This window comes from Diospyros lotus, chromosome 8, assembly GCF_014633365.1.
Source record: "Diospyros lotus cultivar Yz01 chromosome 8, ASM1463336v1, whole genome shotgun sequence".
Classification (NCBI taxonomy): Eukaryota; Viridiplantae; Streptophyta; class Magnoliopsida; order Ericales; family Ebenaceae; genus Diospyros; species Diospyros lotus.
In genome coordinates, this window is record NC_068345.1 from 13,762,877 (window position 1) to 13,834,965 (window position 72,089).

At 34.8% G+C, this 72,089-nt stretch overlaps 1 protein-coding gene across 4 annotated transcripts; it reads right to left on the reverse strand.

Moving 5' to 3' along the window:
* Positions 1-14,875: 14,875 nt before the first annotated feature.
* LOC127808745 (glucose-1-phosphate adenylyltransferase large subunit 1-like) lies at positions 14,876-29,780 on the reverse strand. 4 transcript variants are annotated; one of them, XM_052347329.1, is made up of 15 exons: positions 28,941-29,780; positions 28,472-28,594; positions 28,203-28,376; positions 27,866-27,958; positions 27,705-27,788; positions 27,565-27,620; positions 27,294-27,387; positions 26,954-27,139; positions 26,728-26,808; positions 26,388-26,474; positions 26,205-26,309; positions 26,000-26,106; positions 25,503-25,563; positions 25,262-25,402; positions 14,876-15,142 (listed from the first exon to the last, which is right to left on the reverse strand). In XM_052347329.1, exons 1-14 carry the CDS (start codon positions 29,163-29,165, stop codon positions 25,301-25,303), a joined length of 1,578 nt encoding a protein of 525 aa, XP_052203289.1. In that variant the 5' UTR covers positions 29,166-29,780; the 3' UTR covers positions 14,876-15,142; positions 25,262-25,300. The 4 variants fall into 4 exon arrangements, with proteins under 4 accessions (XP_052203289.1, XP_052203291.1, XP_052203290.1 ...); XM_052347331.1 differs by having other exon boundaries at positions 14,879-15,104; XM_052347330.1 differs by lacking the exon at positions 14,876-15,142 and adding an exon at positions 23,358-23,525.
* Positions 29,781-72,089: the final 42,309 nt, after the last annotated feature.

Here is a 72,089-nt window from a genome sequence, read left to right on the forward strand (position 1 = left end):
AAATATAATATTTCAATTGACATCAAGGGATCTATCACAAGATTTTTTACATTAGAATGCATGATAAAGTTGATTTTAATTTTGGTGCTTAATAGATCATATAAAAGTAATTTGGAGCACCAAGATAATAATCATTGATAAAATATTTTCATTGATTTTTATTATCAAAGATATATCAAAGACAAAATATCAATCTATCAAGATCATAAAGATGATCCTTTTGCCTTCGAAAAATATTACTTCATTTTGACTAACGGTTTAAAACTAATATTTGACAAATCATTTAGGACATTCTTTTAAATCTTAATACTTGTTTGTGCAAATCTCCATCTGTAAAAAATTATAGATAATTTTGTTTTCATTTTAACAAAACACTTGAAATTGATTTTTGTTTCCAAATCATATACTTTGATTTAGAGTATAAAACCATTTGATATTTTTCATCATCAAAACTAAACATAAGAGTAAAACATCACACAATCCTCTTATCAATAGGAAAATGAATAATATAAGCCATTAAAATACAAACAAAAGAATAAAAAAATTGCTGCCAAAATACAACAATCAAAACTTGTAGTGTGAAGGCGTGACGTGTGGCGTATGTCTAGCTTTAGTTGGTTGATGCTCTAGTATACTCTAGGTGGGATATGCCAGGAGGAAAGATGGCTCCAAGAGAAATGTTGGTTTGGGAGGAAGATCATTTCGGGAGGAATGCTAGCTCTGGGAGGAAATGGTCATCCGGAAGGAATATAATTCTTTACGTGGAAGTTTGAATGTTTTGGGTAGATTGTAGACACAGAAACCAGTTAGAAGGCACCTATGGATTTATCATCCACATAAACCCTCTAATGCTTAAGTCAGTAACAGGTGATTGAAGATGCTCGAGGTGGATTGCAAGGTTCCTCTAGGTGAAAAGTGTGTTGAGGTAAGTAATGCAAGGAAGTAAGAAATACACTGAGCAATATGAGTGATGTTAGTTTTTACCAAAAGTAGAAGATCATGTTCTTTTCCAAGGGGATAGGTATTTATAAGCGTGGTTCTCAAGGTTTTCGCATGGGCCACATGTTGCATCAAGAGGTTAACAATTATCAGATGGGTCTGGGTGGAATCCCCCCAAAGGATTATCTCAGCCTAGAAAATCCTCCGAGTGAAACGCCTTGCGGCTAGCTGCCCGATGTGTAGGGCATGCTGCCAAGTCAATTTCCTCTAAGAGGAAATAACTCTTCTCTCGTCTTTCTTGCTCCAGGTGGATTCTACCCAGATCCCTTTGTTTTTGTTCTTGCATGTTTCTGACTTGCCCATGAAGATGCTCCAAGTGGAAATTGGTTCCACTCAAACGCTTCAGGTGGAAAAATATTCCACTTGGAGGAAATGACTCCTCACTTAACCTTCTTACTCCAGGTGGATTCTACCCTATGATGCTTTAGGTAGACATTTTCTTGTTTCCGACTCATTCGAGACGATGCTCTAGGTGGAAATTGGTTCCACTCAGATGCTCCAAGTGGAAAATATTTACACTTGGAGGAATTCACACAACAAAAACTGAAGTGTTAATCAAAATAATATTAGATTTTAAACACAAATGATTAAATAAAATCTCTTTATCAAAATGAGCAGTAGAAGCTAAGGTTAAGCGAGTGAGCCAAATATTTTCTCAAGTTAGTATTCCAATATTCTTAAAAATAATCTTAATATGTAAATATGAGATTAAGGAGTAAATCAAGTGAAAATCTTCAATAACTCGAATGCATTGAGAATTAGAAAAGGTAAACAGTTCAAATCTATTGATAACTCAACTGATGCAAAAATCATGCGAGTAAATATAAAGTTCATTCGATTATCAAAAAGACACCAGTCGATTAAATACTTCGAATAGAAAAGAATAAAAAATCCCTCCAATCACCACTCATGTGTCAATCAAATAGTCAATAACTCTCAAAGAAACCAAGAGTCGATACTCTACAGTCAAAAATTACTCAACTGATCATAGAAACCATTCGATTATTTCTCAATCATGTGAATGATACTAAAAGATAATGTTTTCCAACCTAACACAAGTTAAAAATTAAATCACACGAGTACAATCAAAAGTTGAACAAATACCAAGGGTTTCAATAAAGTCGATCTCTCTAAAATTCAGGACATCATCAGTCTCGATTCTCTATGGAAATCTCTCTATGACAACTAGGGTTTCAAAATCTCTAATTCCTTAAGGTATTTCCAAAATTTGAATCTTTCTATTTCGATCTAGCTTTCACTTTCTATTCTTATCCACTCTCAAAAACTTCAAATGGCTCCAAGAATAAAATCTGAATCTTTCTATTTCAATCTAACTTTCACTTTGTATTCTTATCCTCTCTCAAAAACTTCAAATGGCTCCAAGAATAAAAGAAATTTCCACGTTGTTGACACCTCATCATTCAAACAACAAAATGTTAAATAAAAAATGGAGAAAATAATGATATGTCTTCCTTATCTCCATCACCAAATCTCGAAATATTTAGAAACGATAGGCACAAATACTTATTCTAAAAATTTCTATCTAGCGGATTCCTACCTAGTCAAAATATAGATTGGGTCAACTTTGAAGCCATCAATTTTTGGTAGCAACTTGGAAGATTGGATCACAAACATAGGATTAATATCTATAACCTAAACGTTTGTTATCTTGAAGCAATAGCATAATTCTACTCTAGCCTTCCCAAAAATACATTTCCAATCTCTCAAGAAGAATACTCTACTCTTGATATAAAATTTAGATTCTAGAGACAAGAATATACATACACTCCTCAACAGTTTTGCTTTGTTTTCTTTATATCTTACTGTGCAACCTATCTAAATGGCACAAACTATTGCCTAAATGAAATCTAAACATTCCTAACTCAAAAATCTAAAGAATTCTTACTAGAAAAGCATCCCTCTACTCAAGAAATTCTAGACCCTAAGAATAGGGGTTCTTTATCATTTCATAGGTACATCTATCAACATGAGAAGTTGTTCCTATCATGTAGTCACATTAGATGACTTGATCCTCATGTGGTGTGCAATATTCAAAGTTCCATTCAATCTTCTAGTTTTCATCTTTGATAGGATGTATCAGTTAGCTTTTAGCAAATCCTTTGAAAGATTTCCTTATGGCATGATCAACTTTCTTATCTTGAGCAAAACCCAAGGCTCTCTTCAAAATGAAAGAGTTATTCCCCCTTCTTCATTCAATACCTATTCCAAACAAACTCTCAAAAGAATGAAAATTAAGTGTGTAGATGGCATCTGGCAAATGCCTCTTGGGACTCATGAAAAAGAAAAAGAAGTAGAATCTGCTCCAGAACATAATTCATCAGCTCATGTTGTTTTATCTTTAATGATGTTTTGATGATGAACAACTTTATATATTGGGCATTTAAAAAATGAATTATATTTTCTCTTTGAAAATTAAAAATGATCAATCCAATCAATGCCAAAGGATAAATATGTTTTTAATGTTTACAAAATCTTTTATATTTATTTTGAAATCATTTTTTTTTGTATTTGTTTTGAAATCAAATTTGTTAGTGTCAAAATATTTTCTATATCAGGAACACACTATTTAAAAGCAAAATTGTTGACTATGTTAGTGAAACAGTTGACTGCTTTGTAACTTTGTATTTTGGGCCATTAAAGCAAGACATAACTGTCGATCGATTTGTTACAACTATTGATCGTTTTTGGCCTTTCAGTAAAAACAGTTGATCGTTCTCTTGAACTGTCGACAGAGCAAAGTTCAACTCTCGGTTGTTTTAACGTAAGTTCAAATAATGTTAAAAGTTATTATATAATGTCGACTTGTTGTCAAAACAGCTAATCGTTTTTATAAAAATGTTGACTGTTTGCCCAAAGTAATAGTGTGCTTCAAATTTTTCGAAGAAAACTATTGATCAATTTGGTAAATTGCCGATTGTTTCTTCTCTGGAATTCTTTAACAACTAGTTTTTACAAGCTTTAAATGTCTCCAATGGCTATTATAACGGCTATTTTCTTCAATGCTTAGGGAAGCCTATAAATACTAGCCCAAAGATACACTAGAGAGATTGATGAAGTGATAAGAGCTTACAAGGGTATTCATTCTTCTCATTAGTGCTTATACTTTCATTTTACTCTCAAAATGGCTACATATATCATATGTAAAATCTTGTTTATGACTTTGTGTATTTATTTCAAAGACATTATAACTGCGAGATTCATCTCTTAGATCATCTCTTTTGTATTTATTATTATACAATTCCTAGTTGTTGTGCTACAGAGCCTACTCATGTACAAGAAGAGGTTGTAATTCCTATCAATTTTGCTAAAGGGTTTACTTGGTTAAGTAGGAGGCTATAGTAGATTTTGAAATCTCTAGAGGGGAGCTATAGTGGAGTAGTCTAGGTTTAATCGAACCACTCTAGCATTCTTATATCTCTAGCAAATTTTGATTGTTTCTTTTGCTTATATTTAAATGTTTTCTGATTCATTTTTGAAAACTTCTATAGATTTTTAAAAATCCTAAACACCCAATACACCTCTCTTCTTGGGTGTGAGGTGCCATTGATTACACAAAGCTAACACTCAAGGCCAAGATGGTTCTCTCTTCCAACCAACATCTTCAAGACAAGATCATCATCCTTCAACTCAAGTTAATCCAAATTAGGTTTGTAATATCCAAAATTTTCTAAAGGGCTCAAGAGAAATTCTAACTTGGGCCATAGGTGAAATTATCAAAAGATTAGGGGCTTAAGTATAATTTCTTACATTTATAAGTGTCGAATCGACTGTAGGGAATGCCCTGGAATGTAGATGTTAAAGGAAATTGATATGGTATTGACGAGCATCCCGAGGTAGCATTTATGGTATTTAAAAAAATCATAATTGAGATAGTTTTCGGAATAACTTCGATACAAGCTGGAAACCTGAATCATCATAGGAGACTTCTGAAAAATAAATGAAACCCTGATGGCGCTACGATTTTATGTCAGGATCAACCCTAAGGTGGTTTTGGGATGAATCAATAGTCCTGTGAGGACACTGGGGTGAAATCGTCCTTGTCGAGTAAGCCTTGAGTTATTAATTTTGCATTTTCAGTATTGTAATACAAATTAATTTGAATGATAGATGGTGTATTTGTAATTGGAGAAGTCCCAAAATGAAATAAGGATGAAATATGGGGATTAAATGTGTATTTTCTCATAATTATATTAGTGTAATACATATAAATAAATGCACGCGTGATGACAAGAGTGGCAGACAGTGGGTGATAGATATGCATGCGTGATGGAGGCAAATTTGCAGCAATTAAGGGACAACTTTGCACCATTTTAGGGCATTGGGATGAGAGATTGGCAGAGCGATTTGCAGAGGAAATTATGGAGAGTTAAGATTACAGTATAATATATATATATATATAAAGGAAATGAAGAAGAAATGGAAGCGGAGCATGGCCGAGAGAAGTAGAGAGTTTGCAAAGGAAAAGTGGTCGCGAGCTGTTGTGGAAATCGAAAAGAGGTCGTGGGCGGCCAGCAGTCGCGATGGTGGTCGGCGAGCAGCGACTTTGGCCACAAAACAACAAGCTAGAAGGTGGCCAATAGCTGGTTTAATAGCGACAAAGTTGTTGTTGCAGTAGCTGGACGCGCGAGCAAAGGCAGAAGCAGCAGGCAACCGACAGCAACAGCGTTAGTCTGGTGGCTCGCGGTGCAAGCGGCCAATGGGGACCGATGGCTGGCCAGTTATGGCAGCTTGAAGAAGTGGTTACAGCGGCCATGGCATGCGGCGAATGCTGTTCGCGATAGAGATAGCCATCTGCGGTGGTCGTGTGGCAGTTGGGGATAGTCGGCGGCGGCGGAGCGGGCCACAGAAGTCGCCGACGGAGGCCCAGCCAGTGGCAGCAGGCGGCCATGCACGCAAGCTGCACGCAGAGGAGCTGGAGGTTGAAGATGAAGGAAATAAGAAAGAAAAGAAAAAAAATAAAATAGAAGAAAAATAGGAAAAATTATGAAAAAATCATATAAAATTCTAATAAAATGGGAAATATAGATTTATTAATATTTCAGAGATTTTGGCAAGAAATTGTCTGGGCACACATTTTAAGGTCAAGACATGCATACTAAGGAAGCATGAGAAGCTAAGTTAAGGTGAGTAAAAATTTTCTGAAAAATTATGTAAAATTAGAAAATTTATTTTATGAATTGTTATAGAGAAATATTTGAGAAATATTTAGTTTGAATTTATTGAGAAAAAATAGGAAGAAATAGAGGAAAATTATGAGAAAATTAGGAAAAATAGAATATTGATATGCTTGAATAAATATAATGGCCAAGGTATGTTGAGGATCTAAATTGAATGCGTTAGAAGCCTGGCACGAGAATCAAGATGTTATGAGATACGCTTGAGATAAGCGGTTTGAGCGAAAAACTTGATTTTAAGTAAATGGTTTATCATGTTGTCATGTCTTGATGTGAGTATGTCATATAGATTGCATTTATATGTATTGATGATGAAATATGCATATGTACACAATGATATTATTGATCATGCATTCGCATAAGGGTTTGAGAGTACAGGCCGGGACTGCTGTTCTTCCGAGAGTGCACCCATACACCTCGGCCTAGTAAGGAGACTGTAAAAATGGGGAGTAGCATTAAGGTACAGTCGGTTCAAACCAAAATGAAATGGAAAATGACATTTTGCATCCATGCACGAAATATGATTTTTGTACCCTTACTTAGATGATTCATCATCTAACTTGGGATTTGTCCCTAGAATATTCTAACGTTCCAAATAGAGATTGTAGCATAAACGAGGATGAATGAGACATGAAATAGCACTTAGCAAAGTGCATGATGAATTGAATGTACGTTATGTAGGCCGTGTATTTAAGTTCTGCTACTTTGAACTTTGAACGTTTTGAGGAATGATAATCTAAGAACTGATTTATAATTAATGTTAAAGTTAATGTTCGATTCTAGCTTCTGCATTTGATATTTATGATAATTCTCTTTTGAGATAGATGTATAAAAATTTTGGGATGAATATGAGTAATTATTTGGTTTAGTCGTAGTTATAAATAGAAAAAAAAATTATTGTCCCAAGTTATAACATCCCCGAAAAAGCAGGGTGTTACAAGGTCCTTCTCGATACATATGCAAGAATAATCTCTCATCAAGATGCTTTTGAAAGAGAAATGGCAGGAATGGAGGCTAGTATAGCAAAAGTCCAGAAAATTCTGTCAAGATGAAGTCAGTTCAAGACAGTTCCTCAAAAGTTTAGATATAAAAGGATTACAACTTCTAAGGATCAAGCATGAGCAAATCAAGCAGCTACTCGAGCTCAAGAGTCTCTTTTCAAACCTACTCTAGCTAAACCAAGATGACTTCAATCATCTACTCTTAGTTTATGAGTAAAGAAGAAATAAAAGTTGTAGAATTATCATGAAATTCCTGTATTAAAAATTTATGATCAATAATATCTCTCTTTTAGATTTTTTGTTCTATACTCTTCAAACCATTTTAATAATGTTTCTCTCATCTTATCGTCAGTAAGTACTAGTCTAACCTTACTACGTATAATCTCGTTTCTTATTGTCTAATTTTGTATAGTTATACATCTACCTTAATATTCCCATCTCAGTTACGCTCTCATCATGGAAGATTTTCCTTTAAACTTCTAAATCATAAAAGAAAGAAAAAAAAAAAGGGATTAGTGTTAGAATAAAAAGGGAAATAGAAGGTTTACTAGACTGATTGGCTTACCAAAGAATGTAGAAGATTATGCTTACCAAAGAAGGCAAAAGATTATGTTTCCTAATGTAGATATACAATGTACAATTAGTTAGTTTTCTAATTGTTTATGTTTCCTAATTTCTTATGATTCTGTAAATACCGTAGATTTATTATGATTATGTTTTCTAATGTAGATATAGAATGTACCATCAATTCAGCTTAAATAATGTAGTATCAGCCAGGTATGTCATTTTTTTTTTTTTTTTTTTTACAATTTGTTGATCTGAGTAGTCTACTAAAAGGAATTCTACTAGCATGCAACGAGTTTTTGTTGGTTTGATTTTGTTCTGGGGGGGGGGGATGGAGTTAGAGTTTAATTGTGGTATTGAATTTTGTTTTGAGTTTGTTATTGTGTTTAAGAAGATAGCTTGTGCAAGTATTGTATTAGATGTTGGGTTTTAACTTTTAGTCCCTTTTTTCATGCGGTCGTGCCCCTTCCTCTCCACCACCACCCTTCCCTCACACACACACACAACTTTGAGGTTCTTTGCTTCTGTACATATTGAAAGATTGTCCAAGAGAATGGTGAATTGGGAGTTTTAACTATTTTTGAAAATAATAAAAATATCTTTAAATTTTTTGATGCAGTAAAGTTATTTGATGAAATCATTTTTCTTTAACTTCAAACATGTGCAGTAGCAGATAAAATGAGCATGGATGCATGCACTGCATATTGGGTTTTTCATAAAAGATAATTTGATAAAACTTTTTTGACTTTTGTTAATCTTATATATGAAAACATTAATTATGAGAATATATGCTTTTTAGAATGATGTTTAGGAAACTTTTTTGGATAAAAAGGAATCAATTTATAACATATGAACTAAATATATGCAATGAAAACTAATGTATGAAAAATGTTTTTGTGATAGATAAGAAAATTGTAATTAAAACATAAATACAAAAGATAAGCAACATGGACACAACAATTTAGAGTGATTCGGCCAACTGCCTAGTCCACTACCTTAGCTCCTTATTAAGGATTTAGAAAACATCTACTAAGAATAGTAGTTTTTACAAGTTCAACTATAACCTCCACTTTTACGGGCTAAGTAGGAACCCTTGCTTTTACAGGAGCAATAGTAACCTCCATTTTTAACAGGCTAAGAATGAGAATCTCCACTTTTACAGGTTAAGTATAAGCCTCCACTTTTACAGGTTAAGTTGGAACCTCCACTTTTAGCGGGCTAAGTAGGAACACTTACATAAGGCTTTTTCTTTATAGGCTAAGCCACAACCATTACATTTTAAAGGATAAGGCGTAACCTATAACATGAGACTTCATTCTAAGCTAAGCCACAACTACTACCATTTAAAGGATAAGGCGTAACCTTAAAAGTTCACAGAATTGTGAAAGGATATCTCAAGAGAAAAATATATGATGTACAAAGATACCACTTTTTTCTTGGACAAAAGAGAGTTTGAAAGAATAAAGTAATAAGCACTCAATTCTCTTATACAATCTAGTTTAGAAAGATATACAATTAACCTCACCAAATAAGTGATTAAGAGTGATAGGAGATAAACTAAATAAGCACTTACTCAAGCATAGAAGACTGACCTGAAAGAAATAGGCTTGTTGTGAAAAGATTTGCTCTATGTTACTCGAACATAAGTTTAGGCACAACATTAGCAACCATTCTCTCTTTCAAATATGGCAATGGCTTCGGTGGTTCTATTAACCAACCCAACAAAAACTACCTTTTTGAAGTACTTGGCCTTTCATAGAAGCTTGATTGTCGAATTTAACATCGAAACTTGCGCAACTTACAACTTCTTTGATTTGACCATTAACAGTCAAATTAGTTAGAAATATATACATAATATATATGGGAAGCATTAAGCACTCTTGCATAAGTATATTCTAACATTTTTTTATAAGAGAACACAATTAGACGACTTGGAATAAAGAAATAAAGCTTTAACGGTCAAAATTATCCTCTTTTAGTTTTCTGAGTAACGGTTATAAAATTTGAAATTAGATGTTAATTACTCAACTAACTCCTAGAGATACTCGACTAATTAAACACATACTCGATTGAACAATTCATGTAATCAATTATAGATAATCCTCACTCAAATATGACCAACTCATTACTCGATTGACTCACAAGTCACAGAGACTTTGCATTAAGTACTCGACTACTAGGCTAAACTTACTCGACTAAAAGAATGATATACTCAAGTATAGATAATTGATACTCGATTAAATTAAGCACAAAGACTTAGCCATATTCTATCCAACCTTTACTTGATTAAAAACATATAGATAATTGATTATAATAATACATTAGCCGATTGAGAGAGAGATATACTCAACTATGGAGATTCTTGAAATTTTGATACATAGAGAAATACTCGATTGAAAATACTCTTTACTCAACTAATTTGAAAATACAGAGAGCTTGCATAAAATACTTGAGTAAGAAACCTTAATAGTCGATTGAAAGAAGGTTTTTCTAAAGCATATAATCGACTAATTTGAAAAACAATAAAGCTATACTCGATTGAAAATATGCTCAGATTTTGGTTTCTATAAAGATACTTGATTGATTACTTTAATATATTTGAAAAGTATATTGTGCAGTATTTGATTGACAAAGTTATTTTTGATTGAATGAAGTAAAGAAGATTTAAAATAATGTTTGAATACTTTGTCTTCAAAAACTTTAAAAAGAATTTTGAACTTAGCTGAATTTCTAAAATATTTTCTCAAAACATTTTACATCAAACTCGATTTATGTAAAATTATATTTTGCTGTTTTGAAATATGTAAGAATATATGAGCCTGAAGTTCTCCAATTTAAACGAAAATAAATTTATAAGTTTCATACTTCTTGATAAACCAAACTAATACTTACTAATTTTGAAAGACATGCATAAATATATGAATGTGAGATTTTTCAATATACATATATAAAAGGACTTATATAAAATATTTTGGAAATCATCTATAAACTAATTTTACTTAAAATATATTTTTCAAAATTATTTTCTCCATAAATCAAAGTACAAATTTCTCAACATATATGATTTCTTATAGAGAAAAATGTAAGTATTAAATTTAGGTGCACAGTTTTAAGACCATATAATTTACTATTATGGATGGGAATTGTCCTAGAGTAATGTCTTGGTGTGCTAAAAAAAAACATATGGTTTTAATCTGCCTCTTTGTGTGTATTGAAATTAGGTGCACCCTTTTTTAAGGCAACAAACTTTATGCAAATAAGTATTCATGCTAGAGGGTTTGTACTACCTGTTCCAAGAAGATAGTAAAGTTCGTGTGTGATAAAAGATGAGGGTACCTTCTTTTGAGCCCTTTTGTTGCAAGTACATTCTTTTACATAATATTTTGTACAAATCCATCAATTCATACACATATGAACATAATCACATATGGTTATTTCCATTATGTTTCATACTTGTAGGTGTTTGAATTTTTATTTTAAATAATACATTAGAAGAAGAATTAATATGTTTGAATTTATTTTTGATCATCAGATTATTATTTACTAATACTTGATAAAGAATGTCAGTAATTGGTTCTTCAAACCCTAAAGTTACAAGAAAAAATGCACAAGGAGATAGGTCTGATGTGGGATGACAACATGCGATTGATGTAGAGAATAACTCAAGAAAAGTATAGTATAAATTTTGTTATAAAATCTTTTCTGGAGGCATTTTTCGCCTTAAGGATCACTTAGTTTGTACTCATCAAAAAGTGGAGCCTTGTCTAAGTGTTCTGAATTATGTCAAAAAGGAAATTTTGACAATTTGGCTAAAGAATGTGGAAGCTACTAAAAAAAAAGAAAGAAAATTTATAGTATTAAAGATTCTGAGACTGAGAATGATCAGATACAACAAGTTACATCAAAATAAAAGGGTAATAGCACTACTTTGGATGTTTTTGTGAAAATAGAGAAGTGTGCAAGTGCAACTAGAAGTACTCAAACAACCATTAATCAAATGTTGAAAAGACAATTAAGAGAAGAATGTTGCCAACAAATTGCTAGATTTTTTTATTTATGTTCTATTCCATTTAATTGTGTAAGGTATCATGAGTTTGCAAAAATGCTTGAATTGGTAGGCAAATATGGATGTGGACTTAAACCTCATTCCTATCATGAGATTAGAGTGAAATAATTAAAAAAAATAAGTAACTTGCACCATCGAATTTCTTGAGGAGTTTAAAGCTAAATAGAAAAAAAAAAAAAAAAGTCACTCAATTATGTCAGATGGGTGAACTGATAAAAAGAAGCATTCAATTTGCAATTTCTTGGTAAATAGCCCAGAAAGGACAATTTTTTTGACCTCAATTGATACATCTAATGTTTCTAAAACTTTTGACAAAGTGTTTAAGATGTTAGATAGGATAGTGGAGAAAATTAGAGAGGAGAATGTGGTGTAAGTTATAACTGATAATGCTACAAATTATAAAACAACAAGTGAGATGCTAATGGATAAAAGGAAATGGTTATTTTGGACTCCACGCGCTACCTATTGTATGGACTTGATATTAGAGGATTTTGAAAAGAAGCTTAAAATCCATGCTATAGCCAGTACAAAACCAAGAAAGATATCAACCTACATTTATTCAAGAACTCTTCTCATTTTTATGTTGAGACAATTTACAAAACGAAAAGACTTGATAAGACCAGCTGTTACTCACTTTGTAACTGCATACCTGACTTTAGGTTGCCTTAGTTAAAATGTATCTTGATGACAATGTTCACATGCAAGTCCAATAGGTTTGTCTCTCAACAAGATAGGAAATGAATTCAACAAATGGTGTTAAATGCTAGATTTTTGGAAAAATATCATTTATTATTTTAAGGTAGCATTTTCCTTGGTAAAAATTATTTGATTAGTTGATTTAGATGAGAAACCGATTATGGCCTTTCTTTAAATTTTGAACACCATGTTTTGATGCAAATTAACAATTGATTTGTGATAATTTTATAAATTATGCTTTAGATTCACACAAAGCGAATAAATCATTTGCATCAAAAGAAGATGAATGACTTGATTTTTGTAATGTATAATTTAAAGTTGAGAAATAGACAATCCATAAAAGATAGAGCATTTTTCGACATTGATGAACTATCTCCTGATGATGAATGGATAATAGAAGAGTCTACCCATATTGATTTCTCCACCGAAAATATTTTAGATATTCTTGATGGTGCAACAAGGATGGAAAGTGGGGAAAATAAAGACGTCAGTGAAAATTTGGAAAGTCATGAAGATGAAGGTAAAGATAATGTGGTGCATGACCAAGACAACAATGATGGCAAAGGCCCATTAAAGCCTTTAGAAGAGTTATATATTTTTACTAATGATTTATTTTAATTTATATTTTGTGCTTGTAATGTAAAAATTTAATAATATGTGTTATTTTTATTTATATTAGATTAGGACTTATAACTTATGAGAATTTATATTATAGAAACTCATATTTAAAATTTTGATTATGTATGGATGAATGATGATAAATAATGAACTTAATATTTATAAATTTCATATTATTTAGTAATTTTAAAATTAATAGATAAATTTATTTTAAAATAAATACATATATTTCATTCATAATAAGGAATAATATTGTAATTATTATTTTATTAAACAATACTAATTTATTTTTTATAAAATTATATCATTATAAACATATATTTATATAAATTAAAAAATATTTTTAATCATCTCTAAAATCTTACAATTTTATAATTGGAGACTATAATCCGATTTTATGGATCCTCCAACCTTCTCTGTAATCTTTTTATGCTAATTCAATAATATATATATATATATATTTGTATTTGGTTTGGAATCCAGGTCTTGAAGTGGGGGAAATTATTAAAGGAATTTCCTGTGTAAATGATGTCATATGCACAAGTGATTACTGCATTGAGCGATTGCACTCTCTAAGCCAGTGCCTTGATGATCGACTCATCATTGTTTTGGAATCAAAGCGAGATTCTTCATCCTCTTGTTATGTTTGAGTAATGATACACTTAATACTTGAGTTTTTTATCTTTACACGATCTCTTATCGCTCGTATCCTCAATTTTAACAGGAGAGATAAATCGTAAGTGGAGACTTTACTTCACTGTATAAGGTAAGAAATCAAATTCATGACCTACTGATGCGAATATCAATTTATCATAATCCAATCACTTGATATGTACCCTGAAAACAATGATACACTTAATACTTGGTATAAGTCGGGGATGTGAAGACTACCAGACTTGTCTGCACACATTTAAACCACCACCTCCCTTAAGGGTATTGCTTTCTACTGCAACTCATCCACTATTGCAGAAGAGCTACTTTGACTTCACATCTCAGTAATAATTGACATTTTTGTCCTTACTCTTTATATTCCTTCTGTTCATCTATCTGTTCCCTAAAAACACAGATCACATCATTGTATGTAACAAGACATCATCAAAATATACCTCATGACCCTTCAAGAACATGTATGCTTATGAAAATATGGGAAGATCCCCTAATAACATTTAAAATTCCTTTTATTAAGCTAGGGAGAAATAGCTGCTAGGTAAATTTTTCATGAAATCCACATATCATATAAAACACCAAGAGATTAAGGAAGAAGAGTATCTCTCAAGTCTATGGTTGGTGATAAAAATCTAATTGAACAACAAGTACAATTACACAGACCACAAGCCAAATCTTTCTCTCATTCTCTTCTACTGTGCTAAAACCGTTTCTCAATGAGTAGAAAACGGTGTGATAGATTGACAAAGAGAATAAGAGACACAGTCTTTAATTTATAATATCAATAGAATTCTACCTATCATAAAAATTTATTGGGCCTATACTTATTTCACAAATCAAGACAAATAGACCTAAACCCATAAAGGTGCACTATGGCCAATATACTAGTTATGATCACATATAACTTATCGGACCTCCATACAATATTAAGCTAAAGTGCAACTGGTTTTCTTAAAATAAGACTTAATTAATATTACACACATTATAAAAATTCTAACAATAGCAACATTCTATTTATTTGTTTACATAATGGGAAATGTACAAACCGCTAATGAATTTGTCAATTTCATCAAGCATCTTACCAAGTAAGACAATGAAATGTTTTAACTTGCTGAGCTTTATTATCAAAAGAAGAAAATTTTGGACTTGCTTACATGAAATTTCCCCACTTCAAAGGAGGATTTATTTTTATGCAGATAAAGAACTAAACAGTTAAGAGAGGTGAGCCCTAGATTCATCCAACCCACCAAGAAGTAAGCCAACCCCGTAAGGTCGTTTCCATGATCTCTGGGTACAAACCTGCAATCGTCAAGTGTAGAAGAGAGGGTAAGCCAGTCCTGCATAAAAAAGAGGAATGAACTTGCAATACTGCCAGTAACTAGATGCTGAAAATTCTCTAGAATAAAGACAACATAGAGGACGAACATTGCAAATATGGTACTATAAGCTAAGAGAAGAATGATTTCTATTTCACCATAACTGAAAATAACCATTTTGGTCAAGTGTCCATATTAACCCTAAACATTAATAACCATATTGGTCATAAACATTTTTATCCACCTAATCACCTAACATCCTCCAAGCCAACACCCCCAGCCAAATCCAGTGACTAAAACTAAGACAAAAACCCAACCAGCCAAAGCTCTGTAGATCTCTTCTTCTTTCTTTTTATTCTCTAGATTCTCTTCTCCTCTTCTTCCATCTTATTCTTCTTTTTTCTCTTTTTCTAAAGAACCAGAAAATCTAGACTTAGGATGGTTCTCAAAGCCCAGATGTTAGCTGGGAAGCACAAAAAACCTAAATTAGATCTAGGTTCTGGGAAATCTAGATTCTAGAAAAAAAGATGTTCTTGAGAGACAGAGGTAAGGGTTTGGCCTTCTTTTTAAACCAGAGAGAGAAACTCATTAATTTAGCTTTTACAAAATTTAGCTTTTATGGGAAATAATATTTCTATAGAACTTTTGTACAGAAAATAACACTCAAACCAAGTAGTGGTATCAATTTTGTAGTATTACTTTCTTATATGGTCATCAAATAATGTATAAAATTTCTATCTGTATATCATTACTCAATGCTAATTAAAAATATTTTAAGACAAAAATAATTATTTATTTGCTTAAATAAAAGAGCTAATGAGACTTTTTATTGGCATCATAATCAGTGGTAATTACGTTTATGAAAAGGGTATTTTGCCAATTAAGTTGATATTATTGAGATTAGTAAGTCACTTCAGTCAACACAAGGGAACTTCTGGTTGCTCATATCATACTTGGTCAAGTCAGAATATTTCATGTTAAATAAAAACAGTGATTTCCAAGCAGAGGAAATCTCTTACAAGTTATAAAGACTAATGGAGGTCGGAGTAATTTTTGACATGCTAGGGATATTTTGTATAGTAGCCCTAAATCTCAGGGGTGCCCAATGTAATTTACCCAAATAATTTTGGTAACCCAAATCTTTTTTTCCCTCCTTAAAAGTAACAACTTATCGGGAAATTACAAGGCTAATTACCTCGTTCCAGGCATACTGTTGGGAAATTTCTAGGAAGAATTAAGGTCAAGCCAATGTCTTCTTGGCTCTTGGTTAGACTGTTTCTCCAAGGAACCTCAGATCCAGTCACAGGAAGTGGAGGACTGGGAATGATGATGCTCACCAGAGGAGGATGGGCAGAATTTGATGAGCAGCAGAGTGTGGGCTTTTCATCAGATGCAAGTGAGGAGTAAACAAGATGGTCTGGGTGAGTGATGGGACTGGCAGGCACTGAGAGATGGGGTGGTTTCTTCTGATGAAGGGATGGTAACTCTTGTCTTAGATCGTTTATGGGCATTCATATTATGACACAAGTTCTGATGGAGGAACTTTGGGTTGTACAGTTGCTTGATAAGATTTAATAAAGTCCATCAAACTGAGGAGCTCTAGGAAGGAGAGGGAGCTCTAAAGGCTTGTTACTTGTGTCAATTACAAGAGATGAGGCAGCAGTGGAGAAGGTCCAGTGGGCTTGCTCGTACGAGAATGGCTACCGATTGAGATAGAGATGTCATTTGGACTGGACCGCCCCTAGGGTTGGTGGGCCTGGCCTGTTTGGCCTTTTTGGAAGACCTGTGGGCCAGGCCAAGGGGTTGAAACAATCTGCATAGTGTGAATCTGTCACGACTCGATTCCAGATGGGCCCGTGACTGGAACGAATCCCTAGGCCAAACGGCCCTACCATGGATTAATAAGCCCCTCCCATAACTCTGACTAATTATAAAACTCGAGAAAATACAAACAAGTGGTATGAATGAGGAAGTTACAAGGCGTTTGGTACAAGAGAAATTTTAAGATTCTTGGAAATGTTAGGTTGAGAATCTGTATTCTCATATTTGGTACAACTTTTTTATAAAAAGAATCTTGAGAAATAGGATTCCCAAGAATGATTTTTAAGCAACTTTCCCACTAAAAGATTTCCAGGGGGGTTGGGAATCCAAGTTTTCCATGGACTTAGGAATGTTTTTAACAAATAAAAAGACTAAAACACACATTACCCTTTTATAACTCCATACAAACATATTATATATATGTAATATATTTATATTAAATATATTATATATACATATATGTATATATATGTAATATATTTATATTAAATATAAAAATATATTATAATATATTTATTATAAAATATTATATATATTAAAGTAGATATTCATACAAACATATATATTATTATGTATATATATTATATATATATACACATACATATATATACATAATGTGTAAAAAAATAACATTTTTTTTATTTTCTAAAGATATTGTGGGTCCTAATATTTTATATAGTAGAAGAAATTTATCATTTTTAAATAAAAAATTAAATAAGGGTAATTTTGAAAAAAGAACATAAATTTCCAAGAATGTTACATTTAAACCAAACATATAAATGTAAGATTCTCATAAAAGAATACTCAACATTCTTGAGAATGTTTAAATCTATTCAAACATAGAATTGCATAAATCCTGGAAATCAAAGATTTTCAATAACATTCCCAAGAATCATGAATCCTAGGAATTTAAAAACTTCTCCCGTACATATACTGACAACCACAATGTAAATGTCATCAATAACCCTCATTTTGTAAATATAGAATGAATATATCCACATCATGATGCCACAAAAGGCTCATACATAATCCCACAGATCGGGCTTACAGTATAAATGTACATCAACAAAAATAAAGGTACAAAAGAATAGACCCGACAATGTGTGTGCGTCTCCATAGAGCATCTTATATCAAATTAGAATTCGAAAAGGGTCTAACATCATATTGGAGGATCTTTTAGGCTGGTATCAAAAAGGATCCTCTAAATAGTGGGAAACAACAAGGGTGAGTCTTAGGGACTTGTGAATATAAGTATGTTATGCCCTAAAAAGCTAACACTCTCTAGCCAAAATTCACTTTGAGAACTTTGCATATAGCTCATTCTCACGGAGGGTCTGCAAGAGCTCCCTGAGATGATGCTCATGCTTGGTGTCACCTATTGAGTACACCAATATGTCATCTATGAACACGATGACAAATCAATCTAAGAAGGGTCGAAATACCCTATTCATTAGGTCCATGAATGACGTAGGGCATTCGTCAACCCAAAAGATATCACCAAAAACTTGTAATGTCCATATCGAGTGCGAAAGGCAGTCTTAGGAATGTCCCCGTTCCTAATCTTCAACTAATGGTATCCGGATCTCAAGTTGATCTTAGAAAATCGTCTCGTGCCCTGCAATTGATTAAATAGATCATCGATGCGTGGCAACGGATATTGGTTACGTATAGTAACCTTACTTAATTGATGATAATCGATGCAGAGTCTCAAAACTCCCATCTTTCTTCTTCACAAACAACACTAGGCCAGCCTATGGTGACAGACTCAGTCTAATGAACCCCTTATCTAGGAGTTCTTACAATTGATCCTTTAACTCCTTTAATTCTTTGAGAGCCATCCGATACGAGGGTCTAGAAATAGGTCGAGTCTTTGGCATTAAATCGATAAAAAAAACTCAAATCTCTCGGTCAGGTGGCAAGCCAGATAGCCCTTCAGGAAAGACATCAGGGAACTCGCACACCACGGGAACTCCACTGACCTCCCCAGCTGATTGCTCGTAATCTCTCAACAACTATGAACCCCTCATAGCCTCTACCTAGTATAGCCTCGCCTCTAAGGTTGATACCAGAATGTTAGCACCTAAAGCTCTATCCCCCTTGGATATAAAACAAATCCTCATTAGGAAAATCAAAACAAACGCGTTTTTTATGACAATGTAAGCTGGTATGGCACAAAGCCAACCAATCCATGCCTAGAATAGCGTCAAACTCCATAGGACCAAGTAAGGTAAGGTCTGCTAGCATGTCCCTACTAGCAATAGAGACAACACAAACCCTAAACACCCGATCCAATTGTACGGAATCACCTACTGGAGTCCCCACTAACATAGGCTCATCTAGAGGAGTGGCACCTACCCTGTAACGCCCCGTTCCTACTTACAGGTGTTACTCGTGAACAATTACCCGAATTGTCTACCTGCCCGGCCTTAGGTGAAGGGTGGACCATGTTTCTAGAGGAAACGCCCTAGGTGGGAATTAGGCTCGTCCTTCCCTTCCCGCAACCCCAGGATTCACTAGCAGAATTGGGCTTCAACCACACTGCATTTGATTAAGAAAAAAAGCTCATGAAAATGCCCAACCGCCATTTTCTTATTTATTTCAATTCTTTCTCCATCCAAGAATTTTTACCGGGCTCCATGAAAATCACCATCTAAATCAATTCATTGATTTATTACCAACTCAGGAGAAAAAACTCATAATATTCGATTTTCCAAAATTTTGGCATTATTCTTCAAAATGCCCGAAAAATCCCTTTATTTTGAAAATTCCTTTGGGACCCAAAATCAATTAAGAAATGCCCCCAAAATCCCAAATTCTTAAAAAAAATTGGCCAGCGGGGCCCCACTGGGCGCTAGCAGCGCGGGCTGGCTGCGCATGTTGCGTGCTTGCCTGCGCGCGGCCGCTGCCGACCGCCCGCGGCCTTGCCTGCGTGCGCGAGGCTGCTGCTTGTTGCCCCAGCTTCTACCTCTTCACTTATTTTCTCTTTTTTTTTTTCTTTGGGCTTTAAAATCCCAAATTTTTCAAAAATTTAAATGAATAAAAAATACTTCACATCCTTCAATTTTTGCCTTTATTTCTCTATAATTAAGGCTTAAACAACACCCTTGATGCTTCCACAACAACTCATACCAAAGTGAGATTTAACCTAGGCTTCAACATGCCATAAACCTCAATCTCATTTCAATTTAAAATCAACACTTCAACGAAAATACACTCATAGCTTTGGCTTTAAAAAGTCATTATCAATCAAATGAGTTTTACATCTCATAAATCAAACACAATCACATAGGCTTCCATAAACCATAAATTTACAACAAAAATAATTAAACACCATGAGCTTCCAACCACAAGCTTGCAACTTTTTCTTCTCTCTTTTGACATGAGAATAACCTACAAGGGGAGGATAAAACCTCATGAGCTCAAAAGCTCAGTAAGGGTGCATATGCAAAGTAAATACAAGCATAACAAGTCTATGTAATGGCAAATGCATGCAAGCATGGTTAGGTTATTCTATCCTCACAACCCAACATGGTTTGAGGCATCAACCCACCACTTCTTTCCCACCCCCATGGCCATAGGTCTCAAGAACAATAAAAGCATGCAAAGAGATACATAAAAGTTTATGCAACCTACTTACAATGCAATGTAAGGCCTCCTCCACATGGGGCCATCCCTTACCTTATTCTTGAACCTCCCTATCTTTATTTCAAGAGAGCTTCCAACATCATTTTCTCCCACCTAAAATGGCATTTCAACAAACCACTTAATTTACATACTAACATATTAAAATAAAGAGAAGGAAGAAATAAACTTACTTTGATTCCTTCATCTTCTTCTCTCTTTTCTTCTTTCTTTTCTTTCATCTTCTCTCTTTCTTTCATTCAAATGGCCAAAGGGAAAACAAGTCTTCCATACTTGCCCTTATATACTATCATTTTCCAATTTCAAGAATGGACTCCACCATTCATTAAAAGCACAATCCGTGTGCTTAAGGGAGACTCAATCTCAACCATTCATTAAAACAACCAAGTCTCCTCTCTAGGAGAAAACACACTTTTAAATAGGTTGGCAATCCATGCCATTTACTCTCTTTATATCCCCACCCTTGGATTTATTCTCTTTCTCAAGAATGCATCTCACCCATTAGATCTCTTGCATTTTTCATTTATTTCTCATTTACTTAATAAGACTATTTTCATATCCATTTTCAAGACTTAATATAAGCCATTGGATATCTTTCACCTTTTCAAGATTTGATCCTAACCCTTTGATCATTTAGTCTTCCAATACCAAAATTAGCCATTTTCTCAAATATTTATTTTGACTAATTTCAACAAATCAACTTGAGTGACTAATTTCACTCTTTCTCATTTAAATAAATCCTCCCATTTTCACTCATAAATGAGTGACTAATTTCCATTTCTTTTGCATTTTCTTTTTAGGTAACAACATCATGGCTTGCATTTAACACTTGAAAGACCATTTACTCTCCAATTTTGAATTTCATTTAAATGCCTATTCTTGATTCACAAGATTATGCCACGTGTCACTAACCACCATATCTCATTTCTCATTTCTTTCCCATTTAAATTAATGGGACCAATTTCCACCATCACATGAGAGACCACTTGAAAGACATAAATACTTTCTTTGTCATTTAATAAAATCTCCATATTCTCCAAGGCATTAATGGTGACCATTTACCATTTTTTTTTTGTATTTTCTTTAATCCATATAATCATGCCTCTCATTAATGCAAAAATGACCAATATCATTTCTTTTTGCATTTCTTTAACTCCCTCCATGTGGCATTACCACATTGATTCACCATTTAGGGAAAATTAATTATTTCTCAAATAATTCAATATCCACAATTTTTCCTATTTCCATAATTAAATTCTTTTATGGAATCACTCCAAATTACCAAAATACCATTTCATGAATTATTAATCTCATATCTCCACATAAATACAAAATTGGGATTTAATTCACTTATTCACCTAATTCCACATAGGAATTATTTCCAATTTATCAAAATACCCTTTATTGGACTTTGCTATCCAAATTACCAAAATACCCCTCTCATAGGGCACCCTCAATCTCAAGGATCTATCGCCTCCTCAAGGATATTTTTGAAATTTTCTCATTTCTTTTCTCATTCTCTTAACACTGATAACACCGGGTGTTACATTCCCCCAGGTAGGGAGCAAACTATTGCGTCACATATGAATGTGTCGCCCCTGAGTTGAATAACACATGTGCACTATAACTATAGATAGGAACTATACCTATCACCACCTGGTTAGATGTTTAAGCATCCTAAGTCGTCATATGGTAAACCCTAGGCTACCTCTGTGAGCCAAGTCCTTCCAGAGATTGAGGAGTGCTAACTTGAGCTCTAGATGTAGGCTGTTGTGCCGAAGCCTGTCGTCCCCGTGGTTGTCGCCCTAATTGGGGGCAATATTTAGCTTTATGCCCAGATTGCATACAATAGTAGTTAGCAAGCACCCACACTACTACTAAGGTACTCTTACCAACAAGTGAGGAGTTGACATTGAGATGCCACTCTTCGCTAACACCACCACCATGCCAAGCCTTATTCCCATAAGGTGAGGTAGACCATATGGATTCTAACTCACCAATGATTTCTATCCATGACAATATCTTTTGTAAGCACATTATAACCCAAGTCATGCCTAAAAGTTTCCCAATAAATTTTTCTTGGTTTCCCTCTACCTTTTCTACCTACCAAGTTCTTCCATTTCATCATGTCATTCCCTGCTACTAGCACTAAAATCTTACGCATTTTAATGTTAAGGCAGAATGAGTAGTTTGACAACATTATTCTTAATAGACATAAGGAGTGGATAAGTACATGATGAGATTGCAATGAAAAACAAGAAGGTGAGCAACCACACAGTTCTAATAAAAAGAACAGAAATGGGGGAATTGCCCAAACCCAAATTATGGCAAACTCACATGTCCAACTCATAGCCAAAAGGGCTAGAGAACTTTATGTAAGGGTCAAAGTGTGTAAGTATCATGTTGAATCCACATATAATGCAATTATGCAAGGGCATAACCAATTTGAAGAAGAGAGGAAGATTTATCTTCCAAAACTTGGCTAATTAAATTGGTTATACAAGTGGCATACTTGCATAACCAATGTGGAAGGAAGAAAAACGGGCAAGGCTTGAGGGTCAAGACTTGGCTTCAGATGATGATTTCTTTTCCAACCCTGTGGTCAAAGGGTACTACAAGAGCCATGTCAAGATGAGCTAAAGACTACAGACGAAAATGATATTTTACAGAATTTTTATATGAAAGGTATTTGATTCATCTTTTGCATAATAAAAGTTTGAATTAGGTTGCTTTTTTTTTTTTTTCTTTTTCTTTTTTGTTGATATGACCACAAACTATTCTTACAAGGCTTAACGCCATAACTGGAATTGCATATAAAGATGATCCAACAATAATGGCGTGCGAGCTCATGAATGAGCCCAGGTGCACTTCAGATCGATCAGGGAACACTCTCCAGGTTCGCAATACTTCCCTTTCCTCCACCTGTTCACCATGGCTTCTCCTATCCATCCATTACCATTTCAAACATAGTTACTAAAGTTGGACTGATTTGGCTAATTAAACCGTGAACTAGTTATCATATTGATTCAATTCAAGAAAACAATCAAGCAAACACGTATAGATTGATCAAAATTGGTCAATCTTTTGTAAATCAATCTATTTTATTTTATTTATTCAAATCTTTGATTTTTTAAAGATTTATTTATTTTTAATATAAGGGTAATTTAGTCCTTCTAAAAAAATAAAAAGAACCATGATTCTTTAAAAATTAATTTATTGTATCTTATATATGAATTTCTGAATCAACGGTTTAGCCATTGAACCAATACCTCAACCAATTAGTTCGATTTTAGTAACTATGGTATTTCAAGAGGTACTTTTTAGTTATTTTGAAAACAAATAAATCAATGCATGAGACTCAACATTTTCTGGAAGGTCTTATTTATATAATAACATTTTTCTTATTTTTTCTTAAAATATTATTTTCACAACCCAAACTTGTGATTTTTCAGTTACGAAAAGAGTAATCTTACTGTTATTATCAAGATCGAGACTTCTATAATGCATGATGCTTCGTGAAGAGATAGACTTAATCAACCAAATACAAAAGGACAGAGAAAACGCAGCCGCTTAATACTATCACGGAGATAAACTTAATGAACCAAATACAAAAGGACAGAGAGAACACAGCTGCTTAGTACTATCATGGAGATGAACTTGATGAACCAAATACAAAACGACAAAGAGAATCAGCTGCTTTTAATAGTATTATGGCAGGGTTGGATCGCAGAGATGGCTTCTTACATAAAATCCACAGACAATAATCACCTCCTAGAAGTTGGTCTCAAAGGATTCTACGGACAATCAGCACCTCTAGACAAGCAATTCAACAACTACTTCAAATTGGAACAGATTTCATTGCAAACAATCAGATACCTGGGATTGATATCGTGATAGTTCACTCGTATCTTGACATATGGTAAGGGCAATGGTCTCGCATGAAATGCAACCAAAACCATTTTTCCCCGGTTTCCCTGCAATGAGTTTCCTTGGTTCTTGATAACCAGGTTTGCAGGAAGACCCGATGATGTGCAACTGTCGTTCTTAGAGGCCTGGGTAAATGATCACAATCACGATGCCTAGATAATCCTCCAGAAGCCACTTCTATTCTCTGAGTTTGGGAAATCATCCAAAGATCCTGGTTTCAGCATCAGCCAATGGGACAAGTTTAATAGCATCTACTCAGCTATCTACTCATCAGCCAAAGGTGGCGGCGCAGCTTCTGGTGGATTATTCTGGCACCTCCTTACTAAAGGACATGACTATCTACGCAATGGTCACAAGGTAATTTTAAGTGAAAACTCGTCTACAGCTAGCCTGATTGCTGAACAGGCCCAAAAACTCAATAGCACCAGGAAGATGTATGATAGATAAGCTGAGAATTGTTGAGATATCAACAAAAATAAGGGATACGAAGAAGCATGGAGATACTGGAAACTGAAGAATGACTATGAAACCATCTGAGAATGAAACCAGATGCAAAGCCAAAGTAAAATGCTCTCTTAGAAACGATTGATAAGGTTGTGCAACTATCAAGTACTAAACACAGCAAGAAACTCCTCTGACATCATGAGGCTTCAAGTTGCTACTCATAATAGAAAGTAACTTATAATTTAGACATAGAAGAAAACCTGCTAATCACTTATTAATGCAAAGAAGTTGCGGCTCTATTACTACCTTCTGGTCTCAACTAGACTGAGAGGTCGGAATGAGGTTTCATATAATCGTTCCATCTTTGATAGCTGCATTCTTCAGTACTACTGTGATCCCGGATCGAATGTAGAAACCTTCTTTCAGTCTCTCTGCTTCTTCAACACCCTGAGATATCAAAATTCCAGTGATTGGGAGTAAAATTTTAAATGAGTGAAGAAGTTTGGAAAGCAATATTCAAGCCTTTGCAAAAGATTATAATACTTACATCTTTATTTGCAATGATCACATCTCTTCCTATCTTGGCATTCTTGTCAATTATGCAATTTCTTCATCAAAAAAAAAAAAAAAAAAAAAAACGTCAACTAGTAAAAGAGTTTTCTAGTTCTAACAACAAATAAAGTAATTACTCGCATTAAATAAGATGATGAATCTATAACACCCACAACCCCAGCCAGGACTCTATGAGTATGGCATCAACTCATGGTCCATATAAGTAATGTTTTACAAGCATCCTGCAGTTAAAAGACCCCATTATATGAGGCTCCCCACCTTGTAAGAGTCGGGGAGGGTTGTCTTTCTACGTAGCCTTCCTCTTACTTTTGCAAAGAGTTCGTTTCTAACTCAAACCTGTGACCTTCCATTTTGTTCAGATCCAGACCTCTCTCTCTCTCTCTCTCTCTCTCACATGCGCACACACACATAGAGGTGTGACAGTGTGAGAGATAGAAGTGAAAATGATAGCTACTTGGTTCATTATCTCACCTAATCTTGGTATTCCGTCCAACACCGATGGGAACCTTTCCCTCGGCTAGCAGAGATGCAATTTCAGATTCAGTTTGATAGTAGTCTGCACCCATCATCATAGTATCCTGAAAGAATAAAACATTTCACACCAACATATGTAATTGGTGTTGGAGAATAACTCAACAAGCAAGCTTTTGAAGCTCAAGCATATAATACGACTCACCACAAGCTCCACACCACTCTCCAAGCGTGAACGAACACCCACAATTGAGTGTTGGATGCTACATTTGTTCAAGAAGCATCCATGTGAGATAATGGCATCAACGATCTGCAAGAACTAGTTTAATTATAAATAGCATGCCAAATCATAAGGAAACTGCAAATGTGCTCAATTTCATCAACATACCTTGCAGTTTTCCATTTTGGTTGGTGGCAAGAATCTAGGAGACGTGAAGAAAGGCGTCTTTGGGTCATTAAAGTCGAACTTTGGAGGCTGCAAGAAAGGTAAAATGTTGGTCAGTTGGGAGAAGTAATTCTCACTTGGGAGAGCAAAGAGAAGTAACCAAATAGCAGAGGAGCCAACTATTTAGGTTCTCAAATTTATCTTCCAACTAGAAAGCACGGACACCAGATGGTCCTCGCCAACTTAAAACATTCTACATGAATTTGTTCTTAGGATTAGTTTTTTCATGAACACATAGCAAGCTGCCAAGTTACAGAAGGTCATTGTCATGGGAGAAACTAACCTGTTCAGTGAGGGCCAAGTTAGCATCAAAGAATGACTTTATTGTCCCGATGTCCTCCCAATAGTCATTGAATAGATATGCCTGAAAATTCGAATGTGTTAAATATTACATCAGAAAAAACACAAGCTCAAAGATCCAACTTAGACAAAACAACCTACATCAGTCAAAAGTTATGAAGGTATATTTAAATGATGAAACAAATGATAACGCTGGATGCTCTCATCACCTGGACATTATGATCGGAGACAGCAGAAGGAATGATTTCAGAGCCAAAGCAATTGCATGAAGGGTAGCTCCATCGCAGAAGCTTTAATAGGACATCGGTTCTAAATACGTACACACCCATAGATGCAATGTAGGGATATTGTGCAGCATCTTGCTCGGAAAGTCCAAGAATAGAGGTGTCAACTTGCTGAGGTGAACAGAAATGGCAATATTAGGTAACAAGAAGCCACAACCATAAGAGAAGATATTTGATTTGATCTGGGATAAGAACAGAAATGAAGAGACAAGTGGATAACAAAACATAAAGAGAAAATTCAAGACCAACAGATAGATCCATCTACCATTTGCTTCAGTGCAGGGCCCTTTGGTTTCTCAGAGAATTGGATTATACGCCCTGTCTTGTCAATTTTCATCAATCCATAATCTGAAGCTCGGCTGCAGAACAACATGAGTATTGGTGTGAACTTCATAATCCATCAGGAAAAAAAGAAAAAAGAAAAAGAAAGTAAAAGTTCATATCGATATAAATGAAGCAACATGAGATAAAGCTAGGTCATCTGAACAGCCGGAGATTGGTAAACAATATCTTTAATCTAAAGATGAGCAACACACCTATCATCCATCGGGACACATGAAACTGTGATATCAGCATGCGTGTCAATATGCTTCTGCAATTACATTGCTCATTGATAAACTTACCAATACATAAGAATGTACAAGATAGAATACTCTTTCATTAACAAGGTAAGTACCTGCACAAAATCCATATAATCCATCCTATATAGATGATCACCGGACAATATCAATATATTCTCCACGTTCTTGTTCTTGGCATCCTATAAGAATCAATGAAGACCACTTGTTTTATTTCAAGGGTAACATCAGAAATGATACTGAAGTTCTTAACCCCCACCTCAAATACCCATATGAATTGTCGCACAGCATCAGCAGTTCCCTGGAACCACCTCTTTCCTGCCTCTCCTGGTGTTTGAGTGGCAGCCAAAACCTGTTAGAAATGGCATCTCTTTGAGCCATCAGCAAGTTTCACAAAAATTTATCAATTATAACTTGTAAGCACAAAAAGTTTTCTTAAAAGGCAATTGAACTATTAAAATGAATCTTCCAATACTAGCAAAATCTTGATATGATGTCAAGGTAAAGTTTTGACTCCTTAAAACAGAGTTTGAATGACATTGCTACACATATCCATTTTGCAGTCAATTGACTCCTACTTGCCCAATTCATCTTACCTCAACAAAACCATCCCCAAAAGTTATGCCATTCCCAAAGTTATAAGTGCGAGCAAGGTGTCGATTGAGGGAAAAGGAATTGAACTGAGTGAGGATGAAAATCTTTCGTATGCCACTGTTGATGCAATTACTCATAGGCACATCAATTAGCCTGTAACAACCTCCAATTGGAACCTGCAAAAAGAAAGAACACAACAAAAACAGAATTTGCATCCAGAGTTTTGGCCATGGAATCATTGATCAACAACTAGATATTGGATTTTTCTTACAGCTGGCTTAGCTCTTTTGCTAGTAAGTGGAAAAAGACGAGTCCCGGCACCTCCACCCAATATGATGGCTGCCACATTCTTTGGCTCTATCTTTGGATAATCAAATTCAGGTGCCTCAAATGTCTGAAATAAGTACATCATAAACCAAAAATAAGATTCAATGCTAACACACACAGAAAAAACAAAAAACTTAAACAGCATCAAAATTCAAAAGATTCATTGTGTTATCATGGCAACATGCTTCAAATGGCAACCATTTGATTCTGTCCTTTTTGTCTAGTATCTATCTATCTATCTATCTATCTATATATATATATATATATATAAAATAGAATTCTGCCCGTGGATTCCTACGTCCCAATACGACAACTAAGGTCAAACTTATCAAATCAAATAAAATACTATATATGTATGTGTGTGAGCGCGCGCGCGCGTGCGCATACACACACTTTGCTACAAGTGAACTCACCATAATCTCTTCATCAATATCTGATGTAAGAACAGAGAAAAGTACTCCAGGTTTAGCCTTTGCAACTTTGATTTCAGCCCGCAGGCTTTTCCATAACCGATTTCCCAAAACTTTGGTCTTCAGACCACCCCTTACTTTTTCTCCCAAGAAGCTGGAATCCCTTCTGCTAGCTTGCATTGGATGCACATTGGATTTCATGGAAGCACAGCAAGAATCCATTGCCATCCAATCTGAAGGCCAGAGGATTTGGAACCTCAGAATGTGGAAATGCCAAGGCCAGAGGATTTGGAATCTCAGCGTTACAATAATAGCTTTATTACAGAGGAGGCAGTAAGGGTTAGCGGAAGCAAAGGAGACGAAATCGTCTCGGGCAGGGAGGCGAAGTGGAGGAAGTCGGCGAAGAGAACGCTCGACTAGGAGTCGGCGCTGGACGGCGGAAAGTTGGCCGGAGAAGAGAGAAGGGACGGTCGGACGAGAGGAAGAGAGGGCGAGCCGACGGACGGCGGCTGCTGGCCGGAGAAGAAGAGGAGATGGAGACGCAGGCGAGAGGGACGGAACAGGCGAAGGCGGAGGAGAAGAAGAAGAAGAAGAAGCCGACCGTCGGGGAGGGCAGAGAGGAAGAAGGCGAAGTGGAGATGGAAGCAGTGGGGCTGATCAAAGTTCAGTTAAAAGGTTCCGAGTTTTACAAAGAAAGAAGCGAGGAAGAAAGAAAGCAAGGAGAGAGAGAGAGAGAGTTGGTTAATATTCAGGGCTTGATCCTTGTGATGCCTCACGAGAGACTCGGCAAGTCCAAAGGCTCTTTTCTATTCAAAAGTTCAACCTCTCTCTCTCTCTCTCTCTCTCTCTCTCTCTCACATGGATCCGTCGCTTTGGTCCAGACTTGTATGCCACTGGGAGGTGTCCTCTGATATTTCACTAATCTCATATTAATAGTGATGATTAGTTTATTATGATGGACTTAGTCTCAGATCTTCATTGGATGTGATTTATAATTGTTTCTTATTAGAACTAGAGATTATACTAACTCTCTATTCTATTAACGAGCTGAGATCTGTCCCCTGTCCTTTTGCCTCTCTTCAATGTCACTTCATCAAATTAATATATATTATTATTAAATATATATTAATAATGACAAAAAATTTAATATTTTTTTTAAATTTATTCTATAATGAACGAAAAAAATTCAACTCTTTTAAATAAAAAAAATTTAGACAGAATACTTTCATTTAAAAGAGATGATTTTTTTATTAATTACAGAATAAATTTTAAAAAAATTAAATTAAATTTTTTATCATTATTAATACATATTATTATTTAAAAATACATATTATTTTGATAAAGTGACATAATTTAATTAGAAAGACAACAAAGGGGACACTGAAGGGACAGTAGATTTGGACTCTCTATCAATTATATTAAAGAACATGTTTATAAAAGTGACTCACCTTGTGACTATTATTATATTAAATTATAAGTTCATCCTTATTATTATATTATTATTTATATTTAAGATTATAATTACGTATTGATAAAAATACTTATTTATTATATTTTATTTTTAATATTTAAATAATTTTATTAGATGATGTTAATAAATATATCATATTTTAAATTATTTAATTAATAATAAAATTATTTGAATATTAAAAAAAATATATAAAAAATTCCTATTATCTAAAAATAAGGTGCATTTATTAGCGTTCAACTATTACTTTTAGAACAATTAGCTTAACACCCATGCAATGCGCGGCTTATTTTATACATAAATTTTACAAAAGAATTTATAATCAAAATTATGATGTATTCAAAAATACTAATAAATAAATAGAGTTGAAGTAAGAAATGCAAGACATGTGTTGTATGGTTGATTGTACAACTACTATACATCCGAGTCAAAACAGAGTACAATTAAGAAGTTAAGATTGCGTTTTCTTTGCTGTTTTTAAGTCATTTTTAATTTTTAATTTTTTAAAATAATGAAAATATATTTTTTTTTGTTGTTTTTAAAAATATATTTTTAAAAATAAAAAAAAAATTATAAAGAAAATTCAAAATAACAAAAAGTTATTTTGAGTGTTTTTATTCAAAACAAACTCTAAATTCAAAATATATTTATTTATTGATTTATATTTTATTATTATTGTAATAAAAAAAATATTACAAAATTCATTAACTTTAAAATGTATATATATATATTTTTTAATAATATATTAATATTAAATATTTCTAATTTATTAAATAATTAAATTTATTGAATAAAATATTATTAATAAATTATTTTTAAAATTTACGCGTTTTTTAATTTTTTATTTTATAATCAAGAAAATACATTTTTAATTTTTTTAAAAAAAATTAAAAATAAATTTAAAACTTCAAACTGAAAATTAAAAAACAAAAAAAAACGCAACATAAATATCGATAGTTTTTAGATTGGAGAGACAATTTCATGCGCACATACATTCTAGCAACATAATCGTCGAAAGGAAACACTGACTCACCGACTAAATCGAATGTACTATACCCTTCCAAAGTGAAACTCAGTACGATTTAGAAGATACGGTGAGCACTCTTGTAGACTGCCTGCAGTGCTAATCATGCATAAGAGGAAACTCACCAGCATCAGTGGAAATGGCTAAGCAAGCGAAGGGCTTGGATCGGAAAGAGGAGGACGACGATCGCCAGAGGTTCGAGCCGGCCACCGATACGCACCCGACTCCGAGGCCCAACGGCGCCCGAGCGCGCAGAGAGGCGACGTCGATCGCCCGATTGTGAAAGCATCAGGCTGGCAGCCGCGCACCACGTCGTCAATGCCATTGTTTAGTTTCTCTCAGTCACTTCTCAGCGTCTTGCTGTAAGTCTATCTTTAACTAAGTGATAGTTAGCATTTCATCAAGCATCGTAAGTAATTTAAATATACTTACCTCTAATAGTAATATGGCTGCAACTCTATCTTTGATGAATATGAGGTGATATCAACGCATGAAATTTGGCTTCTTTTGGTTGCCTTCTCAAATATTCTAATACCTAATATCGTAAACTACTACTACTACTACTACTACAAATCTTCTTGACTATTCTAGTGTTTATGTTTATTATTGATGCCTTTCCTTCAAGGTGACCAATTGAAAAAGGTGGAGAATCATCTCAAAAAAAATGCCTTCACCTATAAAAGGATAATATATGCAAAAGAATAAGTCAAACTTTCATCTTCGCTTGATTGGGGATTAGAAAAGAAAAACAATAAATCTTATCACGTTTTTATATCAAAGGTTCAACAGTACAACGTATAAAAGCATAAGGAAAAACGAGTCATCAAAAACAAAATAAGAAAGGATCTCAAATTAATTGTGAGCGTAATAAATGTATTAAAAACATCTTGAATTTATAGCTACTTATTGAAACATCACAAACAGGCTTTCGTTGTCTTCAAACCTTTAGTGACACCAAAAAGGCAACAAAAAGAATTGCCAGCTTAATACAAAAATGTGCAGTGTTGTTAAGTTCTAGCTACATGATTAGGTCTTCCTGAATGATAATCTAGCTTAATACAGAAAGAATTGCAAAGTCAATACAACTATATGCAGTGCTTTTGTTGTTGTTAGGATAAAACAATCAAAATTTGTTTGTCTTGGGAGCTCAGAAGTAAATCAGTAGAGCTTGGTGAGGGAATGGGAGAAGCGAGGTCTGAGGCAAGGCCAATGAGTGCTGGTGATGGCTTGGGAAGTAGCTCGATTTGTTGTTCGGGAGAGGAATGCACGAGGCCAGGCTCGATCCGCTGTCTGGTAGAGCAAGAGTGAAGCCCTAATTGGTTTCCACAGGGGTTCACATGAAAGGGGTAACCTAAAGTGTCTTCAAGTGAGTTAGGGCCCAAAGGGTCTTCAGCTACGGAAGGAGGTGTGGCTAATAGCAAGCCTCAAAAGGGTCTTTGAGAAAGGTAGGGCCCGAAGAGGTCTTCGGTTGTGGTCTCGGGTGTGTTGTTTTGGTTCTTATGTTTTGGTTTTGATTATGAAAAATAAATATTGCTTTAAATGCATTATATATCTTTTAAATGAAAATCAATTTCAACTCATCCTAAAATACCAATTATTTCTTTCTCAAAAGATGGAGATTGAAAAAACAAAATTTTATATTCAAAATAATCTCCTAAAAATCATATTTAAAATCGATTTTAAAGTGTTGGAAAAAATAGAGTAAAATCTTTTAAAAATCAAATGACAAGCTATCGATTGATAAATTGTTAGATCTTGGTCAGGTGCAGTCAACAGCTACTATATCAAAATCAGTTGATCGTTTTTTAGCATGTTGACCATTTTTACTTCTCATGTCGACTATTTTTCAAAAATCAACATGCTATTTTTCAATTTAGCATGTTGACCATTTTTTAACTCTCTATTCTATCAAGGTGTATGGCTCCAAGAGAGCTGTATTTGTCTCCAGGAAGTATTATTTGCTCCTCAAGGTGCTTTTGGAAGAGTCGTAGGTGTCCCAGAGAGTTATGGAGTATTCAGAAGGATTGAAAGAGTCTTTAAGATCTTCAAGTTTGTGGCATAGGAAGAGTTAAAAGACACATGGAGATCTTTCTCACGTAGGCCCTTCAATATTTAAGGTAGATGTCATCATCATGCAAAAGAAGATACGTAAAAAAAGATGCAATATATACTACACTGTTTTCAAAAAGGGTTAGGTTGTGAGTCTGCAAAAAGGTGAAAGGCCTTCGAAAGGGTTAGACTAATGGATATGGAATATTGGATCTTACTTAGGTTTTGGTTTTCTAGGTTTGGATTTGGGTTCTAAATGCGTGAGACAAGGGCTATTTAGTATTATCTATCATTTCTTAATAAGATTTTATCAATAAGTGTCATAAATAATATGATATATTTATTATTAATTAATAAAAATAGTATATATTAAATATAAATTGCGTTGGTGATTACGAGGAAAGCTAAAAATTAACGCATAACATCTCTTTTTTTTTTTTTTTTTCAATTACAGAATGAACTGCCGCGTGTCCATTTGACACGTTTACTACCAGATCTGGTGCGATTCTATCGATGAGGATGACGACGGCGCGTCTATTGATGAGGATGACGACGACGCGTGGCGGTATTTTGTCAGGACGGTGACGTTGGAAGCCGTGATGGACGGTTGGCATTTTGTGATCCGAACGTTGCAATTAATTGGGCCGCAGTTGGAGTGGCCCACCATTCTCTTGCGGCCCAACTCCCAAGAACAGCATGGCACAGACGGGCCCACTTGTGAGACATTGGCTTCCTGGTCTTCTTTGGCCATACACGTGGCCACGTGGCAGGCATCCCCTCAAGTTCAATCAAAATTCTCTTTTTAGAAGATATTTTACCACTAATTTTCAGCTTTACTCTTAATTTTGGGATTTTTAAATTTTTTTAAATATATTTTTAACGTAATTGAATGAATTGGCCTGATATATTAAATTAAATTATATAGAGTATTTATAAAAATAATTCAAACAACAAAGAATCAAAGCAAAATTTACCCATATTAATCTCGTTCTACGATAACTTAATTCCCAATTTACTTGCAATTATTTTTAATATCACCGTTAATTCAATGGATTACGTGAATCATTAAATAATAATGAACATCAACATAATTCCAAACTTTTAAAAAAAAAAATGAGTTTCAATAAGTAATGCAAGCCAACAAACATGGTTGGTGAGACGGGCCACCACGCGGAGGAGAATGCCTTGCAGGGGGAGCACTTCGAAATTGGAAATTGGAAATTGAAATTGGGTGCCACTCCCGAACATAATGATTTATGTTGAATAAAATATAAATTAAAAAAATAAGATATTTTTTATTATATTTATTAAATTTATTTGACGATTAAAAAAGAAGTCGTGACTTCTTATTTGGATTTTTCTAGATAAATTTATTTTTTTCTAGATAAATTTATCCTTTTTCTCTTTAGATAAATTTATTTTGGTTCTTATAGATAAAAAAAATGATGCATGTGCCATTCAATGCATTCTAAAAACTTTAACAAATAGTTTGATAAAAATTTTAAAATGCTTCATAGTTTTATTTTGATCATTTCATATTTTGATTCGAAAAATATTTCAATATTATCTTACTCAATTTAACAAACGTTATCTAAATGTGTATATTTGATGAGAGAAGAATTCATAATTAACGTAAAATAAATGTACAACATTATTTTATTTTTTTAATTTTTTTTAACCGAATCAAACAAACTAATTATACTCTATAACCACTTTTATGTAAGATACATAAAATACCCTTAGGGGGCGTTTGTTAATCAAGATATGGGATGAAAAAGCTAAGATATGGGATGCATCCCGGACTTCTATCATTTCCAACATATTTGTTAAACTTATCTGAAATTTTTTGGAAAAAGCATTAATGACCTTCTATGTTGATCTTTCAAGATATGCTTATCTCTCTCCCCTTCAAGATAAGTATATCTTAGTCTTTATAGATAAGAAAAAAAAGACATTTGAGTCATTTAGTGCATTTTAAAAAATTTAACAAACAGATTGATAAAAATCTTGAAATGCTTTCTAAGGTTATCTTGATCATTCCATATCTTGATCTGGAATGCATTCCAACTTTATCTTGATGGCTCTTATCTTGCTCATTTTAACAAACGCCCCCTTAATAAGATTTTAAAATGAAAAGCCCATGTTACCCTTAACCTTATTTACTAAAATACCCTTATCTCTTTTATATTATATTTCTTCCAACATTCATGCTGTTACTTTCTACATTGTCGAAACTACCCAAACTCAATCATTTTTCCTATATTCAATTTGGATCATTTAACCTTTTTCATTACTCGCAGCTAGGACCTTAGTGAAGTTGCATTCACCAAGTTTTTTTTTTTTTCTCTCTAACAACTATTCTCAATCAATCTGAAAGTATTGATTATGATTTCTATTTGTTTTGTTTTTCAATTATTTTTGTGTTCACATTGCTTTTTAAGTTATGTAGAATGATTGTGGTTGTGAGTAGAGTATATATTTTGGTAGATATCATTCTAGATCTGACTGATTTGCGTGAAAAAAAAAATCAAAATTGCACATCATAATCTGGTTTAGTGGCCCACTTAAGTAGACTCGGGTTTAGGATCGGGTTTAAATTTTTATTTATTATGTAAATCTAAATTTATATATCCTTATATGTATGATCTTTATTTAATAATACTTGTCAAAATAATTTGATGTATTATTCAATATAAGATTTTTAGTAAAATAATTTAAAATAATTTGATGTTATCATAATACGTAACAAAAATAATTTTGAATTTTAAAAAAAATTAAATTAAAATCTGAACACCTAAAAGCTAACATTTGTGCCTAAAATGTGTTATGTTAAAATCCTTCAAAAATTTTCATAAAATTTTTAAGTGTGATTTTAAATTTTTTTTCATAAACTACATATTTAGTTAAAATTAGAAGATGATATTAATAATAAGATTGTTGTTTTATAAGTCGAAAATCATGAATTTGAATTGTATAAATCGTTTCTTTAGAAAAAAAAAATACAAGTTTTAAAAAGTAAATAAGTTTTTTATACTTACTAATTAATAGTCAGGACCAAGTTTAATTGGAGAATTTAACCTGGTTCAAGTTTAATAACCTCATTATACTTGGTATGGGTTACCAGTCTGTGTGTGTCCGGTTGCATCCATGGTGATGGTGAGACTAATTTCTTTCTTTGAATCTTGCAACAATGGATGCAGCATCATTGGTTATCGTGTGAAACGATGAATGGAATAATAATAAGTACGTAAGGGTAATAAGATGTGTGTGGGGGCTTATAAGAATGCGACTTTTACTGAATCAGTTGAGACTGTTTATACAATGACGGAAATTGATAAAACAAGATACGATATTAATATTTATTTTGTAATGAAACTTTGAAGCAGTCTTCTAGCTAGTAAGTTCCCTATCAAGGATGACCATAGTGACAAGTTTATTATGTTTGATGAAAGCAGATATAAAATGATGTATGTTGATGCGATTTGCAAAGATTAGGATTCAAGTGTTGCCATTCCACTTATATCTACATGTAGTCCATTGTGAAACGATGATTAGGTATATATGGTATGGCTGGTTTGTTAAATGACGCTTCACACACAAATGATGATGGTGATAATGAAATAGATGATAATGGTGATGATAGTGGTGGTGATGATAAAGGAGGAGCCAGTCTGGAGTTCCCAAAAGTAAAGATTTTCAAGTTTACAATTTGAGAACAACACTTTACAAGGGAATTGGATCGTTCCTGGTGTAGAAAATTATGTAATTGAGATAACACGACTCAAAGTGCCAACTCCCTATCAAGGTGATATTTTTTACCATGGCGCACTCTTTAAAAGTAAATAGAAACTAATTTTGGCATTTGGACACTATTATGTTGACGTGAAAATGGACTATTGAATTAAACGTTCGTGCATGGTTCAATTTGATGCCGATTGCAAGGATGTGAATTGCAAGTTTCTACTTTGGGCAAGATGCATACTCGGTTGTTTGTTTTGGCATGTAGTGAAGTTTATGCCAGGTCACACATGTACTTTGAATGTTTACTATTCACATTTTCGGAGTGTGAAGGCTATTGTTATCATAAGTTTGTTCTCAGAAAGAGTGGTGAGTGGTGAATATACACTTGGAATGCTAATGGGAAAGTTGCTGAAGTAGCATGGCGTGCAAATTATGTACACTAAAGCTTGGAGGTCTTTACAACAAGCAAAGAGACTCGTTTATGGCAATGTAGATAAGTCATTTCAACAACTACCCTTATATTTTCACATGTTAAAAGAAACAAATCCCGACAATATCACAACAATAGAGACAGATGAAAACAGTCATTTCTTATATTTTTTTTGTGCTCGAAGCTTTTCTTTAGGGATTTCGATCTTACATAAGATCGGTTGTTGCCTTTGATGCCACCCATTTGAAAGGTGAATACAAAGGGATGATTTTTTGTTATCATTTGCAAAGATGGGAAAGAGATGATTTATTCCATCACTTTTGGATTCAAAGATGTTAAGTCTGACAGATCATGGATTTGGTTTTTGACGAAATTGAGAGAGACTATCGATGTGTAGGAGGATTTGGTCATCGTATCTGATCGTTATCAAAGCATTGTGAACGCGATAAGCCATGTTGTAACGCCCCGCTTTCCAAAATACATAATAACGCGAAATATAAACTGACATCACCTAGAGCGTTATGGAAACCCTTAATCAACAAAAGCATAGGATTGAACCTGAAAGCTTAACCAAAGCTAAATAAAGGGGGTTTCCACCAGATTTTCTTTACAAGCATAATAAATGCACATGGCTTTCAATACACCAAAAGCATAACACATAACTGTAGGAACAACTGTAGGACACCCACACACACTTCTTACAACCTTGAGTATCCTAATTGCTATTTACAATACATCACTTAGTTTACAAGGGTACATAATGGAATAAAAACCAAAGCTAGCTAAGCACTACATCTTTGCCCTTGCTCAAACGAGAAACTGCACATCTACCTTCTGAGTTTGGTTAAAACCAAATGCGAGCTCGGCTATGCCCCGAGTACATCCCAACAACAGCTTAAACTCTACCTACACACATCAAAGATAAATCAATCGACCACCACACCCAGATGTCACCTCAGGCTCTTCCAGTCATAATGCCTTGAATCTCGAAACCACACTCATTACGAATCAACACATGAAGAAAATTACTTTACCATAGAGACCAAGCCGAATTTAAATACCTTCAAAATCAGCATCTGTTCAAACAAGACCATGAGTCATCTTGGCCGTCCACCTCGACCAGGCCTTAATGGCAATCCAACTCCCCAAAACTAGCATATGCAACAAAATTACCTAGACTTCCTTTTTTTAGCTTGAACGCTGGCTTCTCGAGCATCCAACCTGTAACGCCCCTCTTTCCAATTACACAAAGAAGCATTGAGATATTCATTTTATGCTAATAATGACCTCGGGCGTTATTGGAAACCCTTACCAACGAAAGCATTGGATCGAACCTGAAAGCTTATCCAAAGCTAGATAAGGGGGTTTTCACTGGATTTCATTTCCAAGTACAAGAAATGCTCATGACTTCCAACATTCCAAAAATGACTCAACACATCATTGTAGGTACAGATGTAGGACACCCACATACACACATCTCTTACAACCCTGAGTACCCTAGCTGCTATTCACAATACATTTCTTAGATTACAAGGGTACATAATGAAACCAAAATTCCAAAGCTAGCGAAGCTCCACCTTCTTGCCCACGCTTTGATTTGGAACCTGAAACATTTGATACTTTTGCTAAAGCTGAGACATTAAATGTCCCAGGGGTATGAAACACCCGAGTTAGATAATTACATCTAAGTAAGTAAAAAAAAAATAAAAATATATGTGCATGAAAATCAAATCATGCTATTATGGAATCCACCCATGTGGTAGCAATGTCAGGGTGTTGCAATCACCCTCGCGGTCATCATAGTCACCCCTGGCTCACCGTAAGAGCACGAGATCTTCCATGATAACCCAACAATTAGCCACAGTCGCCAACACGAACATGATATATGAATAAGTAGAAGAAATATGCATAACCAAGGAAAAATATGACATGTAAGCCACAAATGCATGATATGCAAGCCAACATCCACACACAAGTGAAGCAACAAATGCTCAAAGTGTTACAAAACATGCATGAATCACTCACCTTGACTAATCGCCTTAGGAAGCATGGTTTACAGCGAGCGGGATGAGTTTTCTGACTGCTTGACACGAACTTTGAGAAAGACTCGAGAACTCCAGCGAGGCCCGTTCTCCCTCAATTATCCACCAATTTTCTTCTTCTTTTTTTTTGCAGGATTCTTTCATTTTTCTCAAGAACAAGACTCTCCCCTTTGTTTCCCTCAATTTGGAAGAGATTCTCCTCTAGAATGTTTGAAATGATTTGTGATTAACATAGGCCCCTATTTATAGACTTTTCTAACCAACCACATGTCACCATCACAAGGGTCATCATGAGTCCTTTGTTAGACCGAGAGGTGCTATGGCACACACTAGACATGGCCACGGTTCATGAACCGCCGGTTTCGGTTCATGAACCGCCGGTTCCGGTTCAAGAAATCTTTAAACCTGAACCGAACCGCCCAAGGGCGGTTTGGGACGGTTCGATTCCGGTTCCGGTTCGTGCCGGTTCGGTCAACGGTTTGGACCGGTTCGGTCAACGGTTTGAGCCGGTTCGGTCAACGGTTCCGGTTCCGGTTCAAACCGAATTTTTTTAATTTTTTTTAAATATTGTTGTATTCAATTTTGGTCCTTGTTCCGTTGTTCGGTTCGGTTTGGTTTCAATTTTTAATTGTTAAATGTAATTGTAAATATAAATATTCTCAATCATATTTTTAATAAAAAAACACTACTAAAAATTGAAGAAATATAAGTAATAATTTCATTAAAAATAATTAAAACAACTAAACAAGTATGTAATACAAGTAATTAATTTTTACAAATGTGAAAAATAAAAAATAAAAAATAGAATTAGACTTAATTTCATTAAAAAATAATTACAACAAAAATGTAATACAAGAAATTAATTTTTACAAATGTGAAAAAAAATAAAATATGGACTTGGATGAGTTGGATCCTACGCATCTTCATTGGAGTCGGAAGTCGCCGTTGTTGAACCATCATTAACCCATTCGTCAGATGATGATGAATGGATAAGTTCTTCTTGACGTCGCATGTTAGCTCTTTCCCAATCATCGAGGCAAACTTGAGCTTCCAATGATTCTGGAGCCAATCTTGATCTTCTTTCGTCCAAAATGTTGCCTCCACTACTGAATGTTTGTTCAACGGCTACAGTTGAAGCTGGAACTGCAAGAAGTTGACTTGCAATAATTGCAAGAGTTGGAAATGTCTCATTGTGCCTTTTCCACCACTCCAAAATTTCAAAATTTAAACCTGTATCATCACCAAACTCAAAAACTGTGGTTAGATAAGTTTCGAGCTCCGAATGTGAGCTCGATCTAGGTTTTTTCCTCCTTTGATCTAAAAATTTATGACCCCATTTCATTGGTTGGGAGGAAGAGGAATGCGAAGCCATGGATGAAAATGATTCTTCACTACTAGGAGCAATAACATATGCTTCATATAATTGATTGCATAAAGTTCTAACCTTAGAAATTATAATATTCACATCAATTTCTTCATTATTTTCTAATCCTAACAACGAATAATAGTTAGACAAACACTCAATTAAACCATCAAATTTACACCTAGGATCAAATACCATAGTAACAAGATAAATTTCAGGAATAAATTGATAATAACGTAACCATTTTTCTCTCATTTCTAAAACAGCATGACAAATTTCTTCAACATTAATTCCTTCCATTAATACACCGACCACATTCATTGCTTCTATTAAAAATTGATGTGAAGTTGGTTTATAAACACTACTAAGTGTATGAGTAGCATCATTAAAAATTCGTAAAATATTCAAAATTGAACTACAAACATTCCACATAGTTGGAAAAATAGGATATTGTGGAATATAATTTGCTACAAAAGAACACAATAAATCTTTATATTCAAAAGATTGATTAAGTAATTTAAAAGTTGAGTTCCAACGAGTAGGGACATCTTTTGAAAAACGTTTTGGGGTTTGACCATTGGAGGTGCAAAAATGTGCCTATGCTTTTGCAGTTCGAGGGTGTACCCAAATATAAGAAATAACATTTCTAATTGGATCTAAATAAGAATTAAGTGACTTAATACCATCTTGAACACATAAATTTAAAACATGGCATGCACATCTAACATGAAAAAATCTTCCACCAAAATTTGGTTGGCAAATTCTTTTCAATTCATTAATAGAAGCAGTATTAGCCGATGCATTATCAAAAGAAATTGAAAAAATTCTATTAACTAATCTATATTCTTGTAAAATTTGTTGAATTAATCTACAAATATTTTCAGCATTATGACTTTTATCAAAACATCGATACGCAAGAATTCTTTTTTGTAAAACATAATTTTCATCAACCCAATGACAAGTAATACCCATATATGAATGAGTTTGCCAATGATCACTCCAAATATCACTACAAATAGAAACATTAATATTATTGTTTTGAAAATATGTTATCAATTCAATTTTTGAGTTTTTAAACAATTTTAACAAATTCCTTTTCAAAGTATTTCTAGGAATTGATTTAAAACTAGGATTAACAAAGTTTTGACAAAATCGAGTAAAACCTAATTTTTCACCAAAACTAAAAGATAAATGATCAATTGCTACCATTTCAGCTAAACTAGACCTACAATTAGCTTCATTATAATGAAATAATTGAGGAGAGTTTGAAGAGGTAGCAAACCCGGATATTTGTGTTTGATCGCAGCTCAATCCAACCTTGAGCGGGTGCTTTGTTTGCAAATGTCGGGCGAAAGTACCATATCCACCTCCTTGCTTGAATTTGTATACCTGATTACAATAATTACAAGATACATCAAATTTACCATCTCCTTTTGGTGTTTTCTTGAAATGAATATTAAAAATATCAGAAGTAGAAATTTTTCCACCTCCCTTTTGTTGAGTTTCACTCTCTTGTGTTTGAAAATTTTGAGCTTCAAACTCAACATTTTCAAAATTTCTACCTTCACTTGCCATTTTTTTGAAAAAAGTATGATAATAAAAAAATATAATAATGATAAAATAATATAGTAACAAGTAATAAATAATTAACAATATAATTGAATAAATTGATAAATAACAAAATGAGAAGATTGAAGAAATTGAAATTGAAATATTAAATGAGAGACAAAATTGAGAGAATAATAGCTTGAGACTTGAGAGAGAGAGAGAGAGAGAGAAAGTGTGAAAAATGAGTGGGGGAGGGAGGGGTATATATAGATAGGAATTATAAAATTAAAAAAAAAAATTAATAAAATTGGCTTGGGGGGTGGCAGCCAACGGTCCAATTTTGGACCGTTGGGGGGGGGGGGGGGGGTTTCCGGTTCCCCGGAACCTTGAACCGGAACCGAACCGAATTTCGCCGGTTCAGTCCGGTTCCGGTTCGGCCAGTTCCGGCCGGTCCGGTTCCGGTTCGAACCGCCGGTCCGGTTCAATTTTGGCCATGTCTAGCACACACTAAGAAGTGGGTGAATTGATTATTTTAAAAACTTGATAGAACTTTGAAATCCTTTCGATGGCAAATTTGATGCAAGTGAGGATTATTGAAATGCTTGAAATAATAAATGAAATAAAAGCACAAACAAGAGATGACCACAAGAATTTATAGTAGTTCGGCTTAACTTAAGCCTAATTCATTACCTTAGCTCCTCACTAAACATTTTCAAAACAATTCACAATCAACCCCCTACTCAACCCGAGTATGTCCTCTAGTCCTCGACTAGGAAATTTACAAACCTCCCAATCAAATGGGCCTTCTAGCTACAAAAGCTAGGAAATACAAGAAATGTATAATCGAAGAGAATTTAAGAGATGAATCTCTTAGTTACAATGTCTCTTAAAAATGATACAAAGTTTAAATGAATGTATACAGATTAAGATCATAGCTTTGAAGAGAGAAAATAGAAACACAATGAATGTAAATAGAAATGAGTATAAAATGTAAGCTCAATTCAATTCGTTCCCGTCCGTTAGCCTTCTCTTGATCTCATTGATATGTATATATAAGCATCTCAAGAGCCTTTCCCAAAACTAGCAGTTATTGAGCCGTTGGAGAATGAGAAACTAGCCGTTATTGACTTTTGAGAAACAAACAGTCGACAGACAAAATAGGTTAGTCGACTATTTCTTCAAATAAAACTAGGTATAGTCGACATACAAGAAAGCATAGTCGACTATCTTCTAACACAAATTATCCATAGTCGATAAACACATTCACATAGTCGACATATGCAAAAATATGAAGAAGATTTTGAAAATCATATACAAACATAGTTGATAGAAGAAAAATCATAGTCGACTATCTTTACATGATAGTCGACAGATTATACATGCATAGTCGACTATCTCGATGCATAGTCGACTATCAAATGACAGATAGTCGACTATCCTTAGGCATAGTCGATAGCACTTAGACATATAGTCGACTATCCATTTGAAAAATCTGAACACTTAACTGATAATCATGAAGAAGCACACTTGATACAAAACATCACAAGATATTTACATTTATTTAGTTTAAGTAAATGTCATCATTTTGTTTAATTTATATTTTACCTTCCATTTACTTTAATACATAAATGTAAATAAGAAAGTACCCCTATTTGGATTCAATAAAAATATTTAAAAAATCAAAATTCATAAGAATAAGAAAGTAGAATTTGAGTTTTAGTACAAACTTAAGATTTTGCGATTTTACCACCTCCAAGATATATACTTTCTATTTTTTGAAAAATTCGTTAAAAATCATTTTATCACTAATAAATGTCAGCTATTGAAATACCAGGAGTTAGTTTTCTAAAAAAAACATTTTCATATATGTCTTCTTATAAGGTGCTAACCTTCCAGACTTAGAAAAATATGACTTTGAAATCTCGATACTTGAAATTCATTTGGTTTTCATTCTCACAAAGTAATACTTGATATTGAAATTAATTTATGTTAAAAACCACAACCTTGATTCATGACTTAGGGATTAAATAAAATATTATTTTTCATCAACAAAACTAAGTATACAAAAGTAAAACAACATCCTTAACTTAGCTTCCAAGTAGTCCAATGGTTGCTTGCCATGTGTACTTGAAGATAAGGTTTGGAGACTTTATCAAACTTGGAGGCTAAGTAGTTTTTATGGCCAATCACGCGATGCCACCTCAGGGGATCATTATGAGCCATCATGTGATCTTACCTTTTATTCCAAATAACCAATGGAAGCTTGCCACATGTCTCTAGCTTGGAGACTAAGCAAAAGACTTGGAGAAGACTTAGAAAATACTTGGAAAAGACTTACCAAAGACTTAAAAAAGACTTGGAGAAGACTTATTTTAACAAAGACTTGGACTTGAACTTCAAAACGATCCAAAGATACATTTGATTTGAGTTTGAAATCTAATATATTTTGAAGAGATATTTTAAGATTTCAATAAACGACGCTTCGGCTCGAACTTTTTACGTAACTGCACTTAGACCCTTTGCAATTTGGTTCTCGGGCCATTTTTAAATTGCAATTTTTGGTCCCTGAAAAATGGATAAATTACACTTAACACCCCAAGATTTTAGATAAATTACACTTTTACCCAACTTCAATATTTACGATTTTGCCACTGGTTCAAAAATTGAACCTTTGTCTTAAAGCTTCTATAATCCTTGGAAATGACCTATTTCCTCAAGTATTAGAACCTAATAGCCTTAGGTATCACTTCATATTTGAGTTCGAAAATCTGGGGTATTACACAACCTGGGGGGCTATGGACCATCCGAGCCTAATCTTGCCCTTTCCTCTCGACCTAATCTCGGCCATCCCTCTAGGCTTGATATCGGCCCCATCCTGGCCCTGTGCTAGCCTGCAGCAACATCATTGCAGCTTTTGCTAGGTATTCCCACATCTATCTTGGATCCTATCCTTATTAATAGAGGATCCTTTCCACATTAATAAGAGTCCCGTCAACACAATGCTGCCGCCTAGGAACCCTCGCCGGTGCGAGATACTCAATCGTATCACCTGCAAACACACGACGCATGCAGGAGAACGTCTACTCCTCCTCCTATATCAACTAGCTTTCTTCAGAGCAAAGGTATGTTCTGCCATCTGATCTATTGATTCATTGCCATTCCTTTACTCTCTTACTCACTAGAGCATCGGAGTGATTGCAGGTGCCAGCCCCCCCAGAGCTTGCCCTGCCGTCGCGATCTCGTCTTCGACCACTCCCTTTGGTCAGGAAGGAACATTTTCTATAGTTGCCTGTAAAATAAAATAAAAATACTAATCACAAACTAAATTATGATGCAACAAAAAAAAAAAAGTAATTTAAGATGTGTGCAGCACTCACAAATAACTCGGTTGACATGATAACATAGTTTGTGTCGTATAAATGACGAGACTATATATGTGTGTAACACAATCAACACATGTAACTATCAATGTGATGTCCCTTCAACCATTCGCTCTTATCTTTATGCACCAGAAATCAGCCAGGGATAGATGAAGAGGGTAATCGGTATCACAATTACAATAATCAAGAATTAGAATTTGTAAATGTGAGAATGTATTGTTAATGTAAATAGAAAAATAATATAGGTTACTGACCAAATGTTTTCTTTGGAGGCCATGAACTCAGTGTAGCCCTCAGGAGGGTTAAGATCATCGTCCCCCCTTCCTTGGTCACTGATGGCACTGTTTCCATGTCCAGCGCTAGGTTTAGTATTAGCGGTACTGGGTCCATGTTCAGCCCTTCCGCCGAGACATCCATCTTTCTCTTCTTCGGTAAGGGTCAGATTAGTGTAAGGTGGTCGACGAAACTGCGATGACAATCTGTCTCGCACAGGTTGCCTCCTAACCCTAACCGCTTTCTCCTTCTGCAACTGCACAAAAACTAATTATTACAAAATGATATTACATAATGGTGTGTAAAATGTATAAAAGTAAATTTGGAACTTACTCTAGATGTAGGATCTATTTGATTACCTCATCGGTGCTGCTCATCGCCATCATCGTTGTGATTTAGGGAATCGTTAATATGCGAGACATGTAGATAAGTACATATTGTTGCCTGCCCCCTTTCTAGTGCTGCCAGCCCCTTCTCTAGTTGTAACAATTGTGTCTTCATTTGACCTATTTCCTGGTCAAACTATGTCTTCATCTAACTCATTTCCTCATCCATTCTAAGGGGCAGATTTAGAAGGGGTAGGCATGGGCTCCCCAGATTCATCCTTCCCCCAGATCTGGCCTATTTGGGGGGAAGAAAGGGTGAAATACTCATGGATTTGGGGGTTAGTCCTCCCCCAGATCTACTCCTAGATTCGCCCCTGTCCATCCTCCGTAACGTCTCAAGCGTCAGAGTCAACATCTTGGTGATATGCAAAAGGCAAATAAAAAAAAATTAAAAATTAAAAATAATTACAAAAAAATAAAAATAAAACTATTATTATAATAATAATTATACCCCAGTCTTATTCTGTCTGTGGTACAGACTATCAGGGAGTCTTCCTTCCTACTTAACTTTTGACCTTGCCTCTTGATGTACAACCTCTTCCTCATCCTCTTGCCTTCCCTCCTTATCTCTATGTATTATACCTGCCTCCTCTTCACCCCTACCCTTCTTCTCCTTCTCGTCACCCCTTCTACCCCAAAATTTATAGACGTCGACTCTAACCAAATACTAAGGGTTAAAGGACATTCAAAAATCTATTTCCCACTCAGCATTAGTGGGCTCGAGCGTCAAACTTAATCCTCTTGCCTACAAAGTTTTACTCTTTAAATAGATATTATATAAAAAAAAGTGAAATTTAGGTTAGGTTACACACTTACATAATTCGTAAGGTAGTTATAGTAATTTTTTATTTGTGGCATTTTTTTGGATAAACATTTTCTACACTTGGAAATGAATTGGTCGGATAGTCTAACGGCCCATTTATTTTGAACTCATGGGAATGCTTCAATCAACCACCATTGTAAAGAGAAATTTTTTTTTATAGTAAAAAACAAAAAACAAAACGTTTAGTTAGTATAGACAAATCATATACAATAATATAATGTAATACAATATGGAGAGAAACATATTACTGATTATACCTGAAATGCCCATAAAAAATCATAAATGTTGACTTTCTTCCAAACCTCAAGCGTCAGCTTCCTGTCTCTTGTGGCTAGCTGGATGTAATGTTGACTCTTACTATAGATGTATGTCCCCCAAGGGAACCCCTTAAATGCGTGTAAATCTTCAGCCACAATCTACAAGAAATCATTTACCTGTACGCGCTCATGTTGGCCCAATAATAACATGTTGACAACAAAGATGTAAACTAGTTTAAGGACATCCTCTAAGACTAGGTCATGTTTGGTACTATTATGTGAAGGAAATAGTCGCGCACGTAAACTATCTGGTTGAATAGGTCTCGCTTCAAGACTTTCTTTATCAATCGCCCCAAACCGGAGTCCATTAATAAGTATGAACTCTTGTTTCTCGTACCTGTATGGCGTTTCGTCAATTTTAAACCACATTTCATCGTGGTGGGCGTCTGTAAATGTCACCTCCCTAATTGGAACATGAGAGATCAATTGTGGTGCAGTCAAATTGTCACGACCCAAAATCTGATATGTCATGACCGACACTAATCCCTAGGCCCAGCGACCCCACAATGGACTAGTAAGCCTCTTCTCTAGCTCGATTTGAATAAGACAATACTACTGACAAGATATAGAACATGAATAAATACCAATTCACCTTCTAACATAATATCTCAAAATTCCATATACAGCAGCTGTACAAAATATCTATCACACTGCTGTCATAAATACATATCTGTTCCCGTACCTCTGGCCCTTGGCATAATTTGTGCCAACAAAAATAAAAGACAAAATATCAGACTCTACAACACGTGTATGTCTCCACAGAGCATCTTATATCACATCAAGGTTCAAAAGAGGGTTTGATATCATACCAGAAGATTTGCTGGACTAATAATCAAAAGGAGAATTCCCTGAAAATATTTTTAATAAAACGAGGTGAGTCTTATGGACTCGCGAGTATAAGGTATGTCATGCCCACTAGGAGAGTATACAATAAAAATGCTAGAATGATCATCATGAGTACAATAACATAATAACGGTATAAACAGCGGAAATATGAACCATAAGTTTAAATAATTTGAAGTTTCAAAGGAAAACATAGTGTAGGAAAAATAGGTGCCTAAAGACAACCCCCATAAGTTGTTCCATAACCACCTAAATCCCCTATACTTTTATATGAGATGCATGCACTGATTCTAAGGACACACTAGTAGAAACTGGCCTAACGCCTATATACACATGTACACAAGTATATATATCGGCACATACATCATCATCACACAATATCATCATAAAGGCCCACATGATAGTAGTGCTGAAACATACTATCCGTGTCTCTCACGGCCTTGGCATGCCAAGCCTCACAGTACCATGATCTTTTCCTGCTGTGAGTCACCAGGGAATCTACTAGATAGTCCTCTAATAATAATGCAAATGATACCCTAATTTATGCACAAGTCATAATCATTTATCATTTCATGTGGTGCCTAAAATACACCATATCATTCAATATTTCACATTCTCAAAACAAGAAATCAATTAGGGTATCTTTCAGTTTATGTCTCTCACAGTAGGATGAAAATATTTCATGCAAGTTAGAAACATTTAAGAGTATTTTTCTATGATCCGCATATAAAAATCATGTACGAGTTATGCATATAAAAATCAGTACAAGTTTATAATATTTATGAATGAAACAGTACATACGTGCATAATATAAGGTAAACATAACATATCCTTTTTACTCGCTTGGGAAACGATGACTCAAGTCCGAGTCTGGAGAGAAGACCGAACAAAATCCTGAGAATCTGAGCCTACAATAAATAGAATGGGGTGGTCACATTTAGGTAATAAGAGTAACAATGAAATGGAATTACCAAAAACCCTAACCATTACCTAACACCCTGAATTGATTATTTAATACCTTGGCCCGCACAATATTCAAATTTGGCGTCATAGAATTCGTCGAGCTAAGCCATCTACTATGTCATCATGCCTCGCCTTACATGCTACGCGTAAGTGTATAGTGGAACTACACACCTACTTATAGGCTGCAATATCATAATATATATATATATATTTACCCATAAACTAGTTTTCTTTTAATATAGATAATATATTTTTTTATCTAAATTCCTCCTTTATCAAAAATACATACATATATATATTTATAACTAAATTGATAAATTTTCTTAAAAACTTAATAATTAATTAATAATTTAATAAATGGTTTAAAAAGAATAAATTACAATATTCTAGCCTCAGAGTGAAAGGAATCCATCAGAAATCAGGATTCGAAATATACCCACGTCATCCTCATAGGCTAGCCTAGAACGCACTCGGGGTCAGTCTTACTCGGCCTCGAGTCATCTAACAGGGCTTCATCCTTAGGACTCCGATCAACAAAATGACTCGCCAATCATATCACCAATTCTAGGAGACCTAAAGAGAATCCAAATTAGACCAACCTCGATATCTTGAGTAGGACCAACCTAACCAAGTCATCATAGGTCCACGGACAAGCGACAAGGGAGAACAAATCGAGTAGACCAGCCCAAGGGCTGCCACAACTGGGTCAGTCATGCCCAACACATTGGGTCATCTTAAAACCCAATCGGGCCTCACCATCCCAGGCCAAAACCTAACCTGACATGCCCAACCCCAAAAGCCCTCATTTCCTTTTTCCTTATATTTTATTTATTTTTATTTTCTTTCCTTTTATTCCTTTTTTTTTCTTTTCTTTTCTTTCTTTTTCTTTTCTTTTCTTTCTTTCTTTTCCTTCCCAGCAAATTGCCACCGCCGGCCGGCCAAAAATGGCCGATCAATATACCGATACGAAGCCCTCGCCACGAATAACAACATACCTTAAAATGAAACCCATCATCGAACGGTCAGATCTTAATAGACCTGAAATTAATTTTCGGCCAAAATAGGGGCGAAATTTGGCCATTGCCGTTCGCCGGCCATTTTTCCAATGATCAGAGGCTACCCCGAGGTGCGCAGCACCAAGGAGAGCAACATACCCAAAAATGAGAAAGACCGGACGGCTAGATTTTCGTAGATCTAGAGTCAAACTCTCGGCCAAAATGGACAAACAAACTGCCAACATCACCGGCCACCGTGACCGGCGATTTCCGGCGATCCAAGACCGCTACCCAACTCCCTCAAGCAAACCGACCATCATATCCAAAAACCAAAGAAATCCAACGGTCGGATCTTCATAGATCTAACCTCAAACATCCGGCCGAAAGCCCCATCGCGCCTCAACCCATATTTCACGAAAACAACAAGAAAAATCGAAAAGATGAAGCCAAAATACTAGCCTCTTTGTAGATCGATGGCGCTTTAACGGTAAAAATGAAGTCGGATCGAAGATCGAACGGTTCGATCGCTTGGAATCGAAGAAAATTCGAGGAGCAAGAGAGAAAATAAAAGAGAGAGAGAAAGTTGATTTCTGTTTGGGGAGGGGGGGCTGCCGAGCGCCTCCCCCTTTTCTTTTTATATTTTCCTCTTTTTTTTATTTAATTATTATATATATAATTTAATTAAATTAATTAATTTAGTTTTTTTTTCCGAATCTTTACACAAATGGAGGGATAGAGGGATCTCCAAAAAATGTCCTAATGGGTCTTGCACGAATCTATCCAATAACTTATATCGGTCTAGAGCACGATGAATTGCATCAAGGTGTTTGATCCCACAGTGAGTAGTGACCCGTGTTCTCGGTGGTATTACCTGGTTAGCATGAACATAAGTAGATTTTCTAGTCTGTTTTTCAGCCATCTATATGAAAAAGAAAAAAACAATTCATGTTGGGATTCTTTTTAGATTCCATAATATCACTTAATTAAAGAAACACTGTGCAACAATGTGTATATACACCCAAAAGTGTATGTTGGGGGTGAGACCCGGCCATCGGGCCTAATCAGGGACAAAGCCCAACCATTGGGCTTCGTTCGACGAAGCTCGACCATCGATCTTTATTCGGCGACAAAGGCTTCGTCCCTGATGAAGCCGGATAGTCGGCGACAAAGTCGTTTTTGAAACCCACTAGGTTTCGTCACAAATCTACACCAAAATCACACAAAAAAATCTAGTCTCGTTAAACGATGATGAGTTTGACATTGGCGGCTCACGGTGGCGCATGGGTTTGTGAGAGACAAATGCTATCAGGTTTTGTTGCTATTAGGGTTGTGGAGAAGGTGTGAATGGTTTGTGGGGTGAGGGTATTTTGGTATTTGCATGGTCTTGTGGGTTTAAAGTGTGTGAGGATATTTTGGTATTTAATTATTCTTATTTTTTTTTAATTTTTTAAATAAAATGATGGTCAAATCTGGTAAAGTGGATAAATCATACAATTAGTTTGTTTGAGTGATTAAAAATATTTTTTTAAAAAAATAATTGAAAACAAATTTTCTATTTGAGGAGGTTATGTTGCGTTCTCTTTACTGTTTTCAAGTCATTTTTAGTTTTCAGTTTTCTAAAATAATGAAAGCGTGTTCTCTTTAGTGTTTTTAAAAATGCATTTTTGAAAACAAAAAAAAAATTTATAAAGAAAACTCAAAACAACAAAAAGTTGTTTTGAGTATTTTTGTCCAAAACAAACTCTAAACTCAAAACATATTTATTTATTCATATTTTATTATTATAATAGGAAAAAATATTATAAAATTTATTAAATTTAAAATATATATTTTTAATAATATATTAACATTAAATATTTATAATTTACTTAATAATCAAATTTATTGAATAAAATATCATTAAAAAAATATTTTCAAAATTTCAAAGAGGACGTGTTTTCTAATTTTCTATTTTAAAAAATAATTTTTTAAAATGACAAAGAGAATGCGTTTTCAATTTTATAAAAACAGACTATCAAAATAGAAAATTGAAAATGAATTCAAAACTCAAAACTAAAAATTAAAAAGCAAAGAGAACGAAGTATTAGTTTTTGCAATTTCCACACTTGATGATTAGATCATAATAGATAGTTTGATGGGAAAGAAACGAGGGACGTTGGATAAGAATATCATTATTCTAAAGATTTCACACATAAGAAAATGCAGGCCCACTAGGGTTAGCATCCAGTGGGCCCGCCCCAATGCTTGAGATCCAGGCCCATTAGTTGTTTTCCCCCAGCAAACAAATGCCCAGTTCAATCCAGAGACTAGGAAAATTGGGCTAGCGAGAACGGGCCTTTTCCTTCCACAACAGTAATTGGGCTCATCCACAAGCCCATAAGAACTTCTGGGCTCTCTCATGATCTGTCCATGACATTCATGTAATTACAAGTCCTCCGTGCTACTTTTACTTTTGCTATTTTCGTAACTGAAACGATAATTTTTTTTAATGAATATCATTAATTTTTGTATTGCTTCTATATCTTTGAATTTATATTCCACGGGTGTGCAATGGTCTATTTTGGTGCTTTGGAAAGTGTTTTCCAAACCAGATTGCTACGTGTTTCAAATTAACTAGGTCGCAGTTCAACGATATGGTTCGTAGAAGTTCAAGAATTAATCTACACTCGGCAAAACTAAAATAATTTCATGAAATATCAAAAGTTATAAAACACATAAAGTTCAAAATTAAAAGAATATTGCAATGCATCCAACACACTTCATTTCAAAGATCCAAATTAAAATATTATTTATGTTTCTTTTTTTTGGTTATTTAGTATGATCTTAGGTTAATGGCTACAAAAAAAATGTTTGAAATTCAATTAAAAGGTAGACTATCGATTTTACATACTAATTTATTGAAGTATGAAAGTGAAACCGACCCATACTCAATTTTTTTTAAACCTCAAACCACTATCGAGTTTGGCTCACTTTAATTCAAATAGTTTGAAAGATTTAATTTTTTTCCCCTACACCCCTAATATGTTCTTTTCTTTCTATAATTTTATAAACTCTCATTCACAAAATACAATAAGTTCAATTTCTTACCAGCTTATCATTTTCATTTTATTTTCTTTCTTTATTTATTTATTCATCATTTATTGTAGTCTATCAATTGGACTATTGTGGCTATCGTAGCCCTACCTCGGATCAAGGAAAAGGAGTTCCACTGGTGAAAGGGCAAAATAAGCAAATATAAGGCATCATTCTTGGGTGACTTTTTAGGGCACCGGGCTAGGTATGGTGGGAGACCTTTCGGGGCACTTGTGCAGGCTTTTGCAAATGACTTTGTGAGTATCTGCGTGAGTATCTAGTCAAGTCTCGATGACCCTTCAACTTGCTGATAAACGAATGGGTTCCTGGTGAACGATTGCCTTCTGGTGACTGAGTGCCTTTTGAGAACCAAATGCTCTGTTGAAATGAACAAATGGTTAGGGGTGTGGGAGGATGTCCTGCACAAATCTTTCGATACTTAAGTTAGTTTTTGAGTGTTTAAGGCCAAAAAACAGAGTTTGAGTATCTAAGTGAATGTACTTGAGAGAAGAGGTGATTCTTTTATTTATAGAGAAGGGAAATGAGGACACATGGCAGCCATCTCAAGTTTTTCGGGTAAAAAATTCTAAGTATATTTTAGGTATATTTGTGATATATTCTTGGTATATTATATGAAATTTTGAAATATTATTACAAGTCCAAGGAAAGATCTCAAGTTCAATTTGAGGAAAGCCCCGAGAGAGTTTGTCGGCTACAAGGAAAGGTCTTGGAGGTGAGTTGTTGCATGATCGAATGGCCACCACTCGGTCATTATTTCACCACCCATTTACTTGGTTCTTCTTGCTTCAATTTTGGGTTGTGTTTCAACCTGTTTTAAGTGTGCTTGATCTAGATCTATTTATTAGGTTTGACCCATATTTGGATTATCTGCTATTTGTTGGGCACATCAACACTATTTTTGAAAATTGATGAATTATTAACTGAAAATTATTTTCACAGTTAATAGTACCATAAATTATTAGATCATTAGTTTGTTTATTTTTGTTTTAATTGATAAGCTTCATAGACAAATGTTTCTTATAGTATTATTTTATTTGTTGAAAACATAAATCCGCTTACTTAGTAAAAGCACAAATGAAATGGCTGACAATATTTATTCGTTGTTTTTTTATTAAAATATTTATTTATTAAACTAATAGTATTTTTTCGGTTAAGAAAAAAAATAAAATATTATTAATATAGTTAATTTATAATTAAAATAAAAAATAAAAAAAGTAAATATACTATTAATTAATATACTATTAATATAGTTATTTAATAAAAATTTTTTATGGAATTTTTTTTTATCATTTTAAGAAATTATAAGCAAGGTTATACGATATATTTTTTTGGCCTAAAAAGTTGACTAATAAAAAGTTATAAAATGTATGTGAACTTAATAAAATTACAATTTTATTTAATAATAACAAAAAATTACCATATTAATGATAACTTTTTTACTACATCGTTAAAAATAAGATTATCAAGAGTTATATTTTATCATTATTAATTCTATTTTAACTACAAAAATAGATACCCATTGTTAGCATGTGGTGGTTAATAATGTTGTAAGTTACACAAAAACGAAAACGAGAATCGTTTCCGATATGAAACAGAAATAGAGAAATGATATTTTACAAAAAAGTAAAAAACGGAAATGTGAGATAAGGTGTAAATAAAAAAACTTTTAGAGTTTTTTTTGTAAATATAAAAATATAAAAAATTATAAAAAATAGTTATTCAATCTAAAAGTAAACATAGATTATTTTATATAATGCATTCAAGCAAATATAAATATAAAATTCATAATACATTCAAATAAACATAAATATAACTTACATAATGCATTCAAACAATATAAATATAAAGTTCACAATACATTCAAACAACCATCAATAATAAACATAAGTTCTACCATCGTTCACCATGACTTAGTAATTAAAGACAAACAATAAATTTAAAAAACCAAATGGACTATTGAGCAACCAAAATAACGAGCCAAGCATCAAGTAACCAAAATGATTACAACAAGAGGGAGCAATCGAATATCAATTACGGAATAACCAAATCTATGGAGGTACAAGCATCAAGCAATTGGCAACAAGAGGAAATGATGTTGACGACAAAGGGCCTGAAGTGCCTGCATAAGAACGGAGAAAGGACTGAGGCTCAAATTGACAGCGACGCGAGCACCGAGCATCGATAATGAGTGGGAATGACGTTGACGACTAAGGACATGGCTAATTGAGAGTGAAGAGAGAATCAAGGCTTGAATCAACGACGACATGAACATCGAGCACTGAGTAATTGTTGAAAAGCGACGACGACAACCAACATGGGGGCATGAGAATATGAGCAATGACGAGAGGTTTGAGGCAATCTTTGAATTCGAATTTTCGTCCTCAAAGTTCAAATGAAATTAAGGCTAAAGGCGAGACGTGAGTTAGTGAAGAGAAGAAGAATAATTATGAGTATAATATATATATATATATATATATATATTTGTTGCTTCCATCTTTAACAAGATTCAATCGTTGACAACATGTTTTTGATAGTTTTCATTAATTGCGAAATGCCCTTGAAATGTTTTTAAAATTATAGAAATGTCCCAAAAAATATTTCTAGCTGTGTTTAATGTTTTCGAAACAAGAAACATCTTAGGAACACTGAAACAACTAAACTCTTTTCGTGCATCAAAGATAATAATTTTTCTTGTAGTGTCTTCTATTTGAGCTCGTTGCAAGTATACCCTTAGATTTGGTAATACGACTTGGCCCTTGTAGATTATTTTTCTTATAGTATTTCTTCTATTTAAACATTGCAAGTATGCTATTAGATTTTGGTAATATCACTTGAACCCCTTATTTTTCTTGTAGTGCTTTTCTATTTGAACCTTTCCAAGTATGCCCTTGGATTTTTGTAATATCACTCGGCCTCCTTTTTAAGTCTTTAGTTCTTATTCTACATATTTTCAAACTTTATACTACAGCCCTATTGATATTTTGGAAAATTACACATTCACCTCAACAACTTTTGATGAATTATATTACTATTCCAATTTCTACAATTACCACCAAAATACCCTTGAGATAGTAATCAAAATTACCAAAATGCCCCTATATTTTGTTTTTTTGTTTTTTTTTTAGAAAATTACCATTTCTTAATTTTTTCCCCAACTTTCTTTAAAAATACCGAGTATTATAGTTAAGATTATGTTCTTCAACTTGGTTTCATAAACATTTTATAAAAGTGAATATGAAACCTTCCTTAGGTGACACCACTTCTTATTTTTATATAGGCGAAGTTCTTTACATGTTTCTGTCATTTTAAATAAAACCATTTGAAATTTATTAAAAGCATACTGCTTATCTTCCAACACCAATGATAGTTAGTAAATGAATTATATATGTGAACCATTCCAATGCTATATAACCACTTAATAGTAACTTGTTACCTATATATTAAACCTTATAATAGTCAAAAACTAAAAAATGTTGGGTTCCCATTACTGCTGTGTAGGAGTAACTTAAACTTATTCATTATGACTTCAATCACATCTCTTGCATTATGGAAAAACTAATCATACCATGATAATTGATTTATCAGGACAATATATAGGTGCTGATATATTTATGTCTTAAAGCAACATGTCTAGATGTATATGCCCTAGATATAAATGTTAATTTCAATGTCATAGGATAATGAAATGAGTGGTATTGTTGTGACCAAAACTTAATCTTTGTTAGTAAATTTTTAGCCAGTCCATTTCTTCACCTGTTATTGCTAGTGCAACAAATTTTAATTCCATAATAATGGAAAATTTTACATGCCAATCTCTTAAATTCCCATAAAATGATTTTACCAATCAAGCAATATCCACATAGACATAGACATAGACATGTAATATACTTAACATTCGCACGTAATTCAATTAATTAGCATTAGTATTACTTCAAGGACAGTAGGAAACCTATTGTGAAAACCCTAGATTGTGGGAATAGGTTTCATGACATGCACTTGCATTAGTAGGGTACAATATAATCCACTAGTTTTTAATGATATATCCTAAAACCCTTACTTCCATTAGAAAGTAAAGAGTATAACCCCCTCTATGTATCGCACTAGATCTTCATAATACGTTGTAATGCGTTTGTTATATATCATCAAGTTAGACCACTACCCCCAATGTATGCCGCACTAAATTTTTTGTTATATATCATATATATAAGATATTTGCTTCTATCACAAAGATAATAACATTACCCCTACTTTATCATATTGAATAATATCGGATGTTTTATCAAAGAATAATACTCAAATAATGTAGCCTATGCCTAGCTTTGAAGAACACTCACTTGATCATCTTATTGCAAGAGGACATCACCATTTCCACCTAGTATAATAGAAAAACCAAAATAAAGATAAGGTTCAACCAAAATACAGAATCTCACGGTCATAAAGAATCATAACTATCTAGTATTGTTTCTTGAACTTTCATAGGAAAGTGACTCATTAAAATCATCAACTACTGTTAAAGAGGGAACACCTTTTATGGAGGAGGGTAATGAACAATATTAATGAACGTCAACGTAAAGAGAAAATTTGGTTGACACACATATATATATATTAACCAACTCGTCTTCCTTTCTTTCCCTCCCATGATTTGGTTTTCAAGTTAAATTATACCACGGCTTCAAAGTGTATGAGCCTTTCAAAGCCACCAAGAAACTCACACATCACATGAGTAATGATTAATGAACATTAATGGAGAGAGAGAGAGAGAGAAAGAGAGAAGAAAAAGCAAAGTAGCAAGTAGGAAAGAATGTAATATACAATGAACGATGTTTGAATATAAATTTGTTGAAAAATAGGATCTAGTTGTTAAGCCGTATGCGATGAAATAGAACTTTGTCTGTATTCTTTTGTGCAAATTAATGTAAATTTTCCGTACGCCTTAAGACATTGAATTTTATGTGAAAAACGTTTTTAGTGTGAAGGGAAAAATTACGGGTTAAGTCAACAAATATTCTTTTACTATTATAATAGTGGGGATTACACAAATGTCTTTTATGCCTCAAGGTAGAGATCACCACAAGAGTATTACAGTAGATGTTCTTCACTTATGGGAGATGTCTACAAAAATGGCCAAAAATTATAGATAGATCTCAACAAGGTGGGGTTACCTAATCTGCCAGCGGAATGGGCTACAGCAATCAGCACGAGAGCCTTCTTCTTCTTCTTGTTGCTGCACTACTTTTAATTCCAACTCTCTGCCTCCTCTCTTCTCACCATTAATTCTAATTCAAATAATTATCTAAGATAGATTTTCCTATCTATACCCACTGAAATTTTCACCCTTTACGGACAGACGGATTTTGAAAATCACTTTCTTTGTCGTGTACGTACGTAGATCCTTTGAACCCACACAATGCTCATGAGTCCGAATGGTTGAACAAACCAACGCAATATCTTCTGTTTCTTTGGCCACTCCTTTGATTACGAACCCTTCTCCTCCTCCTTGAGCCCTCTTCACAACTTTATAAATTGCCATGGCCATCCCATCTGTGGTTTATACCACCACGCAAACAACACCAAGAACAGCTCAAATGGCTTCACCAAAACACTACTTCTCTACCGCTTTCTTGGTTCTGATATGTTTCTGTTCAGCTCTTAGCTCTGCTCATCCTGGAGTGCTGGCGGACGTTGATCACCTGCCAGAATCTATGCCCACCATGAATGGCGGCGGAGGCTGGGGCGGCGGGGCCGGAATTGGGACGTACCCTGATTGCGGCGGGCCGCCTGGCTTGGCTTGCCCTTGCCCCAGCTATTGCCTTCCTGCTTATCCGCCGCCTGGTTTTGGGTGTTGCCATGATGAATACTGCCTAGAGGCAGTGCTTCCGCCGGTACGAAATCCCGACGGTGGGTCGGTCCATTCTCCGGCCGCCAAGAGATATGAAGCAGCGGCCCAAGACGGCCATAGTAGTGGGTCGCCGAAAGGAAGTAAGGCCGTGCCGCCGCCGTCAGCACCACCGAGTTCGCTAAAACAGTAAACATTTCGTGCCATATATAACCAGAGATTCAGCTGCCGCACGGAAGATGGAAAAGGTAAACATCAATGGCGATTACGGAATAATTGATCCCAGAACTTAGAATTGAAAACGGCTCTAGTACTGTCACTCTGCTAATTAAATAAGTTTATGAATATGTTTTAAATGTAGAATCTCTAGCTTAATTTGAACGAGCGAAAGAGATACGAACAATCAAGAAGTTTTTTTTTTTTAATAAGAAATTTATAAAACAAACCATGCCAAAAATGTCTTTGGCCGAAGCTCAAGGCATACTCTAGACCAAAAGAAATCCATTAGAAAAAACACGAGCAACAGTATCTAGAAAATGACTGTAAGAAGAACAACACCTACTCTGAGAGTCGACAAAGCAGAGCAAAAAACCATACGATCATTGGCAAACACCGACAGATAAATGAAGCAATCTTCAAGAGGCTCAAAAGACAAGGGGAAGCCATCACGAGCATCACATGGCAGAGCAGGACCGATCAATGGAAAATAGAGAAGACTGGTCAGTTAGGAGCCACCAAAAATGATGTAGAGCACTACTATGAAGAGATAGCTGGAAGGGTAAGACACAGAGCTCTCTTGAACAGGAAAACATTTGTTGTTATGCTTTCTCCAAAAAAAAGTACACCAATGCATAAAGAGTCAACTGGTTAGCCTCCTGCCAAGGCCCCTTCCAGCTCCATTTGGTCACCGCCCAAGACACACCAATCTCCCAACGACGCCAGGGCCAACTGAATTTCTTCAAGCTACGGAAGCGCTAAACAATCAAGAAGTTAAGGCTAAATGGATAAAGAATAATCTAAAACGAGCATGTTGGTCCAAAATTATGATATGTTTAAGATAAAATAAAAATAATTAAATAAAAGACATTAATATTGAATATTTTGGGAAATTTTTATTTATATATTTAATTAATTATTTGTTCAAATTATTAGTGACATTTTGGTAAAAATAATGTTATTTATATATTTGTTTTACGAAAATGAAAAGGAAAAGAACATTGAGGTACATGTAATTTAATTATTTGGGAGCTAGCTAATTAATAATAGCCCAATTAATTATTCTTTTATGAGTGAACAAAACAAAATAGGTAATTCTGTTGAAAATATTTATATAAATTTTTATTAATTTGTATAGCATTGTCAAACATCTTATTATTATTATTATTATTTTAAGACAAAGATCTTGTTATTAATTTTCTATGTAGATATATGTGTTTTTTTGGTAAGTAAAATATTGAGAAAAGCAATCTAGTTACCGACTTTATAGAAAAGGATCAAAGGGTCGCAAGATATAGGATCCAAATATAGAAAAATGTAAAGTAGAAAATATAAAGCACAATCTTAACGTCAAGTCCTTATCAAACCTATATGCATTAAGAAACAATTTTCTAGTAGTAAAATATAGGATCATAAATGAATAGAGCTGTTTCCTGAGTAGTTTAATATTTGTCTTGATAAAAATTCTATCAAATTCGTTCGTTAAGATAGACGAGCCGAATCGAAATATAAATTCGAAACTCAATTTGTAAATGAGCCGAATTTGACCTTAATTAAGGTTGACTCGTTAGCTCACAAGTAGGATCGATTAGAGATTCACGAGCAATCTTGATTATAGGCTCGTGAGCAGTTCGTGGATAGTTTCGTTTATAAATATATTAATAAATTTATTCATAATTTTATAAAAATATTATTTAACATAAAATTATGAAACTTTAAATTATTATAATAATATCAATAAAATTTGATGAGTTTGATTTTTAGAATATTTTGACAATGAGAAATTAAATGCAAAACTTTAATACACTTTCTCTATTAGAATGTATTGATAATAAGATATGCTGTGACTTGAAGATTAATCAACTAATGTATGAGCTTAATAGAGTAATTATCGTTTTAATCAAGTAAGCAAATATTTTGTTGAGTAACAAGTGCTGTACTCAATTAACTTTTTCTTTTAATCAAGTAAGACCTAAACATTTAAGGGATTGATCGATTATGTACTTATTTTACTCGAATATATGATGGAACAACATTACTTGAATAACCAAAGAGATAATCGATTAAGTGATATATTAGTCGAGTAACTATAACATTTAACTGAGTAATAAATCTGAGTCAAAATGACAAGTCTCTATAGTTGTATTATTAATTGACTAACCAAAAATCTTATTCGAGTAATAATTCATAAACAAAATGTCAAGTCTTTGTGTTTGAGCATTTGGTCAACTAAGAATGTATTATTAATCGAGTAAATGCATACTTAGTTGAGTAACTAAGTATTTTAGTCGAGTAAAAATTATCAAGTAAAGTGTGAGTCTCTATACTTGAATTATTAATTGACTAAATGAAAGTTATACTCGAGTAAAGTCATATTTTACTCGAGTATCAAAAAGTCTTATCACTGCATATCTCACTTGAGTAATACCTAGTTTATTTAACTAATGTTGCATTAAATTTTAAAAAATTAATCATCACAAACAACATTAAATGTGCATTTCAAGTATTTTGTCTGCAAAAAAAATTTGTAAACTAAAATGACACTATAAAATTTATAATAATTTTTTCTAAAATCAATAATAGTTCTACAAAAAATTAACAATAATTCATAATAGTGATTAGAATTATTGTTAATTTTAAATAACACTAATATGAATGATGTAATATTATATCAATATATATTTATATAAATAACGGTGCCATGAAAATATAGCAATTATTTAAAACATATAACAGTTTGGACACATTTCAAATAATATGCAGAATAAAAACTTTTATATTTTACATATTATAAATTACAAAACACACCATATAAATAGTGTTATAGAAACCCTAATTCCTTTGTGATTCTAATTGAACTACAGATTGAAGAGGGAACTCATGGAAGAAATGAAGAAGAGACCCATAGTAAAGATGGTCGCCATCTCTAAAGCCTTTTGTTGTCGCTCTCTTTGAGGTTAGTTGCTGTAGGGCCGTGACCTGTAGCTACCGTCCATTGCTGCACATCTTTCTCTCTCTTTGAAGCCTTTCGTTGCTTCCTTTTGCCGTCGCTCTCTTTGAAGCCAGGCATTACAAGGCAGTGGTTTGTTGCCACTGCCTTCTGCTACACATCTTCCTCCCTCTCTGTTGGCTCTCACGGTCGTCGCACACATTTTCCCTCTTTGCTGCCATCGCCGCACAACCTTCTTTTTAGTAGTTATTTTCTTAAATATCATACCAATATTTTCTACAGTTCTTGTTTATTATCAAACGCTAGTTTAGTGTTATATTTCTAAGAGGCAGCGCCAAAAGCGCGACCAAAACACCAACTCTTAGTGGATCAATACAAGGGTTTTACATTTCAAAGCATTTTCAACACAAAAAATAACACAACCGAAGTATAAAACATACATAATGAAAACAAAATCGACCTTGCAAGACTTGATATTCATCATGCTTATGCTAAAGCAGAAAAACCCATGCCATAGGTGCTTTATCAGTATACCTCTTGGATGAAGATCCAGTGTTGGTTTCCCATGTGATGGCTGCTCTTCTTTCTGTTCAGCAAGCTCCCACGTCCTTATAGATGTCCAAGTGACCAGCCTACTTTTCCAAGCACGGAGGACCTAGTCAGTCCATGCTTGAGATGCTATGGAAGCCTTCAATAGAGCCATGCTTGGACCTTCTTGATGGAGGTGACCTGAAGCTCTTAAGCAGTCCCTTCTAGAGTTGCACCAAAACTATCCAACAACCTATCTATGAGGGAGATAATCAGCTATCATCCCTGAAAATGTTGAAAGAAGGGAACTTACAACAACAAGATGACATTCAAATTCATTCATGTTTACGGGAGAATTTTGAAAGTATTAGGCTTCGTCGAGGGAAAGGATGGAGGAATAAATAAAGCTTGCCCCGATACCGAGTATGTTTATTATATCAGTATCAAGATTATCTTCAAAATGCTCCTCGTGAGCCCACTAATTATCTTCCAGATCAATTGACCCTTGATAGGGTGGGGGTGGCTCTGGAGATAAGGGGGTCAGCCCCATTGAATAGAATCTCTCCTCAATGTATAAGATCCGACGCTTAGTGCATTGAGGATTGATAACACTTCCATAAAATTGCCCACGAATGCTAGCTTGGGCAGCATTGATAGCGGCTTTGCCCAAAAGCTAGGTGACTTCAACCTTCTATAAGTCTAGAGGGCCTGGGATAGCACCTCACCTAGCTCCACCACGTCCGTCTCCCTTCATGGTGGGTAAAGAGAGCTCACTTTCCAGATAAGTCAAATGTTGGGGCCGAGTCTATAATTAGAAGGGCAATATGATTAAGAGCAGGTGTAGGATGGGTGGCTAGCTCCAGAATAGTAAGGTTAGTGATAGGTTGTAAGGTAATAGGATATGCCTCTTCTTGGTTGCGCCAACTCCTTTTCCGATGATGAAGCGTTCTGCTCATCTCTCTAACTACCTCATTTGGCCCGAAAGAGTAGACCTTGAGAGGAGGAAGAGGGATCTCAGGTTAACCAACAAGAGGGGGTGGAGGTCGAGTTTTGGCCGTTCCCTCGATAGTTCTTTGTCGGGAAGATTGCATCATTGACCTTATATTTGGGAGGAGGGAAAAACGCTCAAAATTAGAACTTGCAATTGAAAGCGAAAGTAACAAGCGAGAAAGAAAAAAAAATCACTGTTGGAAGGATCTAGACTCTCAAGGGGAGACTTCTCTTGGAATGGGATTGCCTATCCTTTTGCAAGGATATTAGCAATTAGAGGAGTTGGGGGGGGGGGGTTAAAAAAGTGGCAAAGAGGGCCTTTCGCTCTGCGATGGTTCTCCTGCATGGAGTACCCAACTAGTCCTCTTTAACCTGTCCTTGGTAAGAAGGTTCGGGAGGCTCGTTAGACCTCTACACAAGAGCTTGCACCTGTCGTCTTAGAGTCTATCCCGAAGATCATGAACTGACTTACTTAAGGTTGGTTTTGCCACATTGTCAAGGCCTGTACCCTAGCTCCGAGGTGCAAGCCACAGTCCTACGAGAGGATTCACGACAAACCAATGGGCATCAAAATTGTGCACCATAGGCAAAGATTTGACAAATAAACAGTTCTCCTGGCGTGTCTTATTAAGGGTGTGCAGATGGCGGGGAGATTATCTTAGCCTAAGATGGAAGAAGAAGAAAAAAAGATTGACTAACGGAGGCACCTCCCTTTCTCGATACAAGACAAAGTGTATTGTCCCAAATTTTCTAAAGGGCTCAAGAGTAATTTTAACTTGAGCTATAGGTGAAATTATCAAAAGATTAGGGGATTAAGTATAATTTTTTACAGGTATGAATGACCGAATTGACTGCAGGGAATGCCCTTGAGCCGAAATGTCTAAGGAAAATGATATGGTATTAATGAGTATTTCGAGACATGATATATGACATCGAAAGAAATTGGATCAGAAACGATTTTCGGTACAGCTAAAATACAACTATGATTTAGGCTAAAAAATCAAATTGTCATAGGGGACTTCTGAAAAATCAATGGAACCCTTAAGGGTCTTCGATTTTATGTAAGAATCAATACTGAAGTGGTTTCATGATGAAACAAGGGTCCCGTGAGGGCACATATACGAAATCAGTCTTTATCAAGTGCATGTCTATTATTAATTTTTGAAGAAATATAGATATTGTGTGGCTTGATGGTATTAAATGAAACCCTTGGAGAGCCCAAGTGTAATTATTTAATCCTGAAGTGAAATTAAGGAATTTTGTGACGGGTTAAATTGTAATTAATCTATCTCTCAAGTGTAATTAATGAGAGTTGTGGGTTAAAAAGTATAATATGCAAATATATATATATGTATGCGCGTGAGTCATGGGGGCAAGTTTCCAGCATTTGAGGGCATTTGAAGAAAATTTGGGAGAAATGTCAGAAGAGAGAGTGGCGACTAAGGCTTATCTTCTACAAGTGGATATATATATATATATATATAGGAATGGAAATGGAAGTGAAGAGGGCGAGATAAGCAGAGAGTTATTGGGAGAGAATGGTTGATCAATTTGCAGAGAATAAATGCGAGAGTAGAGATAGAGGTGAGGGCTTAGGAGAGAGCAAAGAGAGATCGAGAGAGGGAGATGCTAGCCGAGGCAGCGGTAGAGGCGGCCATGGCCGACGCAGAGCAAAGGAGCTGCGGTCGATGGCAGCAATAGAGGTCGGTGATGAAGGGCGGAACAGAGGTGGTGGCACAAGGTGTGGCGACCGGTGGTGGCTGCGGTGACCAGCGGCGATCGGAGACGCTAGAGCAATAGTGGGGCAGGTTGCTGTGCGTGAAGCTGGTGCGTTGATGGCCGTTGCGAAGGTAGTTGTTGGCGACGTTAGCACGGCCGTTGGTGGTGGAGCCGATAGCGGGGGTGGCTGGCAGGGGCTAGGGCTGGCCATTGGCCGGTGGAGGCTAACGTCGACTGTGCGTAGGCGACGACTATGCACGGGTTACAGGCAGGCCGAGTGTGAAGAGGAAGAAGAAGAAGGAGAAAATAAAAAGAAAAAACGAAAAAGAAAAGAAAGAGAAAAAAAGGAAAAAAGAAAAGAAAATAAGAAAGAAAAGAAAATAGAAGAATTAGGAAAAAAGGTTCTAAAAAATTTCAGAAAATTCTAAAAATTTATTTGGGGCTAGAAAAGCATGCCAAAGCCAAGAAATTGATCGGGCACGCGTTTTGAGGTCATGACACACATATCGATGAAGACTGAGAGGCTAAGTTAAGGTGAGTAAAATTTATTAGAAAATTTCAAAAAAGCAAGAAAGTTATTTTATGAATTTTTATAGAAAAATATTTGAGAAATATTTAGTTTGAATTTATCGAGGAAAAATAAGAAAAAATAGAGAAAAATTATAAGGAAATTAGGAAAAAATATAATATTAATATTCTTGAATAAATATGATGGCCAGGGTATGTTGAGGTTTTAAATTAAGTACATTAGAAGTCTGGCACAAGAATTAAGATGTTATGAGATGCGTTCGAGGTAAGTGATTTGACCTAAAACCCGATTTTATGTAAATAGTTTTATCATGTTGTCATGTCTTGATGTGAATATGTCATGTAGATTGCATTTACATGCTATGATAAAATGTGGATACATTCACGATAATATTATTGGACATGCATTGCATATGGTTTGGGATTATTGTAATACCCCGGTGTTATTGGTGTTAGAAAATATGGAAGGTTGATAGAAACTTCTAAAAAGTGCTCTTGTGATAAGTGGATCTATGGGTATAAAGGTGCCCTCAGGGAGGGGCATTTTAGTAAATTGGGTAGCAAGGCCCAATGAAGGCTAATTGGAAAATTTCAAAATTATTCCCTTGTTGGAATGAGAATGTGTTGGGAGTTATTCTCATTTGTGCAATTGAATGGAATTGATGGAATTGTTAATTCCTAAGGGCATTTTGGTAATTTGAAGTATAATTCCATGAGAGAATTAAATTATCAAAGAGGGAAATTAATTATATTTCCTTTATATGTGAGAAGAAATCTATTTACCCTAAATTGTAGAATAAATATGATGGAGCCACATGGATGGCTTGGGTTAAAGCTTGGAAGCCAATGGTGGTGTCTAAGGGTGACACTTGGCAAGCTAATATCCAAGAGAAATGAAAGATAAAAATAAAGGAAAAAGGAAATGGAAAATGGTCACTCTTGCAATTAATGAGGGTCATTATTATGTTGGAATAAAGAAATCCAAAATGAAATGAAAAATTGTCTCTCGTTAATGTTTTGAAAATGGGAGAATTATTTAAATGGAAAAGAAAATGAAAAGTTGTCAAGCATTTATGATGGAAAATAGTCTCATTAAAATAAATGAGAAAGATTTGGAAAATTCAAGAAGATCCAATGGTTGAGATTTGGTATTGGAAATGGATTTGATCCAATGGCCATAGTTGATTCTTGAAGACTAACATGGATTGCCAAATGTGGAGATATTTATAAAGGGAGATGAGATGGATGGTGGAGATTTATTCTCCAAAAATAAATCCATGGAGGAGATTTAATCTTGGATAAGCACATGGATTGTGCTTTGCTTGAGTGGTTGAGATTAAGTCTTGGAAAAAGCAAAGTGATTTAAGGGTTGGGATTTAAAGAGATCAAGTGGCATGGATTGTGTTTCCTTCAAAGGTTGAGATTTATTCTCACAAAGAAAGATTAAGGGCTAGGATTTAGTCTTGAATTTGAGATATTAAGACAAGGGAAAAGTCTCTTAAGGAAAGAAAGAAAGAGAGAATAAGTGAAGGAAATAGAATGGAAGAAGAAAAGAGAAGAAGAAGAAAAGGAAAGGAAGAAGATCAAGGTAAGGATTCTTCCTTTATATAGTAAATCCTTTTGTTTTTCTTGAATTGTGGCTTAGCTACCTTGTTTTGTTTTTTTTTTTTTTTTTTTAAGGTTTCTTTGAGTATGAAAGTTGGAAGTAAGGAGGTCTTGGAATTTAAAGATTGTGGGAGCTTAAAGAAATTTAAGGTAAGGAATGACCCCAAGTGGTGGTGGTCTTGCTTGCATTTGTAAGTGTTTATTTATGAGTTGCATGTAGTGGTCAACATTGCATGATATATGTTCTAGTGTACCTATGGCCATATGGAGGACTAGTGTTGTGGGAGGGGTTGGTTAATGCCTTAACCTATGAAGGTTATGAGGGCATGGAAGACTATCCATTTGCATTGCATTTTGCATTACATGCTCTCCCATGTTTCATTTACTTATGCATTGCACCCTTATTGAGCTTTATAGTTCATGAGGTTTTCATCATCACCTTATAGGTCTTTCATGAGCCAATAGAAAAAGGGGAGTTGCAAGCTTGAAGTTTGGAACGCTTTTAGGTGGATTTTGTTTGTTTTATGGCTTGTTGAAGCCTAAAGGATGTGTTGTAATTTTTGGTTTATGTATGTTGTATAAGTGTTGTGTGTTGCCATGTGTATTTGGGTTAGGCCCTTATTGTTTATATTGGTGGCTCAAATGAATGAAAATTTTTGTAAGGCTTTGAAGGCCAAAGAGTTGGAGTGGGGGTGAAAAATAACAGATATTTGATGTATGTTTGATGTGTATTTTTAGTGGTGGAAATTTGGAAAGTTTGGGCTAAAAAGCCCAAAGGAAAAAAAAAAAAAAGAAGTAAAGAAGCAGGTGGCAGCAGCGAGGCCACCAGGGGGCTGTGCAGTCGGTAGGTGCGCATGGGGGCGTGGGTGAGGGTGCGTGGTAGGAGCGCATTACTCGCTACCAACCCACGTTGCTAGCGCCCCGGCCCGCTGGGCCCCGGGCGCGCCAGCAGGTCCCATCGGCCTATTTTCTTTGAAATTTTGAAAAGATCTGGGATTTTTAGGTCATTTTTGGATTAATTTTGGGTCCCGGATGAATTTTAGAATTAAAGGGATTTTCAGGCATTTTTGGAGAGCAATGTCAAATTTTTGGAAAATTAAAATTTATGAGTTTTTGCTCGAAATTGGAAAAATTAATGGGTGGTTTAGAAATTTGAATTAATGAAGCCCGGCGGAATATTCGAAAGAAGAGGAAATAAATTATTTAAAAAGGGATTTTGGGCAAATTAAATGGAACTTAATTAATCGAGTGTAGAATTGTTAAAGCCCAAATCTGCCCGTCGATTCTGGGATTGAGGGAAGGGAAGGACGAAGCTTAGTTCCCACCTAGGATGTTTCATGTTGAAACATAGTTCGCCCTTCACACATGACTGAGCATGTGAGCAGTTTGGATGATTGTTCACGAGTGGCACCCATAAGTGGGAGCGGGGCATCACAGTTATGGACTGGCACTGCTACTCTACCAAGGGTGTACCCATACACCTCGGCCTAGTAAAGAGGCTGTAAAAATGGGGAGTAACAGTTGGGTGCGGTTGACTCAAACTAAAGGAATGATGACATTTTGTGTTTTGCATTCATGCATGAAATATGTTTATTGTTCCCTTACTTATATGATTTATCATTTAACTTGGGCTTTGCCCTTGGAATATTCAAATGTTCCAGATGGAGATTGTAACAGAAACGAGGATGAATGAGGCATGAAATGGCACTTAGCAAAGTGTGTGATAAATTGATTGTATGTTATGTAGCCCATGTATTTAAGTTCTGCTATTTTGAATTCTGATCGTTTTGAGAAATGATGATGTATAACTTATTCATGGTTAATGATAAAGTTAAGGTTCGATTCTAACTTTTTCATTTAATGTTTATGATGATTCTCTTTCAACATAGATGTATGAAAATTTTGGGATAGATATGAGGAATGATACGGTTTAATGTTAGTTTTGAAAGAAAAAAATTATTATCCTAGAATTGTCGCAGGTTATAACACGCCTGAGAAAGTGGGGTGTCACACAAAGAACCCCACCATCTGGGCCTAGCCATTGGGATGCAACTAGGCTAGAGCCATCTCACATCGGCAGAGGAGCTCTATGCTGAAAGAGTTGAGCGGGAGGTGAAACCCTAAGCGGAAGCTTGCCTCATGGACTATGACACCCCCTCTCTCACCAACGTGATACATTTCTCATTTTGCTCGAAAAGTCTAGCATGATAAGAGGAAGGGACTCAATAGTTATGCGATAATTGGGCGAGCTCATCCATCGACATAATGGATTGTTTGCCCATAAGAAATTGATAGGAGCTACCATCGGGGGCATGCGCACAGACATATACCTTTCGCCTGGCATTGCTAAAATAGGAGGACATGGGAGCTAAATGAGAAGTTGTGAAAATTTTGGGGGAGAAGGAAGCTTGCAGAGAGAAGGAAGCAGACGCAGAGAGAAATAAAATTCTCTTGAGCAAAGAGGAATTTCTCTTCGAAAGTAAAAAGTCAATGTGGAAAGAATGGGAATCCTCTAGGCCAAAGAGGGAGGAAAAACGTCGCTTTGCCAGAAAGAAAAGTACGACTACAGAGACAAAACGTTGCTTTGCCAAAAAGAAAAGTACGATTGCTAAGACAAAACATTGCTCTGCTAGAAAGAAAAGTACAGTGGTGGAGACAAAAGATCTCTTGCTGGAAAGAAAATTGAACAACCCAAAGAATAATTATCGAGGGTATTGAGTAAGTTCTTTAAAAAAGAACAAAGGCCTTTTCGAGAGACTAAAGCATACTCACGGAGATGGCACAAAGTTGCTAAAGGTAAAAATGTGAGAAATTACCATCGTAACACTCAGTATTTATAGAGGGATCCTATTCAGGAGGCAAATAGACGCGTTAAAATCCTTTTCGCTGAGCTAATTCTTTTTCGAAGGGGCCGGCTAGAAAAGTCTCTTAGAGAAAGCAAAGTCTCTTGGACAAGGCAAGAATAATACTCTTCCTTTTCACCTGAAGGTAAAAAAGAAGAGTTAGGGAGGGGGCAATTGTTGTACCACACAAGAATGAATAAGGGATAAGAAATTTTCTCTAGAAACCTTCTCGGCCAAGGCGATTCTTCCCACTAAAGGGCAATCATCTCAGGAAAAGAGAGTCTTCCAGCCAAGGAGGAACCCTTTTAACCAAAGAAGGTCTTCTCACCAAGGGCAATCCTCTCAGCTAAAGAGGGTCTTCCCGCCAAGGAACCCTCTCGACCAAGAGAGGCCTCTCAGAGAAGATTATGTACAATGAACTTGCAATTTTGCTGAGGCATGTCGCTTAGTATTTGAGGATGATTATATTACTTCCTATATTTCTAATACTACTAAGTTGAGTCTGCAGAATAGGTTATTGCATCTTATTTGCGCACAGATGGTAGTTCTAAGAAATGGAAATTTTGCTCAAATTACCAAGGAAGATTTATGGTTGATGCAGTGTATCATATCAAACAGGAGACCTAACCTATGTCTATTCATTGTAAATCACATGATAAGATCTTTTAATTGAAATAATAGGTTACTGCCTTATGGTATGGCAGTTAATACTTTATTGTAAAAGGAAGTAGGACATTTGAGTGGAGCACGAAAGGTATATCTTAACCTTGCTCAACATCTAAACGATGCCCCAACCATTAGAGTGGGCTTTAGACCAAATGTTGATGGAGTATGGGTTCGAAGAACAAAGAGAAAGACAACTCCTTTTGTAAGGCCCGCTTCTGAATATTCAAAAGAAGGTCATTACAGAGATGATATAGAACAAAACTGAACTGAACTCATTTCATTTCTAGCAGCGAAAATTTAAATAAGATTTAATTACATTCTCAATATCTCATAACTCTAGGCTCGATGGCCATACAAAATAATAAGAGGCTCAAATGCCCATAACATAATAAATTCTCATTATTACAAATCTCACCAAATCACTAACTAGGATCTTTAAAGCTAGGACGCATCTCCGTACACTACTATCCCTGGGCTGCAGTCCCACTAGACTCGCTCCCAATAAACGTCTTTCCTTTACTTGGAATGACAAA

Bases quoted from the DNA above. Each gene is read 5' to 3' on its own strand.
- LOC127808745 (XM_052347329.1), bottom strand. From the start codon at position 29,165: ATGGCAATGGATTCTTGCTGTGCTTCCATGAAATCCAATGTGCATCCA. The intron at 27,789-27,865 runs GTGGGGGTTAAG...TGATTCTTATAG, and splicing joins AATTCATATGGGTATTTGAG to GATGCCAAGAACAAGAACGT. The intron at 26,107-26,204 runs GTGAGTCGTATT...TTATTCTTTCAG, and splicing joins AGAGTGGTGTGGAGCTTGTG to GATACTATGATGATGGGTGC.